Source organism: Apostichopus japonicus, chromosome 2, assembly GCF_037975245.1.
Source record: "Apostichopus japonicus isolate 1M-3 chromosome 2, ASM3797524v1, whole genome shotgun sequence".
In the NCBI taxonomy this organism is placed as follows: Eukaryota; Metazoa; Echinodermata; class Holothuroidea; order Aspidochirotida; family Stichopodidae; genus Apostichopus; species Apostichopus japonicus.
Genome location: NC_092562.1, coordinates 18,127,482 through 18,199,570, shown reverse-complemented (window position 1 = coordinate 18,199,570; position 72,089 = coordinate 18,127,482). Strand labels below are relative to the sequence as shown.

At 39.2% G+C, this 72,089-nt stretch overlaps 1 protein-coding gene and 1 long non-coding RNA gene across 43 annotated transcripts; both read left to right on the top strand.

Moving 5' to 3' along the window:
* Positions 1-16,740: 16,740 nt before the first annotated feature.
* On the top strand, positions 16,741-69,951 carry LOC139980716 (signal recognition particle subunit SRP68-like). 39 transcript variants are annotated; one of them, XR_011797659.1, is made up of 17 exons: positions 19,567-19,964; positions 21,272-21,522; positions 22,066-22,263; positions 22,378-22,583; positions 24,636-24,677; positions 27,673-27,877; positions 28,243-28,483; positions 32,566-32,730; positions 33,537-33,833; positions 48,708-48,818; positions 49,663-49,755; positions 58,933-60,563; positions 60,816-61,001; positions 62,270-62,470; positions 63,234-63,448; positions 68,074-68,152; positions 69,345-69,435. XR_011797659.1 is itself a non-coding variant. In XM_071992582.1 (4 exons), exons 1-4 carry the CDS (start codon positions 61,097-61,099, stop codon positions 69,641-69,643), a joined length of 678 nt encoding a protein of 225 aa, XP_071848683.1. In that variant the 5' UTR covers positions 61,031-61,096; the 3' UTR covers positions 69,644-69,951. The 39 variants fall into 39 exon arrangements, 1 of the variants encoding a protein (XP_071848683.1); XR_011797663.1 differs by having other exon boundaries at positions 19,577-19,964; positions 27,673-28,483; positions 58,933-58,993; positions 60,460-60,563; XR_011797658.1 differs by lacking the exon at positions 19,567-19,964 and adding an exon at positions 16,741-17,135 and having other exon boundaries at positions 27,673-28,483.
* LOC139980705 (uncharacterized) lies at positions 34,217-45,996 on the top strand. 4 transcript variants are annotated; one of them, XR_011797646.1, is made up of 7 exons: positions 34,217-36,265; positions 38,450-38,610; positions 38,907-39,197; positions 39,776-39,976; positions 40,085-40,288; positions 42,443-42,525; positions 43,695-45,996. It is a non-coding gene; the product is annotated as an uncharacterized lncRNA (long non-coding RNA). The 4 variants fall into 4 exon arrangements; XR_011797644.1 differs by having other exon boundaries at positions 34,217-36,306; XR_011797647.1 differs by having other exon boundaries at positions 34,217-36,328.
* Positions 69,952-72,089: the final 2,138 nt, after the last annotated feature.

The following is a 72,089-nucleotide window of genomic DNA, read 5'->3' as shown; positions in this document are numbered from 1 at the left end:
ATGCAAAAGAAAGTCTCGATCATCGGCTCGTACAGTGCGCCAAGCCATCGCGCCACCGTATGGACTGAGATATTAGGTGGATTGACTAATACTTACAGCTCCCCGCGTAGGCACTTGCTGTAAAAGATCGGCAAAAGACGTCATCACCCGGGGTTCGAACCACGGATGCAAAAGAGAGTCTCGATCATCGGCGCGTACAGTGCGCGGAGCCATCGCGACACCGTATGGACTGAGATATTAGGTGGTTTGACTAATACTTACAGCTCCCCGCGTAGGCACTTGCTGTAAAAGATCGGCAAAAGACGTCATCACCCGGGGTTCGAACCACGGATGCAAAAGAGAGTCTCGATCATCGGCGCGTACAGTGCGCGGAGCCATCGCGACACCGTATGGACTGAGATATTAGGTGGTTTGACTAATACTTACAGCTCCCCGCGTAGGCACTTGCTGTAAAAGTTCGGCAAAAGACGTCATCACCCGGGGTTCGAACCACGGATGCAAAAGAGAGTCTCGATCATCAGCTCGTACAGTGCGCCAAGCCATCGCGCCACTGTATGGACTGAGATATTAGGTGGATTAACTAATACTTACAGCTCCCCGTGTAGGCACTTGCTGGAAAAGACGTCATCACCCGGGGTTCGAACCACGGATGCAAAAGAGAGTCTCGATCATCAGCTCGTACAGTGCGCCGAGCCATCGCGCCACTGTATGGACTGAGATATTAGGTGGATTAACTTATACTTACAGCTCCCCGTGTAGGCACTTGCTGTAAAAGATCGGCAAAAGACGTCATCACCGGGGTTCGAACCACGGATGCAAAAGAGAGTCTCGATCATCAGCTCGTACAGTGCGCCAAGCCATCGCACCACCGTATGGACTGATATATTAGGTGGATTAACTAATACTTACAGCTCCCCGTGTAGGCACTTGCTTTAAAAGATCGGCAAAAGACGTCATCACCGGGGTTCGAACCACGGATGCAAAAGAAAGTCTCGATCATCAGTTCGTACAGTGCGCCAAGCCATCGCACCACCGTATGGACTGAGATATTAGGTGGATTAACTAATACTTACAGCTCCCCGTGTAGGCATTTGCTGTAAAAGACGTCATCACCCGGGGTTCGAACCACGGATGCAAAAGAGTGTCTCGATCATCAGCTCGTACAGTGCCTCAAGCCATCGCGCCACTGTATGGACTGAGATATTAGGTGGATTAACTAATACTTACAGCTCCCCGTGTAGGCACTTGCTGGAAAAGACGTCATCACCCGGGGTTCGAACCACGGATGCAAAAGAGAGTCTCGATCATCAGCTCGTACGGTGCGCCGAGCCATCGCGCCACTGTATGGACTGAGATATGAGGTGGATTAACTAATACTTACAGCTCCCCGTGTAGGCACTTGCTGTAAAAGATCGGTAAAAGACGTCATCACCCGGGGTTCGAACCACGGATGCAAAAGAGAGTCTCGATCATCGGCTCGTACAGTGCGCCAAGCCATCGCGCCACTGTATGGACTGAGATATTAGGTGGATTAACTAATACTTACAGCTCCCCGTGTAGGCATTTGCTGTAAAAGATCGGCAAAAGACGTCATCACCCGGGGTTCGAACCACGGATGCAAAAGAGAGTCTCGATCATCGGCTCGTACAGTGCGCCACGCCATCGCGCCACTGTATGGACTGAGATATTAGGTGGATCGACTAATACTTACAGCTCCCCGCGAGGGCACTTGCTGTAAAAGATCGGCAAAAGACGTCATCACCCGGGGTTCGAACCACGGATGCAAAAGAGAGTCTCGATCATCAGCTCGTACAGTGCGCCAAGCCATCGCGCCACTGTATGGACTGAGATATTAGGTGGATTAACTAATACTTACAGCTCCCCGTGTAGGCACTTGCTGTAAAAGATCGGCAAAAGACGTCATCACCCGGGGTTCGAACCACGGATGCAAAAGAGAGTCTCGATCATCAGCTCGTACAGTGCGCCAAGCCATCGCGCCACTGTATGGACTGAGATATTAGGTGGATTAACTAATACTGACAGCTCCCCGCGTAGGCACTTGCTGTAAAAGATCGGCAAAAGACGTCATCACCCGGGGTTCGAACCACGGATGCAAAAGAGAGTCTCGATCATCAGCTCGTACAGTGCGCCAAGCCATCGCGCCACTGTATGGACTGAGATATTAGGTGGATCGACTAATACTGACAGCTCCCCGCGTAGTCACTTGCTGTAAAAGATCGGCAAAAGACGTCATCACCCGGGGTTCGAACCACGGATGCAAAAGAGAGTCTCGATCATCGGCTCGTACAGTGCGCCAAGCCATCGCGCCACTGTATGGACTGAGATATGAGGTGGATCGACTAATACTTACAGCTCCCCGCGTAGGAACTTGCTGTAAAAGATCGGCAAAAGACGTCATCACCGGGGTTCGAACCACGGATGCAAAAGAGAGTCTCGATCATCGGCTCGTACAGTGCGCCAAGCCATCGCGCCACTGTATGGACTGAGATATGAGGTGGATCGACTAATACTTACAGCTCCCCGCGTAGGAACTTGCTGTAAAAGATCGGCAAAAGACGTCATCACCGGGGTTCGAACCACGGATGCAAAAGAGAGTCTCGATCATCAGCTCGTACAGTGCGCCAAGCCATCGCACCACCGTATGGACTGATATATTAGGTGGATTAACTAATACTTACAGCTCCCCGTGTAGGCACTTGCTTTAAAAGATCGGCAAAAGACGTCATCACCGGGGTTCGAACCACGGATGCAAAAGAGAGTCTCGATCATCAGTTCGTACAGTGCGCCAAGCCATCGCACCACCGTATGGACTGAGATATTAGGTGGATTAACTAATACTTACAGCTCCCCGTGTAGGCATTTGCTGTAAAAGACGTCATCACCCGGGGTTCGAACCACGGATGCAAAAGAGTGTCTCGATCATCAGCTCGTACAGTGCCTCAAGCCATCGCGCCACTGTATGGACTGAGATATTAGGTGGATTAACTAATACTTACAGCTCCCCGTGTAGGCACTTGCTGGAAAAGACGTCATCACCCGGGGTTCGAACCACGGATGCAAAAGAGAGTCTCGATCATCAGCTCGTACGGTGCGCCGAGCCATCGCGCCACTGTATGGACTGAGATATGAGGTGGATTAACTAATACTTACAGCTCCCCGTGTAGGCACTTGCTGTAAAAGATCGGTAAAAGACGTCATCACCCGGGGTTCGAACCACGGATGCAAAAGAGAGTCTCGATCATCGGCTCGTACAGTGCGCCAAGCCATCGCGCCACTGTATGGACTGAGATATTAGGTGGATTAACTAATACTTACAGCTCCCCGTGTAGGCATTTGCTGTAAAAGATCGGCAAAAGACGTCATCACCCGGGGTTCGAACCACGGATGCAAAAGAGAGTCTCGATCATCGGCTCGTACAGTGCGCCACGCCATCGCGCCACTGTATGGACTGAGATATTAGGTGGATCGACTAATACTTACAGCTCCCCGCGAGGGCACTTGCTGTAAAAGATCGGCAAAAGACGTCATCACCCGGGGTTCGAACCACGGATGCAAAAGAGAGTCTCGATCATCAGCTCGTACAGTGCGCCAAGCCATCGCGCCACTGTATGGACTGAGATATGAGGTGGATCGACTAATACTTACAGCTCCCCGCGTAGGCACTTGCTGTAAAAGATCGGCAAAAGACGTCATCACCCGGGGTTCGAACCACGGATGCAAAAGAGAGTCTCGATCATCGGCTCGTACAGTGCGCCAAGCCATCGCGCCACTGTATGGACTGAGATATTAGGTGGATCGACTAATACTTACAGCTCCCCGCGAGGGCACTTGCTGTAAAAGATCGGCAAAAGACGTCATCACCCGGGGTTCGAACCACGGATGCAAAAGAGAGTCTCGATCATCGGCTCGTACAGTGCGCCAAGCCATCGCGTCACTGTATGGACTGAGATATTAGGTGGATCGACTAATATTTACAGCTCCCCGCGTAGGCACTTGCTGTAAAAGATCGGAAAAAGACGTCATCACCCGGGGTTCGAACCACGGATGCAAAAGAGAGTCTCGATCATCGGCTCGTACAGTGCGCCAAGCCATCGCGCCACTGTATGGACTGAGATATTAGGTGGATCGACTAATACTTACAGCTCCCCGCGAGGGCACTTGCTGTAAAAGATCGGCAAAAGACGTCATCACCCGGGGTTCGAACCACGGATGCAAAAGAGAGTCTCGATCATCAGCTCGTACAGTGCGCCAAGCCATCGCGCCACTGTATGGACTGAGATATGAGGTGGATCGACTAATACTTACAGCTCCCCGCGTAGGCACTTGCTGTAAAAGATCGGCAAAAGACGTCATCACCCGGGGTTCGAACCACGGATGCAAAAGAGAGTCTCGATCATCGGCTCGTACAGTGCGCCAAGCCATCGCGCCACTGTATGGACTGAGATATTAGGTGGATCGACTAATACTTACAGCTCCCCGCGAGGGCACTTGCTGTAAAAGATCGGCAAAAGACGTCATCACCCGGGGTTCGAACCACGGATGCAAAAGAGAGTCTCGATCATCGGCTCGTACAGTGCGCCAAGCCATCGCGCCACTGTATGGACTGAGATATTAGGTGGATCGACTAATATTTACAGCTCCCCGCGTAGGCACTTGCTGTAAAAGATCGGAAAAAGACGTCATCACCCGGGGTTCGAACCACGGATGCAAAAGAGAGTCTCGATCATCGGCTCGTACAGTGCGCCAAGCCATCGCGCCACTGTATGGACTGAGATATTAGGTGGATCGACTAATATTTACAGCTCCCCGCGTAGGCACTTGCTGTAAAAGATCGGCAAAAGACGTCATCACCCGGGGTTCGAACCACGGATGCAAAAGAGATTCTCGATCTTCGGCTCGTACAGTGCGCCAAGCCATCGCGCCACTGTATGGACTGAGATATTAGGTGGATCGACTAATATTTACAGCTCCCCGCGTAGGCACTTGCTGTAAAAGATCGGCAAAAGACGTCATCACCCGGGGTTCGAACCACGGATGCAAAAGAGAGTCTCGATGATCGGCTCGTACAGTGCGCCAAGCTATCGCGCCACTGTATGGACTGAGATATTAGGTGGTTTGACTAATACTTACAGCTCCCCGCGTAGGCACTTGCTGTAAAAGATCGGCAAAAGACGTCATCACCCGGGGTTCGAACCACGGATGCAAAAGAGAGTCTCGATGATCAGCTCGTACAGTGCGCCAAGCCATCGCGCCACCGTGTGGACTGAGATATTAGGTGGATTAACTAATACTTACAGCTCCCCGCGTAGGCACTTGCTGTAAAAGATCGGCAAAAGACGTCATCACCCGGGGTTCGAACCACGGATGCAAAAGAAAGTCTCGATCATCGGCTCGTACAGTGCGCCAAGCCATCGCGCCACCGTATGGACTGAGATATTAGGTGGATTGACTAATACTTACAGCTCCCCGCGTAGGCACTTGCTGTAAAAGATCGGCAAAAGACGTCATCACCCGGGCTTCGAACCACGGATCCAAAAGAGAGTCTCGATCATCAGCTCGTACAGTGCGCCAAGCCATTTTTTTTCTTTTATTGGGAGATGAGCCCACTGGCTCACCCACGGACAACATTATTTGATTTGATTTGATTTATTTTGTTTTTTCACGTGCAAATATACAAGGTGAAAGGAAGTCTTCTATAAAGCATACAATAGCTTAACAATTTACAATGGTATTTTTTACAGAATTAAAACTTAAGTATGATTTGTTTTAACTAGAACATTATATAATAATTACCTTAACATTTACTCATGTTTAAGTTAAGAGAAAACTAAATTACTAAACACCACAGACACAAGAAAATATATACAAAGACAACAATGTCTAAAGCAAAGTCAAAAGACCAGACCCTGATTACGTCAACACGTACTGTATACAAGTTAACCCCTATCCAGATGGTAAGTATAGCTGTTCGATTCTTTCTTTGAGAGAACAATATCGTTCTGTGTAAATATATTAAAAAACCGTGCGATATTGTTTTTGTGATGGTACCCATCAAAAAGTTAGCGAATTTTCTTCTTGAGTACATTGTGAAAAACTTTTTCAATATTACAAAGTGTCAAAACTTCCGTGGGATAAAACAAAATGGCACCTTCTAGCGCCCCCTCTGTTGCGACCCCGGGTTTTTCCTTTGGCCTTCAAAGCCGATAAAAATAAAATTTTAGATATATTCAGGGAAGTAAACTCAAAGGACCAAAAGACTACTGAGATGTTTCTGAAAGTTAACAAAAACGATATATTTACAATGATACGATCTCTACTGATTTGTACAAGGATTATTGGTACTAGAAATTTGGAATATTACAGACAGATTTTACAATATTATACGGCCGTTAATTTTTTAAAAAAGATTACTTAACTTATCTTACGCGGCGCGTGCCGGCTCTCGGTTCCTTTCGTAGCTGTTCTGACCTCCTTGCGTCACCAACAACGATGTCGGGATTCTCCCTCGTAGGCTGGTATCCCGTGACTTGGTCAGGAGCAAAACCGTTCCCCGCTGGTCCAATTCGACTCAACGTTTGTATCCCAAGGATGGCTTCCTCCTGGGTGAACTCCGAAAAACTCTGCCGAAGTCACGCCTGTCCCGGTTAAACGACGCACCAATCTTATAAACAAACAGTCCACCGGTTCCTCCGTCCGTCCCCTCGATTATTAATCTTTTATCTCAGATGAATTTCTTTCACAATAGAAAACTAAACTCCTCATCACCGAAAATATCTCTTCTTATATATAGCCGGGTTTAATCTCCGAAAGTTCTTTTCCAGGAATCCTGACGGAATAACATCGAGAATCCTCCATGTCTCGAAGATACGACTGATAGTGCATCGTTCATTGGTCGACGATATCCGGTCACCTGCTAAAAATTACTTCCCGTATGTTCTGGAAATTTGTACTCGCTAATACTGAATAGCGCCATTATTTCTGGTCGCTTCTAGAAAGATTACACACGGTTATCAGTCACGACGAGTGACCTACTTATCACCCTGACCAGCATATACTGAATACACATACAATGAATAAAGTCGTTCGTGACACAAAGATAGTTATTATTGAGGCGAGATATTCTGCAATTCCAAATTGTACACTTATATATTGAAGATGAAGTCAAACAAAATTCCTACAATACAGTTTTTTTTACGGCCAAGACCAAGAAGGGACAACCCCTTCCATTCATCAAAATTAACTACCGGATGTAAAGTATTCAACTTGTTAACCAAAAAGTGCCATAAATTTTCGACTTCAGAACACTCAATAAAAAGATGAATAGTACTTTCGTGCGTGGTTTTGCAAAAGGTGCAGTAAGGATAATCGGTTAATCCAAACTTGTACAATTTGTCGTTAGTGTAAAGAATATTATGTAATACTTTGAAGTCGATATCGGCGTCAAAGAAACACTTTGGAGAACAATACATGTTACTCCATCTATTAGAAAAATCAAGACTGGGAAAATGCTGCTTCTAGTATTCTTCGCCCTTGGGCGATGTGTTAAGATTGTCACGCAAAAGGCGTGAAGCTGTTCTGCACGAAACTGAGGAGGCATCTATAATGTTTTTGCCATTTTGAAATTTTGCAGTAGGAATATAGTCAATTTGCGTAGATACAATTGCATCAGAAGAAAATATATCACCTAACCAGTCAGAGGGGAAGGCGTGGAGAATGACATCGATATAATTCTGAACATCGGTTACTGTAAGGGGATTATCAGGATTAGCAAGCTCAATGCACTCATGCACGGCCTTGGCTGGCAGAGAAGTTGTTATAATCTCATACATCAGAACACTTACAGAAACGATTCCACCTTTAATGAAGTGAAGATTAAAAAGTGTTTGACTATCATTGTCAACAATCAGGGTATTACTAAAGATAGGAGGATGTCTTCTCTGGTCTCTGGTAGCCAGAAACGGCCTTGAATTAGCCGATCCCATGCTAACATGAGTTCACAGTAATACGGGCTTAGCGTATGAACAGACTTGCGGTTAGGAGTAATTTGAAAGATACCACGCCCAAGGCTCATATCTTCATACATATTCAAAAAATACAACATTAATTTTTGTAATTTAATATTAATGTTATTGCTTAATATCTTACTACAAAATTTAATTCTAAGAGCATCTCTTGTTAATTCAATGTCGCTCAAACTGAATCCCCCTCTGTCGATTGGTAAAAGCAAGTTAAGATACTTAATAGAAGGTTTTTTACCTCTCCAGATAAAATCGACTACACTCTGACGTAATGTGGTGATAACCCTATCAGGGACTGGTAAAACAGTGGTCAAATATACTAAGCGAGTTACGATGAGCGAATTTATAATGAGAGATTTACCCTTAAAAGATAATTTTCTACCTTTCCAGGTATTTAATAATTTACGGCAGGAGGTAACTTTTTTCTCCCAATTTTCTTTTTCGATTGATTTTTTATCGTTACCAATAGCAACACCTAATACTGTAATGAAATCTTTCCTCACAGGGAAGTCGAAATTGCTGGGATTAACATGGCTGCACCCAATGCTAAGTAATTCAGTTTTATCAATATTACAACTAGAGCCAGAAGCACGTTCATACAATTTAATGATGTTAAAAATAGAATAAATACTTGTGATACTAGACACGAAAAAGGTAGTGTCGTCCGCATGCTGAAAAATTTTGGCTTCGACTTCACAAAATTTAATACCATGAATATATGGACAATTAATTATAGCTTCAAGAAACGGTTCGGCACAGAGAACATAGAGCATGGCTGACAGTGGGCAGCCCTGCCGAACTCCCCTTTCGACAGGGAAGGGATCGGAAATATTACCATTGTGTTTGATTCGGCCCTCGATATTGGTATAAAACAGTTTGATCCATTTTAGGAGCTTAGGACCAAAACCCAATTTTTCAGCAACTTCGAAGAGGTAGTTATGGTCAACTCTGTCAAAGGCTTTATATTGGTCTATTTTAAGAATAAAAACTGGTTTATTATAAGAATTTACATACTCAATTACATTTTGCATAGTAAGCACGTTTTCAGAAATATCTCTTGATTGAATACAACACGTTTGATCTTCTAAAATAATATTCTTACTGATACTTGTGATACGTTTGGCGAGAGTTTTGGCAATCATTTTGTAATCGACATTTAAGAGGCTTATTGGCCTCCAATTATTTAAAGTACGAAGATCTCCTTTCTTGGGTATAAGGGTAAGTATACTTATTTTTATGGATTCACAGAGTTCGTTGTCATGGAATGATGTCTCAATGTGTCTAGTAAAAATATCGATAAAATCCCGCCAAAACACTTTGTAAACTTCAGCAGTTATTCCATCTAGTCCTGGAATTTTGTTCGGTTTCATTGCTAACAGAGCGGCTTTCAACTCATCTAATGCAATATTAGCTTCACAGGCTTCTACGTCCATTGGCGAGAGAAATCTTCTGAGTTCACAATCTGAGTTCACAAAGTATCAGATCCCGCGATTCGTTGTCGGTTTCTCCCGCTTGGTAAAGGTTTGTATAAAACTGTACTTGTTCTTTCATAATTTCGTGTTGATCGGTGATGATTAAGCTCTGGTCAGTTAGTAATTGTTTCATTACCTTCTTTTTTTGCCTTGATTTTTCAAGATTAAAGAAAAACTTTGTGATTTTTCACCCTCCTCGTGCCACTGAATTTTAGACCTTGGGAAGGTTCCTTGTAATTCTCTTAATGAAAGTTGGTTCGACTCATCTTCTAGGTTTTTAAGATGGGTACAGTCGTAATCGGAGAATTTTTGAGCTTTGTATTTCTCGTAGTCAATTTGTTTTGTCAGCTTCTTCTTGGCCCGACGTAGTGATTTCTGTTTTCCTTTGCTAAATTTTATCGTTGCATCTTTAATTCTTTTTTTGAGGCCGTCGTACCATGATAAGATATTATTTTCGAAATCCTCGTGGAGTTTTGCTTCTCCAAGTAATTCACGAATTGATGTAAGGTAGTCATCATCATAAAGCAGGGAATTGTTAAAAATCCAACAACTTTGTCCACGTGGTTGACTAGAGAGTTCTAAACTAATTACAACGAAATCGTGGTCTGACCGTGGGTATTTGGCTATATTGCTGTTAGAAACACAATTTACAATGGTTTTCAGAGGTATTCTGTCTATACTTGATGATGACAGGCAGGGGCGGGATTTGAGTTGTGAAAATGGGCAAACCTGCCAGCAAGACTATCTAAGCGGAGCGCAACCATTGGTTGGCGCGTAGCGTACAAGGAATTTTTTGGCTTTACAGACCCTCCAGATGGCCGGAAACGGCACTTCCAGAGTGCTCTAAACTGCATGTACCCATCCTTGAAATATGGATCTCATGTCTGCAATTGTATCTAGATAGTTAATTATCGTTTAAAATTTGAAGAGGATTGATAGTAGAACATATGGTCAGATGGTGATGTACAACTTTTGTGATAGCCTACGTCACTATCTAAGCGGAGCGCCATCATCGGTTGGCAAGGAGCGTCGAAATTTTCGATGAAAGGTACCCTTATATCGGTAAAGTTAACACCCATATAGGCTTTAAATTGCATCTAAACAATTAATGAACGTGTGTAAACTTAGGGAGGACGGATAGAAGAACTTATATGGTGATGTACAACTGAAGCTTATACGTCACTATTTAGGCGGTGCACCACCATCAGTTGGCGCGGCGCGTCGAAATTTAAGCAAAAAGGAAATCCTAGATCAGCAAAAATGACACCTCTGGTAACAATAAATCGCATCTAGACAGTTCTTTCCCCCTAAAATTATTAGTATTTGTGCATTGGACCGATCAAGAATATGTTCAGCACCCACTTCGAAATTCTCCCCGCGGTCCCCACTTCTTGGAGCACTTGGCAAATATCGGGGGCTGAACATACCTTCACACCCCCCCCCCCCCCCTCCTACCGAAACTGCAGAGTGTTGTATACTGTAACAATGGATTTAATGTATTACTGTGTTAGTGCCAATTTGTAATTTACATTATTCGATTTACATGCATCATTCCAGGATTTCGAGCAGTAAAGAAATTACATCGTCATTGCCATTGCATATTGTTGACACGGGGGGGGGGGGGGTGTGTCATGTGTCAGTGTATTGAATTTAATTATTGATATACCCAATATGCAAATCTGGCTTTTGTAAATCGTTTCTCTGGATTTAGTTATTCAACGCATTCAGTAGAGCAGCAATGTTGAAAATCAATTCCTGAAGCTAGCACTGTAGGACGTGCCGCGGATTCATCACATGTAGAATTGAATCGCTAGTTTGTTAGCTCCAGGATTCGTAAACTGTGCTGTGAACCATGTGCTAGCTCCAGCTCCAGTTATTCTGCATGCTTCATGTTACGATGTTAAACACAAATTCGACTTAGATTCGAAACAAATAGGCCTATTGGATAGCTGTTGTGGGGGAATAATTTCGATTAGGGTTGTGCATATTTGTCTGCAAAAGCGACAAAAAAGTGAACTAAGGTCTGGGAAAAAGTGGGGGCAAATGCCCCCTCTTGCCCCCCCCCCCGTAATCCCGCCCATGATGACAGGTCATTCATAGTATTCCGGATACATGTGAAGTTAACTTTGCGAGGGTTTCTCGTCCTCCATATGTCAACGAGGTGATATTTTACCATGATGTCATTAAGAGGTTTACGAGAGGAATCTGGGTGAGCTCTGATAGGGAACTTGTCTAAATTGGTGTTCAAAACATTGTTGAAGTCTCCAGCTATTATAATTTCATTGTCGATTTTAGTAAGCTCATACTGTAGATTTTGATAGAAAACTCTTCTCTCCATCTGGTTGTTCGGAGCATATATTCCAATTACAGATAGTGGACGCTCATCAATGATAAAGTCTATTCGAATAAAACGACCATTATCGTTTGTTATGCAGTTTGTAATATCAATATCACTATTTTTCCTGAACAGAACGGTTACTCCTTTTCTTTTCTGGTGGGCACAAAAGGAAGAGTACATTTTGCCACCCCATTCGACTAGAGCAGCTTTTTGGATTTCTTCGTCCCAGAAGGTTTCAACTAGAACTGTTATGTCATACCTTTTAGATTTTACAAGGCTGAAGAGTTCTCTCTTTTTTTCAGCATTCCGTAATCCATTGCAGTTCAGTGTGATCAAGAGGAACATTGTTACGAGAAAAGGAGTCATGGTATCGTCTTTTCCTTGGGTTTGTACATCCTTGCTAACCGGAGATTTGGCGATATATTCATTCTGCGTGATATGGTCTGTATTTTTTGTTTTACCTTGTTTCAAGGAAAGCTTCTTCATCACTAGACGCAGTTCGCTTTGTCCCTGTTTTTCCTGGCTACTGATCTGTTTTTGCTTTATTTTTGACACTTGACTTGTCATTAGTCTCCAATGGTTTGGTTTCGGCTGGGCTCTTTGTTGCCTTAGTAGTTGTGGCCGTGTCCATTGCATTAGAATCGGCCGGTACTGACAATTTTCTGTTTTTTGGTGTCGGTATTTCTGACGGTGTCGGTGTTGCTGACGGTGCTGGTGCTGGTGTCGCTTCTGGTTTACCTTCCATAGGTTCAGATTCAGAATGAGAGGCTGTGCTTTCTGCCTCACATAAAAAACTCTTATGTCCAAAATGGTTGCATTTGTAACACTTGACGCCTGGGCAGCGGCTCTCTGTGTGTCCCTGTGTGCCACATTCCCGGCAGGTATATTGTGGGCAGTCTCTCATGATATGGTCATCACTTAAGCATTTGTTGCACACTTTGGTTTGTCCGTTATGTTTTAGTCTGATGTGCTCGCCTCCAATGTTAATTGCGTACTGCAAACTTTTAGCCTTTGGAGGAAGTTCAATTCGAACGAAGCGGATTCCATTTTCTACTTTCGGGAATTCTGAATAGTATTTCCTTGTCCAGTTAGACTTGATCAGGCAACCTAGATCTTTGAGTTTACCGGTTAGCTCGTCATCTTCGATATAGCATGGTACACCAAAACAGCTAACAGTTACTATACTCTTTGTAACACCTGTCACAGTACGTTCGTAACACCTGTCACACACTTTGTAACACCTGTCACAATCGTTTCCAATTCTCAATCCCGTTTCTTGTAAAAGATCCGCATCTTCTGTCGATTTCAATGTAATAATCCACTGCCCATTGGTCTTTACACATCCTCTCACGTTTTCCTTCCCAATATCCATTGTGACAGCACTAATCACATCAATAGGATTATAAGCATTATCGACTACTCTAACACTGTACGTCTTCAATATGGAACCACGAGTTTTCGCGGAGTCCATACCGATACTAAGGCTTGCCCGTGCGTCGCGAGACGCCGTGGCAACCTAAGAATGGAAGAGAAATTGTCGAAAAATCCCACCTGATACACAGATATAAACAAATCAGTCGGTTTAATGAAAATACAATCGTCCTTTCACAGAAAATAAAGAAGGAAAGAATAGTAAACCAACAAGTAGAAAGGTAGAATTCAGGGGACCAAACTGGTCTACTGAAAGTACGTCTGAACTGGTATAAAGTACATGTCGAGAGCACCGCCAAGCCATCGCGCCACTGTATGGACTGAGATATTAGGTGGATTAACTACAACCAACCGCGCCACGACAGCAGTTGATATAAATCTATGTTCGTTTCTAATACTAAAAGTTCCAGAGACCGTATGAGATTGCGGCAAAAGCAAACTGCGCTGGCCTGGTCTCGAGCCCGCGATCCAAAATACGTCACGCTCTCGAGGTACAGAGCACAGCCAACCGCGCCACGACAGCAGTTGATATAAATCTATGTTCGTTTCTAATACTTAAAGTTCCAGAGACTGATAAGATCGCGGCAAAAGCAAACTGGGCTGGCCTGGTCTCGAGCCCGCGATCCAAAATACGTCACGCTCTCGAGGTACAGAGCACAGCCAACCGCGCCACGACAGCAGTTGATATAAATCTATGTTCGTTTCTAATACTTAAAGTTCCAGAGACCGTATTAGATCGCGGCAAAAGCAAACTGCGCTGGCCTGGTCTCGAGCCCGTGATCCAAAATACGCCACGCTCTCGAGGTACAGAGCACAGCCAGCCGCACAACCAACCACGCCACGACAGCAGTTGATATAAATCTATGTTCGTTTCTAATACTTAAAGTTCCAGAGACCGTATTAGATCGCGGCAAAAGCAAACTGCGCTGGCCTCGAGCCCGCGATCCAAAATACGTAACGCTCACGAGGTACAGAGCACAACCAACCGCGCCACGACAGCAGTTGATATAAATCTATATGTTCGTTTCTAATACTTAAAGTTCCAGAGACCGTATGAGATTGCGGCAAAAGCAAACTGCGCTGGACTGGTCTCGAGCCCGCGATCCAAAATACGTCACGCTCTCGAGGTACAGAGCACAGCCAACTGCGCCACGACAGCAGTTGATATAAATCTATGTTCGTTTCTAATACTTAAAGTTCCAGAGACCGTATAAGATCGCGGCAAAAGCAAACTGCGCTGGCCTGGTCTCGAGCCCGCGATCCAAAATGCGTCACGCTCTCGAGGTACAGAGCACAGCCAACCGCGCCACGACAGCAGTTGATATAAATCTATGTTCGTTTCTAATACTTAAAGTTCCAGAAACCGTATAAGATCGCGGCAAAAGCAAACTGCGCTGGCATGGTCTCGAGCCCGCGATCCAAAATACGTCACGCTCTCGAGGTACAGAGCACAGCCAACCGCGCCACGACAGCAGTTGATATAAATCTATGTTCGTTTCTAATACTTAAAGTTCCAGAGACCGTATAAGATCGCGGCAAAAGCAAACTGCGCTGGCCTGGTCTCGAGCCCGCGATCCAAAATGCGTCACGCTCTCGAGGTACAGAGCACAGCCAACCGCGCCACGACAGCAGTTGATATAAATCTATGTTCGTTTCTAATACTTAAAGTTCCAGAGACCGTATAAGATCGCGGCAAAAGCAAACTGCGGTGGCCGGGTCTCGAACCCAGGCTTCAAAAATCCATACCTAGATATCGCTAGATATTGCTCTATATCCATAAAGTACAGTGTCCTTGGGATTTCTTGGGAATTTTTGGACCCTGTTCTTGGAAATAGCAAAATCGGGAGTGGTCACACTCCATGTAAGTCAGTGGACGACCTCTAGACGTCACTAATACACAACCCGATCACTTGTTATCGATTAAGTTGTGTGTTCATTCATTCATTCATTCATTCATTTATTTGTTTTTTCACATAAATATTACATAAATATTGTCGGATTTTGTGAAGGTTTTGGTACTAGGGGGGGGGGGGGGTGGGAGGTCTCTAATTAAGTTTCGTAACTCATCGGGTAGCGATTAGAGGCCGGATGGGCCATAGGGTTGTGGGGCGCGCGTTTTCATGCAGATGGGAACAATCTCAAGAAGTGATGGGTGCGTCCGTAGTAGTTTTTTTTTTATAGCACAATTGTACAATTGTTTAAGGCGTCCATACGCACACACGCGTTATGATAGACCATATATATATATATATATATATATATATATATATATATATATATATATATATATATATATATATGTATATATATATATATATATATATATATATTTACATATACACTAGTGAGAGAGGGAAAATGGAAACGTCAAAAATTGAGTTGTCGGTGTAAGGGGTAGGGTGAGACGCACGCCCCTTCCGATATCCTCGATCCGTCACTGGCTACCCTGTGTATATTATAGGGATCAGCGCTGTAATTATGTCACTGTTCCTCTTTCTCTTCCCGGTGTCTTGGCGTTTTTCAAGTCTTGTACTCCCTCCTTTTCTCCTTTTTCTCTCTTTCCTCTTTTTTTTTTCCCTTCCTTCCTCTCCTTCCTCCTCTTCCCCCCTCTTTTTCCCTTTTTCCATTTTTTCTTCTTTCTAAATTTCTCTCATCTATTTCCTCCGAGGGTAGCGAGCGCCCCAACGCCCCCTGGATACGCGCCTGTGTAAGTCGGATTGTCTAGATACCACTCTGTCGGATGAATAGATCTCTGTCAACCAGTTCTCGGGTAATACATTCATTACCATAGAAATAATCGTCTGTACTTCATTCAAGGAAATGGGATTTTCGGGAATAGTAAGTGTTATACATTCATGAACGGTTTCTGATGGCATTTGTGTTGGGATGACCTCATACATAAGGTCGCCAACCATAATAATGTCCTCATCAATAAAAATACTGTTAAAAACAGTTTCACCGTTCTCTTCGCGAAAGAGAGGGTTATGTAAAATTGGTTGGATAAGCATCTCCTCTCGTGGCCTAAAGGGGGCTTAAAGGGTGTGAAGACTCGCGCAAAAAGAAACGTATAATGCCGGTAACATGACCTAGTTTCAATTGAGATGTAACAAAAGTGTTAGACACCACCATCGATCCCAGGAAATACACACAGCTTGCTACCGTCGGTAATTAGACACTAGTTTACAGTCAGTACATACAGCTGCGGTCAATACCTACAGCACAGTGTACAGACAATACAGCGATGGACATCTTAGGTCCAGGTAAAATATAACACGGTAACACGTGTCATTACTGTACTGTCTGCATTTTGTAGCGACACGAACAAATCGTCACTTGCAAGCCACGGAAAGTTAACTGTTTCAGATGGCCGCACGCGGTTTGGGCGACTCTTCAGTGCCTTTAAATTGACCCAATTTTTGCTCAATATGTATGTTCATTTATGCTCTTCAACATGCAAGCCACAGAAAAACCCAGATCATGATTGATGACGGGTCAAAAAAAGATGTTCTCCTGCTACTTTTTGGAACTTTTCCTGAGATTTAATAACAATCGGGCGGATGGATATTGATTCTGATAGGAGTATGCCACCCTAAATCAAAAACTTTTTGCAATTTGCAGACGACACTGGCATACAAACACATATTTTGTATAAAACGTGTGTAGGCTAGGCTAAAAATGGTTTTGTAGTGTTTTAAAGAAAATATCTTGCCTTGCTGTGCGGCCTGATGTAGCCAGCATAATGGAGATAGAGTTCGTCTTTTTGGTTTGCCTACCAAAGTACAAGGACGAAAGATTTGGGAGACCAAATTTCAATTGCATGACGGTCTAGCCTAGAGGCCTACCAAGCTGTGTGAGGTGGGTATAGGCTATGCCATATGGGTGGGTATGGCATAGGGCCATAGGCACTACTACTACTCGGTACTAGGCTAGGCTTTAACAACTAGTATTACGACAGTAAGAGTAGATCGGCATGTTTTGGTCATAAAGTCCAGGATTTCCTGTTCAGTTCCATTTTAGGCTTGGCTTACTACTTATTTGAGATCAAAGCAAACAAGCATAGGCCTATGCCTTGCTTAGTCTAGGCCTACGACTGAGTTATAACAAGCCTAGCCTAGACCTAGTTATGCCAGTGCAACCCTGACTGTAGCTGGACTGAGTTAGGCCTAATGGACCTATATGCTGTGTAGTAGGAATTGAAGTTGAATATGGCCATAAGAAGTAGCCTACTACTACTATGGGCATAGCAATACATACTAGGTCTAATGCTATGCATGAAGGCCAAGACTGTCTATAGATAAACAGTCCTCCTCAAATTCACTCGAGCATTAAGAATTTGTTACTTGATAGCATAAACTACCCCCAATACTGCCACTAGGATTCATCCTTGAGCTCACCTAATTAATTCACCAGTCAACATATATGGTTGTAAACATAAGTGCTCTAAATCTAATGGCCAGCACTACTTTCCTGTGCGTGAAGACATGTTTGGCTTGACCTATGAAATAATACTCTGTGTGCTTAATTAATCATGAATTTGTGCAGAGGAGCATTAAGTATGCCTAGCATTACCAAATGGGGTAGATATTCAATATCCCCTTTTTTGGCCAACGACAGGGGAGTCAGGTGGTATTGCAATAAGTATATGGAAGATGGTAATGGCTTAGCCTAAGATACTCCTAGGGTAAGCACCTAGCATGCTATGCAACAACGCTTTGATTGAAGATTTGATAACAGACTTATCAGCCATACGGCTAGTTCTAAATTAGCTAGGCCTTACACAGTTACAGTTCCAGCCAAAAATTCCATTAGGCCAATACAATTTGGCCTACTGCCACTGGCTAAAGTTTAAAACAATAGGGTTAAGACTAAGACTAGGCTCATGCAGTACATCAGCAAAAATCGTTTTCAACAAAAGTCGATGACTATTGCTAGGGTTTTGCAGGCCTGCCAACTCTCGCCGTTTACTGCACAACTCTCACTGCAAGTCTTCAAAATTTTACAAAAGTTTGTTATACCTTTGAGTTTGACATCAGCGTCTTGGAAATTAGGTCTGTATATACACGTTTCACGGTTGCCAAGGGTAGCAAATTTTCAAATTACAGTACAGAACTTCTATTCTAAATAAAAAAAACATAATTAATATCTGCAATTTATGAATTAGAATTGACCAGACCTTAAACTATTCCAGAAATTATATTCAAGATGGTAGAAAAGTGTGACAATCTATAAATTTTCCAAAAGTGGTTCTTTTCTTAATGGTGGTGCCACTCCATTGCTGCTACATTTTGGGAATTCTGTCGTTATTTTCTTTATTAACATAAAATTTACTATAATCAGACAAGTTTTCAATGATATTGATGATGTTATAAAAGAAAAATTAGAGTATCGTGAGAAAAATCACAATTTTTCCTGAATTACAGTTTTCTCTTTAAAGTGCAAAAAAGTGAGAAAAATCACAATTTTTCCTGAATTACAGTTTTCTCTTTAAAGAGCAAAATTGAAAGTAATTGAAACAAAATACCATAAAATCAAACCACAACATAAGCATATAAATATTAACCAAAAGCTGACAGTTTTGGGTAATGTCCTCTCAGATTTTTTTGTCATGACTCTTGTTCCGAACATCACCTATCCAAATAGATCTTGTTTCAGACATCACTTCCAATGCTTTACCTAATATAACCTAATACTTAGTAATAAAACATACATTGTTCATTTAAAGGCAATAATAATGAGTAAACAAACATGTTATTAATTGATAACCTTACTAAAAAAGATATATAAACTCTTAATAGGTTCCAAGTTCGAAACAAAGAAAAGTGATCAACAAGACATAAATTTATTAAACACAGGCCATGCTTGTTAATATTAAGCAATACATTTCAATGTGTAACGCGCAGGCACACAAAATTCTTAGTAGTTGCATATTTGCACGCACTGTTCTGGCCTTCGGTTAAGCATTAGGAGTTAACTTACTTAGCCCGATCTGATATTACAAGATGACTTCTCCTGAGCTGGATACCGATGAAGAGTACAGTATCATTGGAAAATATCGTTTGTCAGGACTGTGCCCTGAAAATTCAACATTAAATGTAAAAAGATCGATAGGGAAAAGATCAAAGAGTTTAGACTAACGGGAGCAATAAACAGCCACCGAGCTTTGTGCTGAAAAGTGTGAGCAGTAATAGTTTTAAATCAAGAAAAGCCAAAATCATGCAATTTAAATCCTTGAAATTAAAAAAGCTTCACTGTCCAGTATCAAAAGTATTTACAAAATTTGATACAGCATTCTGTTCTGTACAAGAATTGTTGATTGTATGCTTCTTATTAGCAGTGTAAGAATACCTGCTTTTAGCACATTGAGTCATCGAGGAATCTTTTGTTAACTTTTTTTCAATGAGTATATATCAGCATGATTGGATATCCTTAATAGCAGTAAATTGTCTACAAAGCTCACACATAAATCACTTGAACATCAGTTGGTATGATTGTGTATGGTTCTGAATGCTATTTTCCTTTTTTTTACGTGGGTGTGGATATGATTGGACCCCTTGCAGAGACCGTCAATGGAAATAAGTACATCATAACCCTATGTGACTATTTTTCAAAATGGCCAAAGGCTGTTGCTGTAAGAGACAAAACAGCATAAACCGTTGCAAACTTTCTGTTTGAAACCATGGCCAGGTATATATCCATCGGAAGCAGGACACTTCGCCCAACAACCATTTCGCCCAACTGCCATTTCGCCCAACCTTACCATTTCGCCCAACCAGCCTGGTCATTTCGCCCAACCAGCCTGGTCATTTCGCCCAACCAGCCTGGTCATTTCGCCCAACCAGCCTGGTCATTTCGCCCAACCAGCCTGGTCATTTCGCCCAACCAGCCTGGTCATTTCGCCCAACCTTGATTAAATATGATACTTCAAAAGGAAACGTTCAGGAATTGTTAACGTTACAGGATACAAACCGAATATTAAGGAAACTTGAGGATCGATCAGTGTGTTAGGTGTTAAGGAAACTTGATGTCGTGGTTAAATTGATTAGGCCTACTTATGTGATTACATTTGTGGTTACATTGATAAAGTGGTTACATTGATTAAATATAGTACTTCAATATTACGGACGGGTTTTATATATATATATTTTTTTCAATTTAATAAGGAAACGTTCGGGAATTGTTAGTCAGTAGGATGGATCAATGTTTTAGGGGTTAGGTTTGATAGGTTTTTATGAAGACCGATTCCCCTGTGTTTGTATAATAATATAACTTCCATTGTATGCGTAAACGCCTAAAGTAGTGTAATCCTCCCATTATACCCGAAATAACTGCTCAGACTCCGATCGATATCGAGCGGACCTCACTTTTTTATTTACCTATTACGAAGTAACCTAACCCAAAATAAATCAAATTGAACTAGTGGAAAAGAAAAAGTAATATTATTCTGACTGAATATTAGTAAAAATAAGGTTGGGCGAAATGACCAACACGGTTGGGCGAAATGACCATGCTGGTTGGGCGAAATGACCATGATGGTTGGGCGAAATGACCATGCTGGTTGGGCGAAATGACCAGGCTGGTTGGGCGAAATGACCAGGCTGGTTGGGCGAAATGGCAGTTGGGCGAAATGGTTGTTGGGCGAAGTGACTAGAAAGCTATCCATCTACTCTGTTTTACTTTACATAACATATTTTTGAAGTTAGTTATGCAGACCTGCATTTGTTCTCAGTTTTACCTGTGACCCAGAAAGCGGCCAAATGGTTACAGGAATTACTTGAAGTTGTTTTATAAGTTAATGTTAATAAAATGTTAGTGGGATAACGGTCAGTGCATCCAAGACCATGTGTTATGTCAGTGCTTAACTTACTTGTTTTGAAAGAAGTGCTAAAAGAATCTCCTGATTAAACCACACCGCCACTCTGAAGATGCCAATAGTTTAATGCATTACTTGTAACCAGTACTTTAACAACTTGTTTAATTTTTCATTTATTTAGAGAATTTGTTAATGCTCTGAACAAGTCCCTATTTGACATGACAGGGGTGAGCCACAGAGTATCCTTCAGCTACCACCCACAGACCAATGGGCTGGATGAAAGATTCAACCAAACTCTGCAAATGTCACTCATCAAAGTTGTCAATCAAAACCAAGATGACTGGATGAAACACTGTCTTCCATTCTCATGGGGTACGGTACAGCAAAACATGGTTCTACAGGTCTTTCTCCTTTCGTTGTGATGTTTGGAAGGTTTGTAATAATTCAAACCTACCATTGCTGAATAGAGGTTTACATTTGTAAAGGTCATATATGGAGAAAAGCAATCAGGGAAAAGAGAGTTTGGAAAAATCCTGCATAGCTACAGTGCACTGATCCTCTATAGGATAAAATCTCATTTGACACATCCCCGGTCCTGGGAAAAACTGCTAAATAGAGGACCACCAATAACCCTATTTAAGTTACAAAACCTAAGTAAGTACAGCAAGTACAAATGATGAACATTCATTAAACTATAAAAGCATGCCAATTAATTTAGAAACATGCAATTAATGCCACTGATATTGGTTTTGTTTTTCAGTTATATATCATATTTTGGGCTGGTATGCAATTTGGACCTATAACAGCACAGAATATACTTTTGTTTTATATTTCTGCTGGTTTGAGTATGTGATGTGACTCAGATTTATGGTTCCAGGGTCTTAATAGTGAAAATAAAATATATAAAAATTTATTTATTCTTCAGTCAACAAAGTGTTGTGAATAATTGATTATTAATTATCTTCATATATCCAGAGAGCCATTGTTACCAGTCGACATTGAAGACTCCATTGTCCAACCAGAAGCTCCTGCTGCAGCGATGCACAGCGGGAGAGGGTTTTTCAACTCATGTCACAGTCGCAGGACATAATCAAAGGTTTTGTAAAAGAAAATATTGGCAAAGCCCAAGAACGGCAAAAAAAGAATTTTGATTAAAGGCAGCAATCAAAACAGGTAATTACATAATGCTATGTTGTGCATTGAAAACTGCACTGTAGTGAAATGAATGGCAACATATACATTGTATTATGATGTTTACGTATATATGCTGGATTTTGTTTTATTCAGAGCTTCAAAGTTGGTTCTATAAGTGTTCTCATCCGGAATGCTAGAAAGGATGCCCGAAGAGTAGGGACGCTCAAAAACTCTTGGCTTGGGCCGAATGGAGTCAAGGCTGTGAATGAGAAAGGGCTGTACACACATATATTAACAGTTCCACAGGCCTTCCTTTGAAGAAGAAATTCAATCCATTTTACTTAAAGAATTTCGCACAAGTAAGATTCCTTTACAGTCTTTTTATTTGGGAGGGGGGGGGGGTCGGGAGAGGGGTTGATTGGCATGATTCCTCCATAATTTTCTTAACAATAATCAGTAACTTGATGAGTTTTGTGCTGGCTTATGCGAGGGTAAGGGCTGTAGCTGTCTTCACACAATAAATCAATTTTGACTCAATGGCTTTAAAAAATGAAACATAATTGCCAACAATAAAAGAGAGAAGAATAAGTTAATTAGAAAACTCCAGTTTCCAGACAAATTTTTTCAAATATTTGATTTTATTTGCTTAGTTTCGAGAGGAGAATTTTATGTGATGTCAGTTTGAAACTCAGCAATTAAATGTTCAACTTCTAATTAGCTTCTTGCCAGATCAACTTGGTAAAACTACATATAGTAACTATTTTCTTTGGTGTAGATATCATGCATGGTAATGAGTGGGCGGAGTTAACATGAAACTAGTATCAACATGTTGCTTGACCATTACAACATTTTTAATTTCTGGTTTATTCTGCTGATTGAATGTTTGTAACGGGCGGGACCAAAATAGATTTTAGCTGACGTTCTCTTGTTAGCTCCAATCTGAAGAATGGTAGGTTGGTTTGAGGTGATCCTTGCAGGAATGATGAGCTAAGGAGGGTCGTTATTGCTTTTGGTGCAGATATTGTGCAACAAAATGAGTGGGCAGGGCTTAACATTAATAACTGTTAGCTCCAATCTGAAGAATGGTAGGTTGGTTTGAGGTGATCCTTGCAGCAATGAAGAGCTAAGGAGGGTCGTTATTGCTTTTGGTGCAGATATCGTGCAACGAAATGAGTGGGCAGGGCTTAACATTAAAACCTGATCTGCAATTGCTCACCAACCATATGTGGTATGACTAAATTTTATTGTGCTGAGCAGGTTAGTTACACAATGCAATGTTTTCAGTGTTATTATTTTGCTGCATATTGATGAGATGTGTGACAAAATAAGGTTCAGCTGAAATTTCCTTATAAACACAGAATCGGAAGAATTTTATTCCATTTGAGTTGATACTTAACATAATGATACCTCATAGCCTGCAGGAATGGTCCGTCTCGTTTTCTTGGCAGATATTTTCCACTTTCGCCCATGTTTGTTGCATCTCAATCATCATTTCCAGCTTTTTCTAATATTTGTAGAGCCTTAATTACTATTAAGTGTGTGCAAACCCCCTTCCCTCCCCCCACACACAAACAAACGCATACACAAATTACTCATGTTACATCATGGAAACCATAATGCATTTTACCTTGGTTGATTTTTCATATATTGAACAAACTAAATATTAAGAAAATGTCCCTTAACATATTACTTAATTCTAAAGGGAATTGCGATATAGCATCATTACGTTAATGTTGCTTTACCCTTCCAATGTTGTTGTTATAGGAGAAATGATATACTGCTTAAATCTTCATGGTGGTGGCAGCTACCCAATGAGATTCCTAGCTTGCAGCCGACAATATCAGGAACTTGGCCAAAGTTGGTTGAGTTGATAATCTAACACACTGTCTAGACTGAGTTTGCAGCAAGAACAGCCATCAAATTACCATTTCCCCAAAGAGTGGTGTAGCTGGGAACCACATTGCACTTTGCATGTGTGGTTGGAGTATTAATTTTATACAGGTTGTAAAACACTGCATGAAGTCACATTTATTCTTTCATCAACATTGATTCTATCATCAACATTGATTCTATCATCACAGAAATCCTCATAGAGGCATAAATTTCCAGAATAGGGAATGATATTGACCGACTTAAATTTCATCTGATCTTGAATTTGGTATGACCTCTATGTATTAACATATTCCTTAATTAACAAAGAAAAAAATGCAAATTTGTATTCAATATCCAATAAATGTCTCGGAGCGTTTAAATTTTTTATTGCAAGAAAGAATTTTTTAACAAAAGGAATCGATATACATATGAACATATCCACAGTGTACTAACACAAATAATTGCTGACCTGTGCTGTGATAGGTTGTTGAATATAGCTGTTGCATGTAATCCATAAATTTAATTATTCTATATTTCAGGAACGTGCAGCCAGTATCATCAGTACAAACACACCAGATGAGGTTAGCAGCCCAAGTTTGAATATGACTCAAATATCCAATAGAAGAAATTTGAATTAAAGGTAGTCTGTATAGGCAACAAATCATAGCATACTTTTCTGAAGATTTCAAAAATTACATTCCTTGAGATTCTTATTTCCAGAGTGGTCTCAGACATTCTAAATGAACACACAAGATGACTGAATGTCTCAGTGAGGTAAATTTCCTCCAGGGTGGTAATGACAACAGTTTAAAATGTTGACCAAATGGGACCGTATTGGAAATTTTGGCATATTTGGGGCCAAACAATAGATGGCCGTGTCCATGTGTTCGATAAAGGTAACTGTTGTGTACATATTGTTGTTGGCGTTGGTACATAATAGTATTCCATGGCATTGGGATTAGTTGGTCATATGTACACTTAGAGTTGTAATAAATAAGCTGTATTGATCAGGCGCATATCCAGGATTTTCTAACCCGGGGGGCGCGAATTACTATCTAAGCGGAGCGCCACCATCGGTTGGCGCGGAGCGTACAAGAAAATTTCTGGTTTTGATACCCCCCAGATCACCGGAAATGGCACTTGTCGGGCTTGAAAATGAGCAACCAGATGTAGACTTTTGCCTGAGAACCAAGTATTTCCCAAAAGTTTTTTCCATCCATAACCTTTTTGAATATTGTCACCAGTCACACATCATGTTGGACCTCATTGCATGTCCTATGGATCATTGCTTTTGTAGGTTATTCTACGTCACAGCCCACAATATCCGTCAGCCCCACTTTTCACGGTTTTAAGCCCATTACTTGTTGAGAATTTGAAAATTCACTTTTCTCGTGAATAAAATCACTTAAAAACATACCCATAATGTTGCAGAAAATTCAATCTATAGACAACCAATATAGAAAAACCTCCTTGAACCCCTAACAAACAGGTCAAAATTGAACGAGTAGAGGAAAGTACGATGATGAATGTTGGTGAGGAAATTGTCGAAAATTCCGACACAGTTAATTTATTGGTGTAGAAATATTGCAACCTCTTATAATGGCTTTTACAAAACTTGGTTGAAGGAACAGAAAAATAGCAGATATTTCTGATATCAGGTATATCGAAACGGAACACTTCACTCATAGGCGTAGGTCCTGTAGGAGGCGGGGGCTGGAGCCCCCCCCCCACCCCAATTGTTTTCCCATTTTTTTCGGGCACCTACTGAAAGAAAAATAAATAGCAATGAATAGCTTAAAATGATCTCGTTGGTAATTTAAATAAAGTTGTAAGCTTGGCCGACATTACTACTGTAAAAGAGAGTTTTGACATAAATGGATCTGTATGCTTTTTCTCCATCTACATAAGACATTTGGTTGTTTACATTAGCATCCGGCGGTATACTGTGCAACTTTGACGGACCATGCGGTACACGATGCCATACAATGTAATGACCGATCTTGCCTATATGATATTGGCATCGACATGTTGAATGCGCGAAAAATTTTGGCTTTTTTTTCGGGCAAGTCATTACAGCCCCCAAATCCAATCTGGCTCCTACGCCTTTGACTACACACATTGACAGTTTTTGAGGCTGTTCATCGTGGAACATGCATTTCAATGCTCATTGATATGATGTGATATCTGCTCTTTGCCTTAAAAATTCGAACAGGCGTGTAGCGAGTAATTTGCCAAGGGAGGGGCGAAGCCTGTAGGCAAACTATCTAAGCGTAGCGCCACCATTAGTTGGCGTGAAGCGTACAAGAAAAAGTTTGGCCGAAAATGCCTCCCAGATCGCTGGAAATGACACTTCCCAGGCCTTGTAAGTTGTATCTAAGCATTGTCTATTTTGAAATTACTAGCGATGTCATAAAGAAAATTTGCTCGGGGGGGGGGGGCGGTCGCCCCCTTCCCGAAATGCGTTATGTTCCCCGACGACTCGGTCGAGTTCAAGTACATTAGTGAGAGAGGAAAAACGGAAACGTCAAAAATGGAGTTGTCGGGGTAAGGGGTAGGGTGAGGGGCACACCCCCTCCGTAATCCTTGATCTGTCACTGGCTACCCTGTGTATATAATAGGGATCTTTCTCTTCCCGAGGTCTTGGCTATCTTCTACTCCCTCCTTTTCTCCTTTTTCTCCCTTTTTTCTATTTCTTTTCCCTTCCTTCCTCTCCTCCTTTTCTTTTTTCCCCTCCTTTTCCCTTTTTTCTTCTCTTTTTTTCTCTCCTCTTTTCCTTACCCGGGGGGCGCGCCCCCAACGCCCCGCCCCCTGGATACGCACCTGTTGATTCCCTTCAGCTATCATCTATTGACAAAGCAAATATTTTTTTAGATGGTTATGGATTTTGGACAAATTTAAGATTTTATATCTTATTTTTTTTTATCATATGTCGGTTATAGCCATGATTTTTAGAATAGAAGGTTAATTTTTGACATGAGATGCATTGTGGGTTGCATGGCATAAGCATTTAAAAGAGCCTTCTACTCCTTAATATTAAAGGAGCCATTCACTCTTTAATATTTTCAGAGCATTAAAGGAGTGTTCCAACATTTAAAAGCTAGTTTATGATTTTATCAAGCATTGTTTATTACACATTTGTTTTCCTATTCCTCCTATTTTTTGATGTAGAGCTTGCTAGTGGGGAACAAAATACCAGCGCTTAAAGAGAAAAACTGAGTTCTGCCTTCCCTTGCCATACTATATCTCCCCCCACCCACCCCCCCCCCCCCCTTGGATGTCGCAACCAGACTTCTCTAACCACCCAATCCTTTACATATAAACAATGTCCAATCAATTGCCAAGTAGTTTTATAGAGTTATAGAACAACAGTGTTTGTTTCAATTATCAAGGAGACTTCTCTGCGTATGCTGGTCTTCTCTACTGCTTTCAAATGCTAGCTAATGGCTAACTTGATCAATTGTCTTGCATTCTTTTCTTGATATAGTTTTGCCTTCTTTGTGTAATCTAAATAATTAAGTCACTCACTGTTTTATTTAAAGGCAACAATGAACTAAGGGATTTTTTTTGGATCAACAGATAACTTCTGGAGATGAGTGGAATAACCCCAATGTTGGATGCTTCTCGGCCAAAAGATGTTTTTCTCATCAACTTCAAAGCAGTTGCTACATATTGATAGATAGTGTTCAAAGTTAAAAGTCTGCAATGCAATAGTAATAATAATAATAAATCCAGACCAGGTACTAAATGCATTTAACATGTGCACACTTCGGCAGCCGCTGCTGTGAGTATCCACCTTTATAATTACTTTCATGATTCTTAGAGCAGGTTCCTTTTTTCTTTACTTGGATTTTGATCACTTTTTTTTAAGATCTTTAGCTTGACTTGTCACATTTCGATTTGTTTTGATTAATACCTTGATTGACTTTATAAATTTGCTGACCACATAAAAGAAAAGAAAAAGAAGAAAAAAAACTACCTTAAAAGCAATGATGTCATAGATTATGGAGGATTTTAAATGTTCTTTGAATATTCATTAGTTTGCCTAGCATTACCCTTCCTGCAAGTTGTTGACCAAAGCAAATCGTTAAAAGCAAAGATGTCATAGAATATGGAGGATTTTGAATTTTTTGCTTTGAATCTTGACAGGTCTCAACTATGAAGTGTGGCCTATTGCCAATCAGTCAAGATGCCTTGATTTGTGGTGAGATCTCTATACTATGACTACACGGAGATCGTGGTCGGGGGAACAGAAGGATCAAATCATCAGGGCCCCTGGACCCAAAAACAAGATCCTATTCTTGCGTAACCATGTATCGTCTGCTGTGGTGGGTCCATAGAGGAGGCGTACTTCCTAGCCCTCAACTGTGTAGCAGCATGTGAGATACAGGTAAAGAATTAGCTGGACTTGGTCCAACGTGGTCGGATTGCTTGTAAAACTTAGCAGTGTGAGGCCAAATGTTTTCTGTTTATGTTACAGTTTGTTCATTCTCCTCCATTTCAGAATATTTTGGAGACCTTTTCCTTTTTTAAGCTGTTTTTTAAAGAGCCGGGAATGGGGTAAGGGGGGGAGGGGGTTAGGGTTGAAAATGGACAAAATTAGTCAACTCGAAACACAAAGTAAATGGTATGGATTGAGTTAATCTTTGTTATGACCCTCTCCTCTGAGAAAAGTTATCTGAAATTTTCAAACTGTTTCCAAACAATATAATCAATTTGGAATTTTTATTGTCTTGGGAATGATTGTATCTCCTAGCCTACACGGAACTTGATTTTGCCATTAGCATAGTCTACTTCTGTATCAATATGTAGTCATTACACTCTCCTCAACTCTCTCCACCCCCGAAGATTCCGCTTCTGTACAAACTTTTGTTTGCTACTTCCTGAGTCAAACTAGGCTCTGAGTAACAGCAGAAAGCAACCCGCAGTAGCAAAGCCTGCTCCATGAAATGAAAAGAAAATAACAGCGGTTGAAAAAGTATGTTTGACTGGAATAATTGCTAGTCTTGATGCGACTTGCCGACTCCAAATCGGATTTATGGATTTGGATTAAGGGATAGTAGGGGATGTTTGCTTTCTAACATGTATGTGCACTAATAATGTTGACATTCAGCGATAAAGTTCCCATAATATTCTTTTTGATGTCTGACCCCAAGGGCAAGGTAACCCACCTGGGAGATGTGTTTCATTATTGACCTTGGAAACCAGGGTCTTTTGGCTAATGTAAATCCTTAGAAAAGCTACCAGTTGAAACTGTGGGAAAAATTTCCCTTAGAGATCATTCATGAAAGTCATAATTGAGTTTTCTATTTGTATGTCTTGAAGGTTCAGCAACACACTTTACTAGTGGGTTAGGATTTCAAGTGGTGGGGGAAGTGGGGGGTGTTGATGGGCAGGAATGGGAGTACTTGGTCCTCTCTTCTCCCTGCAGCATCAAGAGTTGGTTGTCTGGGTTTTGTCAACCTACAATTTTATCAATCGTTGTGTGTTTGTGGTTTTTTTTGTCGAGTCTGGGTAACAAACGATGGTCATTACAAAGCGGATTATCGGCTTTCTAATAAAGTTACCCTTACCTAACACAAATATAGTTGATAAGTATTCAAAAAGTATTCAAAGATTTCCTTAGTATTCAGAAAATTTACCATATAACACACAGTACAAAATAAGTATTCCAATACTAATACGAATAACTATAAGCCTTCGTCAGAGCCAAAATATGAAAATGAGTGAAGTATTCGAATACCTATTAGGTATTCAAATAGGTATTCGAATAGGTATTCGAGTAGATTTGGAATAGCTATTTGAATACTTAGCTCATTTACATATAAGTATTTGCTAATTTAAATAATTCGGCTCTGATGAATACTTATAGTTACTCGAATACTTATTCGCTAGTATTCAAATACTTGCATGCTAATTAGTTATTTTATGAAGGCTTTACAGGTTTCTGAATACTTACTGGAATACTTATTGAATACTTGTATGCTAATCAGTTCCAGGTAAGGAGAGTTAGGAATTTGGCCAGCTTGTTGTCCTAGTTATTGATTAAAACTCTCCAAACAAATAATGAGAATAACCAGAATTCTGAAGTCTCCTTTTTTATTCAACAACTATAAAATTACAAAACAAAACAAAACAAAACAAAAATAAAATACAGCTTCTTCAATTTCGTGTATCTTGGAGCATTCGTGCACTTGTATGCAAACCGTTTGTTCATCTCTTGTGGCTGTGGCTCTGTCCACTGGTTTCTGCCACACATACTGTGAATGTACTCTGAACATAAAACAAATAGAAATAATTAATAATGATAGGGCACAAATATACATTGGCACATTAACCACCCACCAGAAACGGAAAATATAATATATAATATTCAGTGCATAATACAGGGACGTCGCAACGCGGGGGAGAGATGGGTGGCTTTAGACCCCACGTTTTTTGCAAGCAAGCATGTTTACACATGTCTTACAACATGTCACAAAGTTTATATATAACCTTACTAGCCCTCCCCCCCCCTGTAATAATTATTAAAATGATGAAAAATTTGGCTCCTTGCATATAACCACATATGAAAAACAGAAATGTAATCACATTAAACCCTGCATGCCCAACACTTAAATGTTTTGCATTTTTATAACGCTGTTTCAATGGTAAGTAAAATCTCTGTAGTATGGTAAGAGAAACGTCAGACTTGAACGTGAAGTTTTACTAGGTAAAACTAGGAAAATCCAAGTACTGAATGTCCAAATAATTACCAAACATAGGCATTGACCCATGCACCCATAAGAATAAGCTTAACTGTGGTAACCCTATAAGTTTAGGCCTAAACAAGAAATATACTACACATGTAGCCTTGTCTTATTTTAATTTGATTATTAATTTTATTAACTGCAAATAGGCTGTTTATCGTGGCACAAGACAGGAGAAAATTAGAAGTTGAACTTGATTATTGTGCCACAGTCAGAAAGTTTCAAATGATTTCACATAGAAATGAAACAGAAAAAAGGTCAACATACCACTTATTTTGATGATTTTTCTAGAATACGGCCCCTTTCCTCTCCACTTTATCAAGCAGACTGCATTTTCAGTTGCATTTTCTTTGTCCATCACCGACTCTGTACTAACTTGTTGATCTTTCATCCAATAAATAACACATTTTTGAGGCTTGGTCTTCTTCGATGGGTCAGCAATATTTTCCATATTCTTGGATAACTGCAGCAAGTTCTGAACATTCATTATTGGATATTTAGGCCTAGGCCTATCGCTGTGGGATAAAATTTATTTTCTTCCAAGTTTCAGCCTAATGTTAATAAAGTTCAGTAGGGCTGCAAGGACTGGAATAAATTTAGTCCGACTCAAAAACTGAAACATTTATTTCTGCTAACTCAAATTCAATCTGCTAATAAAAGTTGAATAACATTCAAGAGGAATAAATATCTATTCAAAAGGGAGTATTAAGCACAGAATACTAAAATAGTAAGTCTATGAATATGATCGATGAGATTTTAGAAAGGCTTCAGTTTTCAATCCTCCGCGGTATATTCAAATACTGCCACGCCTGTGCACTTCACCTTGGCCAGAAAGCGTATTATAAATACTAATGTGATGACACTAACATCATTAAAGGAAAGCTGGGATGCTCCTGAGAGTCTTTGTAAGTTTGATGAGCTCAGCTTGCGCCCGCAGGCGTCCACAGGATTCTGTATCAAATCGTTTGGAGAAGAGGCTTATAAACACAAACTTCCGTTTTCCTGATAGTGTTACAATGCTTCTATTGTACCTCATACATATTGTACATAATGCTTTTGCCTATTTGCTATCAAGGTGCTTTGCAGAATCCAGGCATTGGTTATATCCACCATAGAGAAGTTGACATCTTTATGTTCATTAAAGAGCAAATTATCAAATAGCCAAGTTTGGTCCAGTTTTGTTGACAGACAAATTTTTGTTGTTGGGTAGGAACAAATGAAGTATTATTGCCCAGACAGACAGTTGCTCAAATATTTGCCTGTTGAAGGAGAAGTGAATTTCTGTGTTTGTTCTGTAATGGCAGTATTTAGCTCTTTTGTCCCTTGACAGAGATATGGAAGACAATGCTTCAATTGAGAAGGATTCAAAGGTTTCATCAAAAGGACGAAAGTTCAAAACGGATTTAAGCTAAAAACGACTCTTTAGTGGGTCTTGTATTTTTGAAGCATGAACGCCAAACGGATGGTTTCTTCGGCAAATCATGTACGATGTTGTCGTCCTCTTATATGAAATTGTTGAGTTTCATTCCTCGGATGGCATATACAAGATGACAAATATAAGAATCTCCTTATTAGTGTTAGGACCAGCAGAGCAAAGTCAGCGACGAGAAACGACAAAGGAGGAATAAGAGAGAATAAAAGAGTCGCTCGTAAGACTTGTGTTCGATAATGTAACAACAAACTGCATTCAAACGCTTTACCGTATGCTAATTATTCGTGACAGATACATGCCGTAGGCCTGGATAATGTCATCCACCTACCGGATGAAGTCAGAGACAAGGTTGGCGAAGGGACTGCCAAGGACGCAGGTGGGGTCAGTGAGACAGGAAACAAACTGAAGGTCGGTGAACTGGAGTTGAAAGCCATGATGAGACATTTGGACAATATGGTAAGATTTCAAAATGCAAAAATTCCAACTCACTTGGCCTGCAACGTCTGTGCAGCAGACCAACTAGCCTTATTTGCATTTAAAGATCTGGGCAGACATAGCAAGCATTTACTATGCTAATTGCCAACCGATGGCGTCGCTAGTTAACGTATGAGGTTTTTGATCATATGTGTACCAAGCTAATACTCTTTATTAAGTGAGATAATTCAGTGAGAAGTGAGTTGTAGGAAGTCAGTGTGGATAAGCAGGTAGCTTCGTTCAGTCAAAGTAAACAGCTTTGACGTATCAGGATGGTTGGATACACCATTCGATTTGATTTGTGTCTTACTTGAAACTCTAATTGTTACAGCTTGATACTCTCTTAGATTCAATATATATATATATAAAGTATTGGCAAGCTCTTGACTTAATAATCAGAATGGTTTCATATGCTATTGAACACAATCGATACTTCATCGGTTTGGGGAGCTTCATGAAGCTCCCTACAAGTGATCTGTCGCACACCCCACCCATTTTGAAAATATTTTCAAGATCACCTGCATCCAAAATTGTGCCGTATATCATGGAAATGGCATAGAAACGGAATGTTTCAATTAGTTTGTCCTGAATGCACCAAACACAGCGAATGTGTGAGATTTTCAAAGAGATACTTGTGGGAGACTTGATATGTAATCATTTCAAGAGTAAAACCGCAAAGAAGACAAAGATGGAGGAATGTTGTGCTGCTGATGTTAGATGTAAGAGTGACTTAGATCTGCAACCAGCACAAAAATTTTGATCCCAGGAACTTTTTTAATTTGTTACAGGGTTACATAACAGGCAACGTGTACCGCCAGCCGTTTGTGAGACACGAACTGAAGCCCAAGAGCCACGTCGCCTACCCAGCAGCCTCCACCAACTTCACCTACATCTACGACAATGAATTTGAGAAGAGCAGATACGAGTCACCGATCAAGATGTTGAACAGACAGCAGGCCATGAGAAGACGAAATGGCTGAACACGCCAAATACATACTCCAAGGTGGAGGTAGCCCAAGTTAGAGCACGCCGACTGGGGAGAGAAAGAGGAAGGGGAAGACGAGGGCTACAAGAGGAAGATACGTGTGAGTAGTAGTGACATGTAATTGGTGGTAGGCACATCAACCGTTTGACAGAATCACCTGACACAATCCTTACTTTTGGGCAATTTGGGTACTTTGACAATTCAAGACATCGAAGAGGCACTTGCCAAGGTGATGAAAATGTTTTGATTTTAGCACTTTCCAGAAACAAAAAAATCTAAATCTAAAATGTCCTTCAGATGGAATTATCAGAAGTTAGTCATCCTTTGTTTGTTTGCTATTTATTTAGCAAATGTTTGATCTTTTCAGAGGGAGAACAGGGATAGAAGGGTTGTTGGGGGGAGGGGGAAGCGGGATTGTCACTATTCTGGACAATGTGATCCGGGGCGGTGGTTTGTTTCAAATATTGATGGGGTGCATTTGCTTGGGTGCAAGTGTGGCAGTAATGAGTGTCCGGGCGTCCGTAGGACACTTATTACTAGGAAATAGTGTCTCATTTGCGTGAATAGTGTCTCAGGGACACTTTCCCTTGCTTTCTACGCCACCGTGGAAAGTGTCCGGGTTCTCTTTAAAGAGCTTTAACGTGGTTCTGTTGAGTGACAAACATTTCTGGCCCTATATATGTTCCCTTATTACTTAAAAGGAGGTAATTTACTAGCGAAGACCAGGTTGACAATGTTATATATCGGTCAGCATGCACCCTCAAAACTCGGTTAAAGCATAACTAATACTTCCAGTGTCGACTGTTGTGGGAAGAGGCGGCAAAATGTTATTATTATCATGGAGACTACACTCCAGAGGGACGCTGTCCGCTCTATTTCGATCGTCGACTGTCAGAAGGCTGCATAATGAATGTTAAACTTATCTTCCGAACTAATTAGTCATGTCTGTCTGACTCTGCTGCTTATCAATCGTTACTACCATTAGGGTAGTTGTTTGGAAGGTCGGAATTTCTAAACGTTGGAGAAAGATCAACCATGTAGGTTGAAGGTAAATGTATTTCAACCGGTACGCGGCGGCGGAAAGTTCCCCGCCATCCGGAGCATGGAGGTCAAATCCGGGGTCAGAGCAGGGAGTTGTTATGGAAAAACTCCTAGTCAGAGTCAATATATTTTATTCAGTACGCGGGAAATGTGGAAATCTCCCGCTCTACGTTCTAGGTGTGACAAAGTTTTTATTTCACACATGCGTATTTGCATTCTACTGTAAAATGTATACTGCTGTTTACTCAGTGAAGTAAGCCGAATGTGCCGTCTACGTCGTTAACGTTACATGTCGCAGGACCAAAATTTCTTAGTAGTTGAATATTTGCACGCACAGTAATTGCATTAAGAGTTGAGACCGTTAGCTTACTTAGCCCGATCTGATATTACAAGATGGCTTCTCCTGAGGTGGATACCGATGACGAGTAGGCCTACATTATCATTGGAAAATATCTTTCGTCAGGACTGTACCCTGAAAAGTCTACGTTAAATCTAGAAAGATCGATAAGGGGAAGATCGAAGAGCTTTAGACTGACGGGAGGTGCCGATCTAGTTTACGTCGGCCCACATGGCAACGAAGATAGGCCCTTGGCCAAAGCCCCTAAAATTAAAGCTTACAAGAAGGGTTGGCGGTAAGTGTATTATTTGTTTATTTGTATAAAACTTTTAGGAATTATTTCCACTGAAGAAAACGTTCAGCCGGATTATACAGTTGTTATTCTGCCGATTCGAATTAAGCTTGCACATTCATATGGTACGGATTCCAAAGTCAGGCCAAAATGATTCCATAGATATGCATATAACTTGAACTAAGTGCATTGGCCATTTGGGCCTTGCAGATTATAGGTATATTTTATTATTTGTAATCACCTAAGAGTAGAACTGAAAAGTCTAAACTTTATTAGTGTTAGAGAATATCGTGATGCATAATTAGTCGGCAAGACACGAATAGTATTAGGCTACTATAGGCTAGCCTGCTGTAGCCTAGGAGTAGGATTTCGAGAGTTAACCCTATTTGCAAATAATTTGCTTTATTCAAATTTAAGCCACTCCGATTGGCAATCTCTGAAATAAAGCCTACTTGGTATAATTTATGTTACTGTGGTAGCTTCCAAATCTTCCGGATCAGCTGTCAGTTACATATCAGCTGTGTAGTGTGTACCCATGCTACCATGAGTATACAAGCTTTTAATTTCAATGATAATGATTATGTGTTTGAAATTGCTAGGTAACAAACAAAAAGAAATCTTCAGGATAGGACTTTTCAGATTTTCTGAAAGATATGTCCTGGGATTAGTCCCCTTACTAGTTAAAACACAAGGTAGCAAGGGAGAGGGGGGGGGGTCCCTGTCTTGTCCATTTTGGAGGATCAATTAAATTAATGAGTGTTACTTTATTATCTCTTTCTTTTTAGAGGTTTTCCCATATTTTTTTAATACATTGGTGCCGGGATGTGCACAGACACTGCAGCAGGTCGAATATATGCTATAGGTAATCAGTTGGCCACCTGCCCATCACTTCATTGTCAGAAGGTTAGCTGTGTTGGCTAATAATGTGCGATTTAATGGGCCTTTTTGCTGGTGATATTTTAATTATGCAAACATGTACATGGTTTTGGTATGAATATTCATTAAACATTCTACCACAGTAATTAAGGTTGTTAATATATGCACAAAACAATGTTGCAATTAAATTAGTGCAGGTTAAACCATGGAGCTATAAACCTGGGATTATAGCTCCATGGTTAAACCAAGTTTATATCATTTATATTAAATTTGCAATGTATTATCACATGAAGACACTGCTTGGTGATATACTGTAGTATTGCTAAAATAGTGACCAGAATGGACCTAAAAACTAATATAGGCCTAGTGTAATCTCTTTGACAAATTTTAGGGTGGGTGAATAAATTTCTATTCAGGAGGATAGCTGGGTGTTGAGAAAACAATTGAAAAAAGAGCAAATAAAAATGCACAACAATTTGCTTTCGTTTTATCCCACATGTTATCATGAACTTATTTGACCAAATGATAGGAGTATTTTGGTATAAGACCCTAATTTGAAAGAAAGGGATCTGAGAAGGTGGCTAAATCAATAGAAATACCGGTTCATTTCTATTTCTGTAAGAGTCCTTGTAGGACACGAGTGGTGACAATTTCACCACCTAAGTATTATTTTCATCGGCATTTCAGCAGGAGGCACATGTACACCTGATTTTGATGGAATCTGCAATGGAAGTTGTGTAACATGTATTTTCTTCAAATACCTATCCTAGCCCATAGGCCTTACATGTCAATGGAATACATATGGACCACCTTATGCGTTCAGCTTATAAATGCTAGGCCTGGGTGGAAAATACTGTTCACAAGCGGCACAGTTATTACTAAATCACTTTGTTTTTTGTCATCTAAAAGCAATATTTGTTTGTATGATTGTAACTGCAAAGTCATTCACCATATGCATATCAAGTTATCAACCGATGCTTAAAGTTTGCATCCCTTTGTTGGCCAGTGCAAGAGTATAAGGAGTATGTGTGGAGATTGCCCAGAGAATGAAAGATCTAGCTCATTCATTTGTTCTTAAAGTTATAATTTACTAAGCATATATTAAAGATGATCATGATGGTGGTTTATTCAGTAGACTTAATGACTTGCAGTACCGTCGCGAATTTTCATGTACTGCAGCCATAAGCACAAATTCCGCTCAGAACACATGTTGGTATTTTTTTTAGCTGCGTATAATTAAAGCAACAGGAAAACCTTTACATAGGACTTCATAATTATCTGATATGAATTTCAAAATGAAAAGAAAACTGAATTGTGATATGAAGTAAGAATGACACATGAACATAACAGAGTTCAGTAGTTGAATTGTTGTCATAAAGAAGTATCCGAGAAAATGTCCTAGGTAGTACATTCATATGCAGTTCATAACTAAAGTACCAACAAAGCCATATCCTTTTGTCCAAAATTCATCCCCAATGAACCCATATGCTTATTTCAACATCTATTTAAGTAAAATTTGCTACTTGGTTAATAACCAAGAAGTCTTTCCTTCCATACTGTAACTCTACAGTGTGAATTTCTGTCATTAATATAAAAAATTCTGCAAATTCCCTTCAAAGATTAATTTCTAACATTTCTAAATGCTTACAATATATATATACCAAAGTACAGGTTGTACGATGGAGGTAAACTCCATGGTTGTACCAATGTATGCTTCCTACATCAGTTAGGTGTAACCCTGTCATCTCACTGACATTTTCCAAGGCAATTTTCTGACTAACTATCGATCACTCATCCAGGTACTTATACATCTGTCCCCCCCCCCACCCCACATTCAAAGGTGATGAAAATAGTTACATGGCCTATGATAGTCCCTAGTGACAATTACCAGCTAGATTGTCAGCTAGATCACTGCATGTGATTTGCATCTCACTTCAGAGATTTCCCATTGGACTTCCATATAACAGTTGGGTTTGACAAGTCAGTAAGTAATAGGTTTGGTAATGAAGAAATAAATTGGTAACAGAGTCTTCCAGTGTGAGGTACAATAAAAAAAATAAAAACAATTGAATGTTTAGCATTTTACAAAACTCAGATATAAATCACTTGAACATCAGTTGTATGATTAGATTGTGTATGGTTCTGAATGCCATTTTACTTCTTTTTTTAGATGGGTGTGGATATGATTGGACCCCTTCCAGAGACCATCAATGGAAATAAGTACATCATATAAGCCCTATGTGACTATTTTTCAAAATGGCCAGAGGCTGTTGCTGTAAGAAACAAAACAGCAAAAACTGTTGCAAACTTTCTGTTTGAAACCATGGCCAGGTAAATATCCATCTACTTTACATGGAATTAGTTACGCAGACCTGCATTTGCACTGTTTTAACTGTGACCCAGAAAGCGGCCAAATGGTTACAGGAATTTATAGAAGTTGTTTTTTAAGTTAATGTCAATAAAATGTTAGCCTATGGTCAGTGCTTTTAACTTATTTTTTTTTGAAATCAGTGCTGAAATGATTTCCTGATTAAACCATGCAGCCATTCTGCAGATGCCAGTAGTTCATTACATTACTCGTAATCAATACTTTAACAATAGTTATTTAAATGTTTCCATTTATTTAGATTTGGGTGCATGAAAATTGTCATCTCAGACCAGAGAGGAGAATTTGTTAATGCTCTGAACAAGTCCCTGTTTGACATGATAGGGGTGTAACACAGAGAATCCTCTAGCTACCACCCACATACCAATGGGCTTGATGAAAGATTCAACCATACTCTGCAAAGGTCACTCATCAAGGTTGTCAATGAAAACCAAGATGACTGAGATGAAATGCTGTCTTCAATTCTCATGGGGTACCATACAGCCAAACATGGTTCAATAGGTCTTTCACCTTTTGCTGTGATGTTTGGAAGGTTTGTAATAATTTAAACCTACCATTGCTGAATAGAGATTTACATTTGCTAAGGCCATATACAGAGAAAAGCAATCAGGGATAAGAGAGTTTGGATAAATCTTGCATAGCTACACCAGTCCTCTGTATGATAACATCTAATTTGACACATCCCAGGTCCTGGGAAAAACTGCTAAATAGAGGACCATCAATAACCCAATTTAAGTTACAATATCTAAACAAATAAATATTAACCCTGTATATGGTACACTCTGCAGCAAGTACAAAATATGAACATTCATTAAACTGTAAATGCATGCCCATTAATTTAAAAGATACATGCAATTAATGCCACTGACATTGGTTTTGTTTTTCATATACTATATATTTATCATAATTGGCTGGTATGCAAGTTGGACGTAAAACAGCACAGAATATATATAAGGGTTTTATATTTGTGCTGGTTGGAGTATGTGATGTGACTCAAATTTCTGGTTCAATGGTCTTAATAGTGAAAATAAAATATATAAAAATTTATTTATTCTTCAGTCAACAAAGTCTTGTGAATAATTGATTGTTAATTTATCTTCATATATCCAGAGAGCAATGCTACCAGTCGACATTGAAGACTCCATTGTCCAACCAGAAGCTCCTAAGTACAGACTGCAGCGATGCACAGCGGGAGAGGGTTGTTCAACTCATGTCACAGTCGTGGGACATAATCAAAGGTGTTGTGAAAGAAAATATTGGCAAAGCCCAAGAACGGCAAAAAAAGAATTTGGATAATAGGCACCAAAAAAGGTAATTATATAATGCTATGTTGTACATTGAAGTTGTAGTTAAATGAATGGCAACATATGCATTGTATTATAATGTTTACGTATATCTGCTGGATTTTATTTTATTCAGAGCTTCGAAGTTGGTTCCAGTGTTCTCGTGCGGAATGCTAGAAAGGATGCCCGATAGGAGGGAAGCTTGAAAACTCTCGGCTAATTGGGCCGTATGAAGTGAAGGCTGTGAATGAGAAAGGACTGTACACACATATTAACAGTACCACAGGCCTTCCTCAGAAGAAGAAATTCAATTTAATTTCACTTAAAGAATTTTGCACAAGTAAGATTTCGATGCAGTATTTTTTTTTGGGGGGGGGTGGGGGAGGAGGAGGATTGGCATGATTCCTCCAGAATTTCCTTAAAAATAATCAGCAACTTAATCAGTTCTGAGTATTTGCTGGCTTATGTGAGGGTAAAGAACTGTAGCTGTCTTCACACAATGTATCAGTTTCGACTTAATGGCCCTACAAATTAACCATTCAACAATAATAAAGACAGGAATAAGTTAATTAGAAGAAAACTTCAGTTTCCTGACAATTGTTTTCAGAAATTAAACTTCATTTGTTTTAGTTTCGAGAAGATAATTTTATGTGATGTCAGTTTGAAACTCTGCAATATAATGTTCAACTTCTGAAGAGCAGCTTTCCTGGCTTTGATAATAATTGTAACCTATTCATTCATGCTGGCGTGTGTGTACCGCCCACATTGTAAACACGATATCTCAAGAATCGAAGCTTAGATTGATCCCATAGTTTGTGCAAAAGAGTACATTGTTGAGTACAAGAAGGGTTTTGTATTGTTTGAGGTCAAAGGTCATTTGGGTCAGAAGCCTAATGTTGTGGGCCGAGGTCATAGGGGTACGGGACCATTTTAGTTTGGGGGGCAGAAAGTTTTGTGTCCGAAAGTTCCCGTGACACTATCTAAGCGGCGCGCCACCATCGGTTGGCGCGTAGCGTACAGGAACATTTTTGGCAAAAAAAGCCTCTCAGATTGCCGGGAACGGCACATCTGAGGCCTTGCAAGTTGCATATAAACATTCTTTCTTTTATAATCTCACATTTTAGAAATTTACACTTCCCCACAAAATTTGGCAAATTAGAAGAAGAAAAAATGGTTACATCACTTTGAAGAGGAAAAATAGGACAGTATATTTTTAAGCTCATATTTAGTTACCGTATTTATTATAATAACACAGTACTCAGCTACCTCCAGAAAAACATTCATTGTTCAACGACACGTAGGCGGGATAATGTCGCTATGTCGGGTGAGACTGCAATTTGTCTCACAAAACAGTATAAAATGTAACAAAGAATGTGATAAACCTGTACTTCTAGGCTTGTAGGCACTCCCCCCCCCCACCATCCATTCCATCAAAAAGAAAATGTTTCTTATATACACTCATGTCGGAGATGTCCAGGTATACAGTTGACTAGTTAGAAGAAAAAATGATCGTGCAAAAAGCGTGGTAGCCCAGGTGAGCTGCGCTTACGGTGGTGTTACACGGAAATATTCGGGCATCATGATGCTAAATAAAGAAAATCAAAGAATTGTCAGGCAAAAATTTGAAAAACGTTTGGGCAAGCTACTGCATATATATATCTATATATATATATCTATATATATATATCGATATATATATCTATACATATATATATCTGTATATCTATATATATATCTATATATATATATCTATATCTATATCTATATATCTATATATATATATATATATATATATATATATATATATATATATATATATATATATATATATATATATATATATATATATATATATATATATATATAGTTTCTCCTCATAGGCTGCCCGAATTTTTCAGGACTTTTGCCTGAATTTCTTGTCCTCTGGAAATTTGTTTTTTAAGACTGCCCCCCCCCCCCCCCCGCCTCGTACGCCTATGGCCGAGGTCAATGGATCGTTTGAGGGTTCAAATTGTGAAAACCATGTTTTACACAATATTTCAAAAGGACAGATGTCATATTTAGTATGTTGATGTATCACAATTATTAAAAGAAACCTGTTATTGAGGTCATCATCATTTCAGGATAGCCTGTGATATTGCAAATTTATTGTTTGTCACATCACACTGCTTTACTAAGATCGAGTAAGTTGTACACCCTATAACTATAAATTATGTCAGATTCATGAAAAAAACAGCTCATGTTACATCATTGAATTAATGCTATGTGAAAGAAGCACATGGCATTGCTCACAATATTGCTAGTAATATGAGTAATATTATAATAATATTCCCAAGGAATTTTCTGTGCTATGATAGCTGAAGGAGAGAGGGAATCCCTTACACTGGCCAAGTGGCAAGTTTTTCAAAATATTTTCGTAAGGCCTATTTTTACAATTCATGGTTAAGTAAGTTTCCAGTGTGCTATGATTGTGTTCTTTGCTTTGATTCAACAGAGATCTGTTTGCAACAGTTTTTCTTCAAGTTCCACGAAGCAGTTGTATGACCAATTGAAGAAACTCAAAAAGTTTGAAGTACAGTAAGTGTTAAATAAAGTGGGATTATATGCACTCCATAATCATGCAGTTACTGATACCAACCTCAGTGGTATACATTGGCAGTTACAAGCAAAATTTAAATTTGTAGTGCTTAAGCAACTCTCAAAATTCAAGCAGAAACAAATATTGATTAATATTAATGATAAAGGTGCTCTACCTGTTACCTATCATCATCGCTCGGCCAAACGCTTTTAGATGTTTCGCTACTTGTTGCAAACTTTTGTTGTGCTATATAGTAATGATATGTATACTTTCAATGGTTAAGCACTGCATTTAAAGGAACTTTTTATTGAAAAATGGGATCCAGTCCTTCTGGTCATATTGTTTGTAAGTTTATCGCCCTAAGCCTTGCCTTGTCATGAATTTTACTTTCTGTGATTGAGTGCTTGAACTGTTGGCCTGTCCTGCCAGAAAATTTGAATCTAACACTGACTTACGTCGAGACGTGACCTTAGTGCTGCAAATAGGTCACACTTGATCAGATCTCACTCTAAGCTTGGCCTTGATACAATACACAGGAATGCGTACAGACTTCAATAGGCTATCAACTTGCCATACTGTATATCTGAATGCTCGCATGCTCAAGGAGGATCAGATCCCACACTTGGGGATTCAAGTTGCTATACTCTGAATAATCGCATGCTTAAGGAGGATCAAGCAGACCCCACAAATGAGGTGATCAACTTGCTAGTCTGAATCTCACATGCTCAAGTAGGACGAGACCTACAAGGGTGATCAACTTGCTATAGTTTGCATTCTCGCATGCTCAAGGATGATCAGACCCTACAATTTGGGTGATCAACATCCGATGGTATAAATTATTGTATGGTTAAGGAGGATCAGACCCACAAGGGCGAACGACATGCTAGTCTGAATATCCATACATGCTCACGGTGGATCAGACCCACAATTGGGGGATCAGTCTGAATGCTCGCATGCTCATGGAGGATCAGATCTGCATTTGTGGCAATAAACAATATTGCTAGTCTGAATGCTTCACCTTGTTATTACTGAATGCTGCAACATACATTAATTTGAAGTACCCATTCGTAATGATTGCTGAAATCATGTTTTCACAGTAATATTTACTTTCTATTTAATTTCTGTAACTTTGAAGCAATGATTACTATTCATGCGTCCTTTTCTGCAGGCTGAATTACCTCAATGACGTTCTTGTCTCTCATGCTGTGGACCATCTCTACCACCTTGTCACAGGTTGCACCGAAACAGAAGCTGAAGCAGCCTGTAGTCAACTGGGCAAAAGCTTACCAAAGTAATGATCCTGATGCACAATTATCTTTTCAATATGATATGTGGTGTAAACATGCATTTTTTTAGCTTGAATGTGGTTACTTATTAACTTCTCTATTCAGTCAATTATTTTAAACTTTTATGTTTAGGTATAGGTTGGTGCCAAGGGTCAGAGCATTTCACCAGGATAGGAAGGGAGGCTATCCAAGCTGAATATGATGAGGTTGGAGATGATCAGGTGTTTGAGTATAACAACCAGCGGTTAAGACAAGAACTTGATAATTTACGATAAAAAGGTTTCTTTCTTTCATGCATATCGTTATTGTTTGTCCCCCCACCCCCACTGATAGATAATTCCAGAAAAAAAATCCTGCTTGAAGTTTAAGTATGTTTATATGTGCAAGTTAGATTAAAAACAACAAGCAACAAGAAAAACAAAGCATAAATGCTGTCAGATCACTTTTTGGAACCGGCAATAAGTGTCCTTATATTAAGCAATATTTAATTCACACATTCCCTCTGTTCAAACCACACTAGATTGGTTTCTATTCAATTCATAACCCCCCCCCCCCTCTCTCACACACACTTCCTCCCCCTCCATATATATCAAAGGGTCTGTTTTTCTCCCCCTGGCAAGGAGAAAAATATGCACACAATTAGTATACTGAATAGAATTAGTATTTCTATTATCTTATAATGCATAAGTAATGTCATTGTAAGGTTGAATCAAGAGCAATTTCCCAGAGAACTCCAGTCAGAATGATGGTATAAGTAAATCCTGGGATTGTTTTTGTTGATTGTGAAGTTCAAAGGAATCTAAGGTGACAAAATTCTAACAAAAGTCTCACATAACAAGCATATATTTTACCACACATAGAAATTAAGTTGTTCTATTGGTAGTTGTAATCTATAAACTCATGTGTCACATCCAGGACAGTAAATGGCAGTTAGTTCGTCTTTCTTCAGGTAAAAAGAAGGGAAGCTTGGAAAATGTAAGATTTGGTATGTATGTGAATCATATTGATTATATCCTATATTTTTGGGGTGGATGTCAAGGGGTAAACAGGGTTCAAGTTGTGAAAACCTTGTAAATTATAAGTTCAAGAAAGGAAGCTGAACAGATATCATATTTAGTCTGTAAGTATACCACGTGGCTAAAAGAGGCCTTTGTTATTGTGGAGATTAACAGTGGTGAAATTTTGTAAACCTTTAAAACTTGATATCTCAAGATGAGGAAGCTGGAAGAAATCTCATATTTACTGTAGTATGTATCACATTGAGTAAGTACAAGCAGGCTATCAGTGGTCATTTGTGTCAGCATCTGTCATTGTGAATATACTGTTTGTCACTTCTTGCTGTATTACTAAGATCAAGTGTGTCAGTATGTCCCATTCATATGAAATGATACTCATGTTGGATCATAGAAACCACAGCCTGGTTTATGCATAGATGCTACTTGAAAGCTGTCCTCATATGCCATTCAAGTATATCAAGGCAAGTATAACAACTGGGATATAGTTTCTTTATCTGTGATGCATTATGTAGTTGTTGCAACTGAATAAGCGTTTTCGTAGAAAAGGTCTTGTATCATGTAAGTTAACTAAAATCTCAATTAAAGATGCGGAAGTAGAACGCACTCATCATACAGTATATCTAGGTGTTTGTATTGATGACAAACTAAGTTTCAGTGGTCATATAAGCAGAATACTTAAACGGGTGTACTTCATAGTCTCAACTCTATCGTATATAGTTCCATATTTTCATGTTGATGTAAGGAAAAGAGTTTTTACTGCCAATATCTTACCACACCTAATATATGCTGTTTCTGCTTGGTATCACTTTTTACGAATTAAAGATAATAAGAGAATTTTTTTTTTAAAGTATTCTAAAATTTTTAATATAGATTTTAACTTTCTTATGAGTACTGTAAACAATGCTGCTAAAAATGAGTTCATTAGAAGTGTAAATTGCATACAGAGAAATGACAGACATTCTTTGCAAACCGAACTTAACTCTCTACTTCGAGAAACTACTAGGTATAATCTGAGAAACAAAGCAATAACACCAAAATTCAGAATTAATGTGTATAGAAATAGTTTTATTTATCGTGCTGCTATTTATTTACAAAATGGTTATCTGGATAATTTATTGTAGACAGCTGCACTTGTACGTTTTGTATATATATATATATATATATATATATATATATATATATATATATATATATGTATGTGTGTATGCGTGTGTGTATATGTGTACATATGTATATGTATGTATGTGTATATATGTGTATTTTTATTTTCAGTGTTGACTGGCCTTGGATGCTCCCCAGTAAAGGATTCCAGTGATTATACTGTTGACTATGTCAAGACCAAACTTTTAGTGCAAAGCATATTTAATGTCAAAGGAAAAGGTGGGCCAAATATGTAGACAAAAGCAAGAGAAATGTTAACTGATACCAAGTTGTCTGAATTGTGTACAAATATGATTTCACTGGCTTCAGCTTGCATTTCCCAATTAGCCCTAATTCATTTTTTTTTCTTTTCCAACATTTGAACAATAGTCATTGAGATACTTTGACTAACACTAAACAATCTGAGTGTAGTAGAACTGGTTCTCACACAGCCTCCTTTCCCAGTATTTATGTTAAGCCTGATACTTAGTGTGACCAGCAGCATGTCATTTGAAGGTAGTCTATATAGGCCACAAAGTTGTATTGTGACATCAAGAAGTACTTTCCTTGAGGTCTTTATAATCTCCAAATTTTTCTCAGACATTTTAAAAGAACATGCAAAAGGACAGAATGTCCCAGTGAGGTAAATTTCCTACAGGTGGTACAAAAACAGTTTAATAATTTTGACCATAGGTGACCATATTTTAGTATCTGGCATATTCGAAGCCAATGCAACATACTTTCAGCTGATTTTTGTTGAAAATAAATGATATAGCTTAGAGGCCTTTATGCCCATTAACAATACATAGTAGCAACAAACGTTTTTGGTGTTTATCAATACCAGTTGTGCATGGTGAGATATTCGTTTGGAAATACCTTCTAATGAATAATGCACTGCCTGACTGTGCAGGCAATATATCATGATTCGATCGTTGACATGTCATGAACACACGAAAACACCTTACACAAACCCTCTGCTCCTATACCATATGATTTTATATTGCTTCCCAAGTACCATTTCCAACCAGCTAGGCATTGCACAATCTTAAAATATATCACATGAAAAGGAATTCCCAAGTATTTTCACCATAGTTCACATTCACAGCCTGTCGATAATTGGATTAACAGTAGTCTACCTTGAATTGATTGCCTGACCAACAAATACTGCTAGGCAGGCTACAACTGTGGACGCCAAAGCATGGTTTACTTTGATTTATGTAACCTTTTTTTCCATGTGAATGTCATTTTGTCTTGAGGATTTCAAAAGTTACTAGATGTGAGGCTATCTGTTATTGTCAATGGTTGTCAAGCATTAGTATTAAAAGTAGAAGGGAAATCGGATGATTTTTTATAAAACAAAGTATTTGAAACAGCTTGTACTAAAAATAAAGAAACAGATACAGTTGTTCTATGTCACAATAGACGTAGGATGTTGCACGAGTCTTGCAGCACTTTTGTCATTTTATAGAAATGTATTTATCTTATGCAGCAGAGAACATGAAGGAGAATTAAATTTGCGATAAATTTAAATTAAATTGATATTTCCATTCATTTGTGTCTGTCCAAATAGTATCATGCAAGAAATCATTAATGACCATATATTTCAGCCGTTCATCATGTAGTGAAATTGGTCTAAAGTTCCTCTATAAATCCTGCCATTAAGAAATGCAATTAAGATGAAAAGGCATACTCCAAAGAAGCCTTGCAGTCCTGATGTTTTTGCACTACGTTTCCATGCAGAAGAGCTTGTAGGACACATTTATCCGTGCTATTCTCTCATCCTGTCCGCGCGGACAGAAAATCACCACACACGGACGTTTTTTCCTAGTTAATAGTGTCCGTCCGGACAGATAATACTGTCCGCCGGACACAATTCCCCCCGAGAAAGTTGTCCTACGGACACAATTCCCGTGGAATAGTGTCCGTGAGACGCCCGGACACTATTCCCTGTCACACAGGCGCGTAGCAACTTTCATCCCCCAAATTGTTCTCGTGCTTTGTGATATTTTGTATTTTACTATCTAAGCGGAGCGCCACCATCGGTTGGCACGCAGCGTACAAGAAAATTTCTGGTTTTGATAGCCTCCAGATCACCGAAAATGGCACTTCTCAGGCTTGAAAATGACCAACCAGATGAACACTTTTGCCTGAGAACCAAGTTTTTTCCAAATAGTTGTTTTTTTTCATCCATTACCTATTTTAAGATTGACACCAGTCACACATCATGTTGGACCTCATTGCATCTCCTGTGGATCATTGCTTTTGTAGGTAATACTACGTAACGGCCCACAATATCCGTCAGCCCCACTTTTCAAGGTTTCAAAGCCCATTATTTGTTCAGAATTTGAATAAACAAATTCACTTCAAACATGCCTATAATGTTGCACAAAATATCATCTATGGACAACCAATATAGAAAAAAAACCTTCAACCCCTAACAGACCGGTCAAAATTGCACGAGTAGAGGGAAGTATGATGAAGAATGTTGGTCAGGGAATTTTCGAAAATTCAGACACAGTTAATTTATTGGTGAACAAATATTAAAACCTCTTATAACAGCTACTATAAAACTTTGATATCATAAAATAAAATACAAAAAAAAAATCGAGGGGGGGCCGTCTCCCCCTTTGCCCCCTGGCTACGCTCCTGCGGTTAGAAATCTTGTAGGAAACAGGCCAAATGGAAACCCAGTGATTATGCGTCATCCACAACTCTTCTCTCTGGTTACATTTTTCACAGTGGGTAGGTGACAAGGACCCCAAGAGTGGTGATGCAGTCGCTATCACCGATCCACAACAGTTTGCAAGACAGGGACAAGATCATAAGGAGTACAAGAAGAAGGTTTAAACTGTACGTTGATGACGTTATACACTGTAATTTCTAATTGATTGTTTTATTTTTGTTATTTGTCACCACTTTCTCCTTCCTCTCACTTCTTTCCCATTTTTTCGCCTTTCCCCTAATTCGGTCTTCCGAGGAGTGAATGATGTATCTGGTATGTTATAGAAAAAGTGGTAAAAAAAAAAGAGATAATGTAAAAATGTATCAGTGGGTGTTGCCCTGGATTCGTTGAAGCGGACTCCCCACGTAGGTAGGGTTCTCCCCTTGTAGGGAGCGGACTCCCCATTTAGGGAGCCATTTCCACATGTAGGGAGGGTTCACCCAAGAAAGTTTTTTAAGTTGTGCTATTTACTACTTTTGTATTTTTATGGTAGGTTGAAGCGGATGGGTGTATATTTCCTCACGCCCCCGACCCCCTTCCCACCCAGGATCATTTTACACACAGCAGACCCTTGGCAAGCCTCAAAAATTTGCTGTGAGAACTTTAAACATTCTTAAATCTCTCCTCCTTAGTATCACTATTCAATGTCCTCTTAGTGTTATGTTATGTGTCTTCTTAGTGCTATGTTATGTGTTCTGTCATTCTGACATCTTTGATAGATGTCCCAAAGAGTGTCTGCCGGTGAACTTTCCGTAACCATATTACCCAGAAATGAAAAATTGATGAGGTCACACCTGCATCCAACAGAACGAGGCATTTAGCACTCATGCCACATGCTCCTTGCAGCTGGTGCCAGGACCGCGGTGGCAAAAGGCATGAATTTTTAATGCCTCATCCTTAATGGCAGAGAGACTATGAATAGAAGTGTTATAATGTTACCAACAAGGATGTTGTCTACTCTTTGAATTTCAGATTAGGCAAAAGCGTTTTGGGGATAAGACGCACCCTGGACCCATCTCTGAAGTTCTGGCAGGTATAACTTATGGAGATGCTTGCAGAACACAGGTGCGTTGGAATTTTCCTTGTCTCTGGCCCCCTCTACCTTCCATTCTTCTCCCCACCCCCTCTGCATTTATCTATTAAGTCCACATTCTTAAAGGATATCTCTTGTTTTAGATTATGAAGAGCAGAGCCACCCACCTATTTCTGTTTATAGATTGTTTATGATTTGCATACTAGTATAAAGTATACCGACTAAGTTCGGTAGTATGTCAGCTGATAAGGCTTTTTGTTTCATGGACAAGACCGTAATAAGTTGGTGTAGGGTTACACAGCAGTTGTACGGGTATGCTACTGTAGACAAGGACAGAATAAAGCGCCCTCGCTACCTGTTGTGTTCTAACGTGTCTCATGCCAGCACAATAGTGTCCTGTTTCATTTAAGCTTTACACTGGTTCGAGAGTAAACCACCTGTATCAGCCTGATGACCCTCTAGTAATATTGTAAACATTGATCAAGATCTAATAATATGGTAAAGTTTGATCAAGGTACCAGTTTACTTAAGAATAGAAAGTCTTTTTTTTTCTGTCTGTAGTTAGGTAATAGCTTGGCTGGCCTATCCCCCAATCCCAACAATTATTTTTATGTTATTTGATTAAGCATTATCTTGACCGCATCTACCAATGGGCTGCCAAAAACTTAAGTATCCTTGCTTAGAAAAATTGTAAAAATCTTCATCATTAATCCAAAACAAACACTAAGTAATAGAAAGAGAGAAAATAAAAGGGAGGGGGGGGGGGGCAATTTTGTTATATCAATGTGCCTGGTGTGACAGTCGTTAGGATACGATTCATGTGTACTTATTAAAGTGTGGTGAAAATGACGGATGGTCTCGACATTCCTTCCATTAGGTTCTATGTAAGTAATATCAGTGAATGTACCACAAGAAAGTACATGAGCTACGGGGAAAAGTTGAGATATTAGCCACTCCCCCCTCCTCCCCCACCCCACTCCACCCAGTAAAATGTGTGGGTAAATTGACACTGAAGCTAGTACTTGGACATGCCACTGGAGTTGCACTTCATGTTAAAATCAATAGGTTGAACAAACTTCCATTGATAAGATCGAATTAATTGATCAATCTCAACTTACTAAAGCCAGCTTACTCGGAAACAAATATCTTTCAGTTATGGCTTGTTTTGATATTCTTCATTAATGATTACACAAAGTGATTTGTTTTAAGTGTAGAAATCATGTCACCTTTTATGTGAGTCATAAATCAATGCTTTGCTTTACTTTTGTTGGTGAACTCGGTTTGATCAGTGCTGTTCTACCCAACCTCTACCCCCCACCTATTCCCACCCCCCAAATTGCAGTTGTTTTCGGATTGGTTTGACTAGACTCACATGTTTGAAAGACTTGCCTGCAGCTTTTGTTTACTTTTCAATTGAGTGTTTTGTTTTGAAATTATTTTTGAAGTGATATTGTTTTCGTAAGCTTCACTTTCACCCTTTTTTTGCATGAAAAAATGTTTTTATGGTAATGTGTGTATCTTTGCTGAACATCAGAAAGAAAAAAAATACAAGAAGATAATTTCATAATGAAACTATAGTTTAGAGAATTAATACCCAGGAGATTCTCAAAGAATATTATTTTAGATTTGCCAGATTTTCTGAAAACATCGGTTCTGATCCTGCCAGACTCTATGTTTATTGTTCAGTTAAAGTAGCATTCAGCTTGAAAAATCTCAATAAAAAACCAAACCATGTATTCCAATAAAATACGAACATAATTGATGTTCAAATGATAGAAATTACACAAAGAGGAAGTTTTAACCTCCGACTATGTCCATATTAGCTGTTAGCGTTAGTTTCTTTACCATGTTTTTACTGTTTCTAGCTTTAGCGTTTGGCTAACAAACAGTTTAAAAAAAAAAATGGGGAAAAAAGTGCTCCTTTAATCTAAATTGCCTGCATGGAATATAGCTCCACTTTTACAAAACAAGAACAATAGCGCATCTTGGGAATAAAAGCAACTGAAATATCATCATTTTGTCACGGTGGATTTATATTGCAGACTTGAGGTTTCCGTATTATCTATGAGGACATTATTAGAACAAACATCAGTAGCAACTGAAGTTCTCTCTCACCCTGTTTACTTCATCCATTTTCATTTTTCTTGGTGGTGAAGGGTGATGGGTGTGGGGAAGTGGGGGGGTTAAATGCCACCCTGAATATTTAAAATATGCAAAATTCTTAAAACCACAGAAAGATCAAATGTAAGAGAGGATTAAGATGTCTTACTTTACTTTTCATATAGCAGAAGGGACAGAGGTGATCAGGCTAATTAGCCATGTGAAGTTGCACCTCTTTGGGCGTGGGTTGGAGGGGGAGAAATACACCAAGGGTTTCGTACAGAAATATTGCATAATATTGCCTTCACCTGGTGGTAATTAGAATTGAATGAAAAGTGTAGTATGTTAAATGCTACTTCACAAAATTGATTGATCTTTTAGCTTTCAATTCAGGCTTCGTCTCTGAAATGCTCTCTCAACCGAATCTCCATTCAGTGATAAAAGGACATCTGGATTCAACTTTAAGTCTCTGCTTGTTTGTTTGTTTCTGTCCTCTCTAAATATGAAAGTCTCAATATCTGTCCCATCCATGTTTTGCCATGCCAAGCATCATATATTTACGGACTAATTGCACCCATTTCGACGGTGCTGAAGTAAAACTCATTAAAGTGTTTTTAGGGAACTATCCAGTAGCTACTTGACCCGACTGTCAACTTATTTTCTATGGTTTCAATTTTTTCTTTAAATCCATTGGGATATGGGTATTTTGAGTTTTTCATATGACGTAAACACAAACAAAAATGTTGGTCATGAATAGCACACAGCTCCTCTGTTTTTACTTACATTTCAAAACTGAGTAAATTGGTTGGTTTTATAACTTGCCTCGTAGTTGTGTTCTGATGAATATCCTTCATTGTTTGTACTTACTTTCATGTGATATTTAGGTATAAAGCCCCATTATGCCTTCCATTATAAACATGAACAAACTGTTCCCTAACCCTATTTTGGTACCATTGTGTAGTTAATAAGCAGACAATCTTGTAGGTGCATTGTTTGCCAAATATTTTGGCTGAATCTCAGAGAACGAGCGAGAATAGAAACCTCCAAAACATTATTATTCAGACCGTCCAGATGGAATGCATAGTGAGACTTTAACATCAAAGGACAAGATGTACAGTGACCTTTGAGTTAATGTTATATATTCTTTGATGGTATGATATTCCTTTTATTACCCTTATATTTCTTACATCATGGTGAAGCGTGTAAAACCTACCTTTATAATCCCCACCGGTTTCATACACAGTGTATCAAAGACTGGAACAGTATGAACTATCTTTTTAACTGTTTCCATTCATTTAGAAGATAGTACAGTATTCAAATGGTGGCCTTTACTGTAGAGTTGTTTACTCTGTTGTTCACTCTGATAGTTGAGTATAATTAAGTTACATAATATATGCTGCAAGACACTTGGGGCGATATTTTATGAAGGAAGTACGTTCCTTTGTAGCTACTTGTTCTGTTTGCTATATGATCTAACTGTTAACAATGAATTATTTGACAACCTGTAGGCTTTATTTTCACACTCAAATGAGTAATTATTAATGATTACCCACATTGTTGATTATTATAGATGTGATTGAACACACAATATCACAACCTAATTAAAAGGCTTGTATTAGTATACATCTCTCTCCAGAGGCTCCAGTTCACTGTACTTTCATCAAGGGATGTCATTTTCTTATCATGTTTTCAGTTTTAGTACTTTTATCTTTTATGTGACTGTTTAATTATAATTCAATTATGGTGTGTATGTATGCTGTTGATAAATAAAAAGGATTCCAGCTTCCACGGAGTGGTAAAATAAATGGCTGTCCTTTGAGTTTCTTATAAAGCTAAGATTTATATCAGAGCTGTAACATTATGTAAATGTGGTTTTCTGTTTCTTAATCTTGGCGTCCAATTGTACTACACATCCAACAGGTGCAGATACCCCCTCCCCCCACTCCAAAGATAAGAATGGGGTTACACAGCCCTTGTAATAATAATAATGAGCAGTTATTTTTACAAAGCTTAACCAAACACAAATGTGGGAGAAGCCCGCACAGGCGTATGGATCACAACTTACACTACGGGTGGCTTCCAATTCAACATTTTATATAAAATTTAGAAACTCATTTCAGATGGGAAAACTGTAGACTGCTCTTGGATGATAAACCCACCTTACATAGAACCTCCTGATTGCCAAACCTCATTGCTTCATATGCCATTGCCTTTATCCACTCGATCACAGCACCAGTGGATCATCCTAGATGAAACCTGGCAGAGGGAGGTGGGCGGCACCTAAGATACAGTTACAGCAACTGAAGTAGATAACTATTGATTCTATTAAAATATAGCAAACCTCTACTTTACCCAACCTCTACTTCAAGACATGCATAATTAGGAACAGCTGCTCTAGAACTCTGCACAAAAAGGTAAGACTGTACTTTAAGAACAAAACCTCTACATGGATCACAGAAACAGTGAATTTCATTTAATACCTTCATTTATATTGGAGAATGGGTTAAAAATTCAGACAATTTATCTAAAAAATCCCAAATGTGACATTTTATCACAAAATTCAAGCAGTTTTTGCCAAAATTTGTTGTATCTGAAAATGTTCATGCAGCTAGCTAAACAATTTTAGGCGCACATTTTTATGTCAAGATTCGCCCCAAGAGTCCCCCTCAAAAAGTGTAAATTATTATCTTTAGAATGTCTGTCCCATGGATACGCCAGACCTACACCCTCGCCCCCCCCCCCCGGGTTGATCATGCATGACGGTAGGCCTACTGTCCTGCCTAGGCCTAATGCCAGACCAACCCATTCGGGTAATGATATATTGGTCATTAAAACAACTGATGGTGGATGCTCACAAGAAATACGACGGCGTCTCGCCATGGCTAGATCATCTGCTATAAACCTCACTGACATCTGGAAAGACAGAGGGATCTCAAGGAGCACCAAGATCCATATAATGAATGCTTTGGTCTTTCCAATCGCTACATATGGGTCTGAGACGAAGGCTTTGGGAGCAGTAGACAGAAAGAAAATCCATGCTTTTGAAATGTGGTGTTGGAGGAGGATGCTGAGGATATCATGGAAGGAACGTAAGTCAAATGATTTTGTCAAGAACCAAATTGGAGCGAAGGTTACCTTATGTCAGAAGATAGATAAGAAGAAGCTGCAGTATTTTGGACACATTTCTAGGAGAGAAGGTGACAACTTGGAGAAGATCATTACCCAAGGTCATGCTGAGGGTCAACGAAAACGTGGTAGGCCAAAAGTTCGATGGGCTGACGGGATAAAAGAGATCACCGGCATGAACATCTGCGCAGCTCACCGATTTGCCCAGGATAGAAGTGGTTGGAACGTCATCATCAATAGGGTCACAAAGGGTCAGTCATGACTCATAGGACAACGACGACGAAAACAACTTTTCTGACGAAATGTAATGATTGCAAATGGATATGCATCTAGCATGTCATTGCTAGTTTATTTTTTTTTTCAATTAATACGTTGATATATTATGCGGTGTTTTCCCACATGGCTTGCCATAGACGCACACGGTCGTGGTCAAAGGTTAAGCAACGGAGCGCGAATTATGATCTGTACATTTCTATGGATCTGTATATAAAGCTCACGAAAGGTTACACGAGCAGTGCAGTTCGCTTCCTGGCAGCCGTTGGCTAACAATTCATACGTAATTGTAATTTGTAGCCTATTCTGTATGGGGGGTAACTGCCAAAGAATGTGAATGGCAGATATATTCGCCAGCTCGAAGGTTGTGTATTAGGTTTGTGGAGCAAGTTAGTACTTCACATTGTTTGAGTCAGCGAGCGTGAGAAATTACGCTAGCCTATCATATAATAGTATCGCTTAGGCCTAACGATAGGCTAGCTCAAGTAGGCACTGGCGTCTATACTAGTTGGAATGCTAATCTAGGCCTAATATGATATTCACTAGACAATTAACGTAAGTAAAGTAAGTCACTTTATATCTTCCGACAAAATACTAGACCTAGCTGGTTGGGCCTAGGCCTAATTACTTTCTGGTTAAGGCTAGTACAGCCTACCATACAGTAGCCTAGGCTATGCCATCTAGCACTTAACACTAACAGTAACACATCCTCAAGAAACTAACTCGCAGCCGGACAAATTAGCTTAGGATGAAAGCTCTCTCTCTTTCCTTTTTTTTTCCATCATGACAGGCAAGGCCGTTGGTTTCTTCTCCAACTTTCAAGAATGAAAACAATAGTTTCCTCCCTGAAATTATTTTTAGGGGTTGAAACCAACGTTTTTCAGGGGAGGAAAGAAAGACGGCTTGGCTGTGGAAAGAATTAATTTAGGTAGTGAAGCAACTGTACGTAGTAAATGTGTCTTGTGATTTAGGAGAGTTTGGTGAAAGAAAGGAACATATTTCAAAGAGACACTGGTAAATAGGAAAACAAGGAGAGGAACCAAGGAGGGCATACCTACTGTATAGGCTAAATTGTCTATGTTATTTCATTCCCACAATGAATGCCATACAAGCAAACAACCCATTACCACCATGAATTCCACGCATGTAAATTACCCCATGTTCGCATACAATCCTATGCAAACAATCTGGCCTACCCAGCAAAAAATGTACCCTAATTTTACCGCGGTAAACTATTACCATGGTAAATGTGTGGTAAATAGGGTAAATGTGCGGTAAAATTGTGGTAAAATCAACCGCGGTACATTTACCGCAGTTTTACCATGGTATTACCGCGGTAAAAGTATGGTAAAAGTGCGGTACATTTACTGCGGTAAATTTACCACAGTTTTACCATGATGTTACCGCGGTATAAGTAGGGTAAAAGTGCGGTACATTTACCGCGGTAAATTTACCGCAGTTTTACCATGATATTACCGCGGTAAAAGTAGGGTAAAAGTGCGGTACATTTACTGCGGTAAATTTACCGCAGTTTTACCATGGTTTTACCGCGGTAAAAGTGTGGTACATTTACTACGGTAAATTTACCACAGTTTTACCATGATATTACCGCGGTAAAAGTAGGGTAAAAGTGTGGTACCTTTAACGCGGTAAATTTACCGCAGTTTTACCATGATATTACCGCGGTATAAGTAGGGTAAAATGCGGTACATTTACTACGGTAAATTAACCACAGTTTTACCATGGTATTACTGTAGTAAAAGTAGGGTAAGTTTATATGGTACATAAACTACATATGTGAAATTCCTACAATTGTGCCATGATTAACCACAGTAAAAATAGGGTAAAACTATACGGTGCAATTATACTATGGTAAATTTACCATAATTGTACCATGATTTTACCACAGTAGAACATATATGGGTCACACTATGAAACATGATGGTACATTTAGAGCAATTTTCCATGATTTTGTCCCATATTTTTGCAATACTGATATGACAAACCTTTTGTTCTATTCATATCTTAATGTTGGCAATATAAATTACCTGTGGATATGAGTTGAATAAAGAAGAGAGACAAACTGCTATTCTTATATCTTATAGTATGCATCTCTTTTCCTAAAAAAAACAAGCAGAGGATAGATACATAGAGAATTCCTTCATGGAATCCCTGATATATTTGAGAGGAGACAACAATTAATTCTTTTTTCATTATTAGGGAGAACCTCAAAGCCTTTAAAATGAAAAAAAGAACTATATAAACTAGCACACATAAGGCATAGCTTCTGTGCCTCAACACAGTGGCACACAAAAATTGGCCAATCAGTGTCCTCAGATTTGGGTATTCTCTGTCAGGTCCATTAAATGACTTGACAAGTCTATGTATCTATGATCAGAGAAACCTCGGTGTCGACACTGACACCAATTTTCACCCCGCTCCTTTCTCGTGGTAGGAAAGTGGCTACACGTGGAAAGCGGTACTCACGTCCTTCGGAGGGGACGTTAAATTGCGGTCCCGGGAGCAGGACTACACACCCCTGCCTCGTTACTTCAGGGCACTATTCGAAAAGAGAAGGCGAGTTTCGCCGGTGTCCTTCCACGCACAAAAACTTGGAACCTCAATAATTTCCGACTAAGGATTTCCTTAGTCTGCTGAAGCACCTTCGGGTGGAAGCGTAATACGAGGTGTATCATATCATCATCATATGATCAGAGTATACTATTACTTTCCATTTAAAACAAGTCTTTGAGGACAATAAAAGATCAAAAGTCCAATCTGGACTACCAATTAAGTCAAAAGAAGAGAGTCAGGAATCATACAATCTAGGGTAACTGAAATTCAACAACGCTTTCTCATGTGTGAAACCTCCATGGATTGATGAATTAAAAACTGTTGCATTCTACAACTGAGGACTTACATGTCAGGCATACAACCATTACAATAAGGGTAAAGGCATATAGCCAAATTATGATACAGTACACTGATGGGTGAAATTCAAAGAAATATATGGTATACATGCTGATTGAAGTTAGGACAAGATCATGCTCAATGTTAGGTAAAACTGTCCTACAATTAGTGTAAAATCATGGAAAATTGAGGTAAAACTAAGGTAAAAGCGTAGTAAATCTACGGTAAAATTGGGGTAAAAGTATGGTAAATTGAGGTAAAACTAAGGTAAAAGCGTGGTAAATCTATGGTAAAATTGGGGTAAAACTGTGGTAAATTTAGGGTAAAATTGGGGTAAAAGAACGGTAAACTGGGGTAAAAGCGTGGTAAAATATGGTAAATTGAGGTAAAACTAAGGAACAAGCATGGTAAATATACGGTAAAATTGGGGTAAAAGAACCGTAAAACTGTGGTAAATTTGGGGTAAAAGTGTAGTAAAAGCGCGGTAAAAGTATGGTAACAACGTGGTAAATTGCGGTAAAATTGGGGTAAAAGTGAGGTAAAACCATGGTAAATTTGTGGTAATTTACTGCGGTAAACCGCGATTTACCGCGTCCATAGGGCCAAAACACCGTGGTAATGTACAACAAATTTACCGCGGTTTTACCCCGGTTTTACCGGGGTAAAAGTGTGGTATGTTACCGCGGTAAATTTTTTCCTGGGTATTCACAAACATTTTTTTTCTTCCAATCACTGAACAGTTACACAAGGAAGATACCTGGTCACATTTTCTATTTTCATACTATCACAACTTTCTTTAGCTTACTCTACAAGAATATGCAGTCAGAGCCTACAGAACAACAGTCTCCTCCCTTGAAAATAGTATGTTAGTTTCCTTAACCATGTTATTTTTCACCCTTAACTTTACCTTTCTCCCTTTAAATCTTTTCTTACAGTTATTCCACTTACAACATCTATTCTTTCCACATAGCCTAGCCAATATGCCTCCCATGAAAAACCTTAGTTAACTCCCCTGGAAATGTTAGTTTCCAGTGAAAATGTACTTGACTCCCTTTTAAGTGGGAGGAAAATAACGTTGTTAGGGGAGGGAACAAATGGCCCCAGGCTAGGCCTACCACCAAATGATAATGGGAAACCTAGGCTAGCCTACCAAAGCGAAGGCTAGATAGAGATGAGGACGAACTAGCCTATCCTAGGCTTCTTATACAAGCAACAGTACTTTGTCAAATGAAATTCTCAAGCAATTAGGCCTAGTTCTGTGGTCTAATTGATGTTAGTGATGGTTCAAGTATGGAGAAAACTCTCCATGAAAGCTGATGTTTCCTAGCATAGGCAACTAAATTGATATACATGTATTAATTTGATCAACTAGCATAATTTTGACCTGAAGCTAGGCTTAACAGTATTGGTCCAACTCTCGGCATATCTTTATCAGATCATAGCCTTCTTTTGATGCCTAAGGCATGATTTTATGGTCTGCAGAACTGTTTCACTGAAACTGATTATTATTAAACCGAATTCAAACATTGCTAAGTCAACCTCTCATTGTTGAGTAATTGTCTTTAATTTGGTTTTTAATTTGAAAACATTGATTGAAAGTTGTGAGGAACACAACTCATGGTACAGTAAACACATATTAAGAGTATTGAGAGATAAGTACAAGATATAGTATCTCTGTCCTTGTTGATATAGAATATTATTACACAGGTGCTAGAAGTCATGGAAGCACATGAGGGTTTACCATGACTATACTAATATGTTGTTGGTACTTGTGTATTGGCTGAAAAGCCAGTTTTCATCTTTGCTAAGTGTACATGTTGTAGCTTAAGTGTCGGTCCTTATTTCACTTGTCAAGTTTCTCGTTTCAAGAATGATGTTTATTTCAGACATTTTTCAATTTTCCAGTTCCTCATGAATGTGCTTGCTAAGTTTGTTTAAACTAGTACATGCTCTCCAAATTGTTTGGCTGATGAAATGTTCTCAAATTGTGTTGAATTCATTCCTTTCAATCAGCTTGACCATTATAGTGAACAATATACATGTATCAAAGGAAGTTTTGGCATTTTACGAAGTACTCCATAGGTTTGATAGCAATGTCTAGTAAGGTTCATTAAAGAGTCATATTGCAAGTATTAAAAATAAACAGGCACTAGTTCAAAAAGAGGTACAGTTTATTCATGTTTGTAAACATTCATCAAAAAGGTATCTGCATACGCAAACTGGAAGATGATCTTATGTAAAACTACTTTAAAAAAAAATACTAAAATTTATTTCACACCAAAGGTATATATATACTGTACATATTGCTTTGATATTTGTCTTTACAGCATTGCATTGGCCACACTGATTCACAAGGAGACTCCATGGACTGTGACTGTAACATCCTGCTGGAGGTCTGAGACATTGAAGATTCTGTAATGCTTCCGTTTGGGTATGCAGTTTACTATAGTAACACAGAAATATTTAAGCTCTGGTATTTGTTTCGTTTATTTCTGCCATTAAACCGCAATCATATACATTTGTTTATACATAGTTATATCAATGAGGCAGCAGTCAGGGTTGTTTAGGTAGTCAGGGGGAGGGAGGGGAGGAAGGGAGGGAGTGTATAAAAATGAGTCTAGTTGCAATGTCTATCTGCTTTCCAATATATGAAATCTTCTTATCTTTTACAATACTGTCTCAGGTGAAAGAAGAAAATTGAAGGAAAATTGTGAGTCTTGGATGTCTGTAATGAAGCTGGATCAGGTTTAGAACAAGTGGTTGAAAGATCATAATCTCCACCAAATACGAGAAGATCCTTCAAGCCTGTCCTCTACAGAGAGATCTGGAAGTGTTATCTGGAGGTGATTTAACAGAAATTGGAGAAAAAGTAAGATTCAAGGAAAACATCAGTGTGAGTCAGTATCATGAACATCAGTCTTGTCCTCTCAACAGTTGATTGTTGTCAAGATCATTTCTAAATGTATGAGACACGGTGCCTTAGCCTGTTGGAACCAGTCGGTATTTGGTGTGGTCTGTTTTTGTGCTAACTGTACGAGACAGTGCCTTAGCCTATTGAAAAAGGTAATTGGTGTGGTGTGTTTTTGTGCTAATTGTATGAGACACGGTGCCTTAGCCTGTTGGAACCAGTTGGTATTTGGTGTGGTCAGTTTTTGTGCTAAATGTACGAGACACGGTGCCTTAGCCTGTTGGAACAAGTTGGTATTTGGTGTGGTCAGTTTTTGTTCTAAATGTACGAGACACAGTGCCTTAGCCTGTTGGAACCAGTCGGTATTTGGTGTTGTCTGTTTTTGTGCTACAGTAAGTGTACGAGACACAGTGCCTTAGCCTGTTGGAACCAGTGGGTATTTGGTGTGTTCTTGTTTTTGTGCTAAATGTATGAGACATGGTGCCTTAGCCTGTTGGAACCAGTCGGTATTTGATGTTGTTTTTTTTGTGCTAAACTACTATTCTTACAGAAAGGCTGAACAAGTTCCATGATATAGTTTGTACAGAGTGACACATTCCACTCATTCCAAGCAACCATGACAACATCAAAATGAAGCTAATTGGTTTCTTAGTGTATTGGCATGAGATGCTAATTAATGTAGTCTGTTTTTGTGCTAAATTATTGAGACATGGTGCCTTAGTTTATTGGTATTGGTTTTTAATTAGAAATGTAGGAGACATTTTTGTGCTAAATGTATAAGACCTCGGCCTTAGCCTATTGGAACCAGTCGGTAATTGGTGTGGTGTGTTTGTATTAAATTGATAAGTTCTGCCTTAGTTTATTGATATGAGTTGCTAATTAGTGTGGTCTGTTTTGTGCTAAATTAATGAAACCTGTTGCCTTAGTTTGTTGGAATGAATTTGTAATAAGTATTTTGGTTGTCTGAAATTAATAAGACATTGTACCTAGTTTGATGGAACGAGTTGGTATTTAGTGAGGTCTTTTTTGAGAGTTGTTCAAACCAGTGTCCAATAACTTTGATCTGACCATAAAATTCCATTTCTTTCACAAATTGCCCCTGTAGAAGAGTATACATGTTTTGTCTCACGGCTGACAGTTTGGTTGTTAACAGGGTTTGACTTTTTTACTTTTGCTGTTACTTTGAAGAAAAGTGACTAATTTGTTTTGTATTCCTCTCCTTTCATCAGAGATCTGTGGCCTATGTTGCTCAACAAGCTTGGATCCAAAATGATACTGTGAGAGGAAACGTTCTGTTTGGTAAAGATCTCAACTCCACCAAATACGAGAAGATCCTTCAAGCTTGTCCTCTACAGAGAGATCTGGAAGTGTTATCTGGAGGCGATTTAACAGAAATTGGAGAAAAATTAAGTTTCAAGGGAAACATCAGTGTAAGCCAGTATCATGAACATCAGTCTTGTCCTCTCAACAGTTGCTTGTCAAGATCAGTGCTAAATGTAGGAGACACGGTGCCTTAGCCTGTTGGAACCAGTCGGTACTTTGGTGTGGTCTGTTTCGTGATAAATTAAAGAGACATTGTGCCTTAGTTTGGTGGAATGAGTAGCTAATTAGTGTGGTCTGTTTGTGCTAAATTGAAGAGGAGTACTGTGATAATTTGTTGGTAGTTAGTGTGGTGTGTTTGTATAAAATTTATAAGTTTTGCCTTAGTTTATTGTTATGATTTGCTAACTAGTGTGGTCTGTTTTGTGCTAAATTAATGAGACCCTGTGCCTTAGTGTGTTGGAATCATTTTGTAATTAGTAATTTGGTTGTCTTAAATTGATGATTGTTGTCTTAGATTGTTGGAAAGAGTTGCCAATTAGTGTGGTCTGGGTTGTGGTGAATTAAAAAGACAGTTGATTGTTGTCAAGATCAGAAAACTCAAAGATGAGCTGATTTGATGGAAAAACACCAGCTAAGCTGGAAAGCTGCAATATACAGTCAAGGTTAGTCATAAGAAAGAAAGGTTCATAAAAATGTAATATATATTTAATTATGTTTCCACCAGTAAAGTTTCAATCACAGCCTAAAATTTGTTGGAATTAGTTGCTAATTCATTTAATGTTTTGTGTGTTTAATGTTTTGTGCTAAATGTACGAGACTTACTTTGAAGAAAACTGGCTAAGTTCTTTTGCATTCCTCTCCTTTTCTTAGGGTTCTGTGGATTATGTTGGTCAACAGTTAGCTTTTTGACATAGCGCCACCCCATCATCCTTCACTCTATGACTTACTCGCCATTTACAAAACGTACGCGTCCTTGGATACCAACACAACACTGCCGAGCACACTTTCGATTCATAGTGTGTCTCTTCAAAAGGAGTTCCTATTCTTTCCGTCCGCCGTCTTAGGCTGGAGACTAATTCTTTCTGGTAAGTGAAGTTTATGATCAATTTCATTGTATAGAAGCCATTTAAAACCCGTAGGGAGGGGCTGTTTTGCCAATATGACAACCCCTTACCCACCTATAACCTCCCCCCTAGTCGAAAACCTAAACCTCTCTGATTTTGACGTAGACATTAATGACTGGATCCCGATACAAAAATAGCAGAAAAAGACAACGTCCAATCTACGTTGAAATAAACCCATCTCCTAACTCCAAACCAACCACCAAAAAGTCCGCTCAAACAATCATTGTATCAGGAATCTTACCAGAACTATCAAAAAATCCAATAAACACTTGCTAAACTAATCAATGAAGAAAAACCAAATGCCATGATCTCAAATATAAACCGTCTTCGTAGTAACGACATCCTTATCACCCCCATGACCCTAAATCTGCAAATATCCTCCTGAAACCATGGACTCAAAAGACTAAACTAGGCAACCCCAAACCAAGAATCCCCCAAAAGGTATGACAAAGAAACTTCTCCGTAGTAGCCTGTGGCATAAACCCTGAAATTCAAATCAAAGATATTGAACAAGAACTCAAAGACCAAGAATACACCCCAATACAAACTAAAAGACTCATTAGTCATGCCACAAACAATACAACTTGGAAAGTAAAAATGACGTTTGAAGAACAAGAGCCTCAACAATCCCTAATCAAACATGGTTTCTACTTAGGATACTCTAAACACAAAACAGAAGAATACCACGAACCCCCCAAATCCCTCAATGTTTCAAATGTCAACTCTTTGGACACACCCACCATACTTGCAAAAATCAAACCAGATGTCTCAGATGTGACGAAAACCACAGAGTTAAAGACTGTCCCAAACCAAAAGAAAACCCAAAATGTGCCAATTGCTCAGGGACTCATGTCGCCCTTTACAAAGGATGCCCAAAATTTAAAGAAGCTAAAACTGAAAATAATAACAAACAACAAGAACGAAGAACCTACGCGAATGTAACCAATTTTACCCCTAAAATTGAAATAAGAAATAAAATCGTCACTGAAAAAAAAACTTAATACCGCAACCTTTGTAATTGAATTAGTACAATACACGTTCCAAAAAGCCAACATTAATAGTAAATCTGACGACCTTGCCAGTTACGCCACCGTGTTAGCACTAAACTTAAATATCCCAGAAACTGTAATTATGGAACGTCTCCACCATCTTTCAATATTTAGCCCTCCTCAATCACCTACATGACAAGCACACTCCCTCCTTCGGTCAAGTTCCTCCACCTAAACAGTAAACCTAAACAGTATCCTTCCAAAATTAAGCCTCCTACTTACTATATTCGCCAACCACTCCCCGGATATCATTTCGTTAAACGAAACTAAACTAAATAAAAATTCCCACCTTAGCATCCCTGGTTACCAAACTTTCAGACATGATATCTCTCGCTCTATGGGAGGAGTACTTATTGCTGAAAAAAACAACCTCAAAGCCACCCTCCTCCCAAACAAACCCAAACAATTGAAATTGTACTCGAAAGAGACAATAAACCTCTCCACATTATTAGCTATTATAGTCCCCAAAGGAGCCCATATCCACAATCAAAAAAAGTTCTAATAAAAATACAATACTACTAGGAGATTTAAATGCCCACCACATCATTTTTGGTAGCACCAAAATATCTGAAAAAGGCATATCCCTCTTAGAAATATGTGATAAACACAACTTAACAATAATTAACCAAAATACCAAAACTAGGATAAACCCAATAAACAATAATACTGAACTACTTGACTACTCCATAACCTCAAACCACCTTGCAACTAAAACTCATTCGATTCAAATCCTAGAAGATGACCTAATCAGTGACCATTTTCCACTCCTTTTTGAGCTAGACATAAACCTCAGTCGCATCCAAAATAACGAATTAACGTATAATTACAATAAAACAGACTGGACATCATTTAAAAAGGGATCATAACAAACAACACTATTGCCAATTACCACAACAACAAGCTAAATTACATTGGCATATATTGTGACAGCATTGCCCAACATATCTTTAATACCTTCAAACAACACTGCCCATTAAAAACAAAACAGAAATCCAAAACTAAATAGGAATATTCTTACACTAAATAACTCAGACGTCGCCTACATAGAACCTATATGATCTCCCCAGATCCAACTCTAAAAACCTAAATTAACCAACCTAAAAAACAAATAAATAGACAAATATCGGCGGTCGACCAAAACCGAATCCAAAACAAATGCGATTCAATCATTAATGACAAAAACCCAAAACACTTTTGGAAAAATTAAAAAAATATCATAAACCCATTACAACCCAAACACAGGTAATACAGACGAATGCCTTAGATATAAAGTAGGTAACCTCATCACAAAAATTAAGACCAAATAAAGCTTAGTGAATTATACTTGAAAACTATATTCAATATCTTAGATGGCCCTCCATACGATAACAGATTCCAACACAAAATAGACTGTACAATTATCTGTAATGCAGCTTTATCCCCAACTTCTCAGGATGTCTCAACAAAAACATCCCCCTACTCAAAGAAATAGATATAAATGATTGGTATAGTGCCACTGAATATGCAAAAATGCCTCCTCCCCTGGTCTTGACAACATACATGACCTAATGCTAAAAGATTCCCCTCCGTCGGCCTCCGATATTCATTAACTCTCATATTTTCCCATTATTTAACAAACTCCTTAGACTGGGTCATTTCCCAACCCTGTGGAAATCCGCCAAAATGATTTTAATACCGAAACTAAGTAAAGACACACCAAAATTCAAAACTATCAACCAATTAGTCTCCTACCAGCCTTAGGTAAGATTTTCGAAAGAATTATAGATTACCGCACCATAAACCACCTTGAGCAAATTAATCACTTTGCCCGTATCAATCAGGCTAATTCCGCGCACACAAATCTACAATAAACCAAACTTTCCACCTTTCCAAAGAAATTCGCATCCGCTTCATAAAAAGACATGATACCACTGCCCTCTTCCTTGATGCCGAAAAGGCGTTCGACAAAACTTGGCACAACGGCATAAGAATTTAACTACTTAACTTTAATGTCCCCTCCAATTACACCAGACTTCTTTCCTCTTTCTTTAGTGAGCGCAATGCCAAAATATGCTACAAAAACCAACAATCAAAACCTATTCCACTTGGTGCAGGTACTCCACAGGGCGCTGTTCTCAGCCCCCTCCCCTGCACCCTATTTGTTAATGATTTGAACATCCCCCCTCTATCTGAATGCAACTATAGTCAGTACACTGACGACATAGCCATTTGGAGCACCAGTAAAAATATCTATATGACGGAACTAAATATTAAAAGAGCAATTACACATCTCGAAAATTGGTGCTCGATGTGGAGAACAAAATATATCCCTCAAAATCTAACCTAGCCAATTTCTCCATAATAAACTCAAAATACCATAACCATATTTCCAAAGTTAATCTTTTCAACACCTCAATCACTGCTACTCCTAATGCAACCCTCCTTGGTACCACTTTCGATAGCAAATTATCGTTTAATCTACTTTGTAACAGAACTGCAGGACGCTGCTGGTTCCAACTTTAATCCATTCAAATCCTCTCACACAAATATAACTTCCCTCCGAAAACAATTATTCAAATCTATAAACCCAAAGTAAAACCGATTCTCGGTTACGGGAGAATCTCCCTGCTTACCATCTCTAATCCCAATAAACAAATTTTAAACAGAATCCACACCACAGCTTATCGACTCGCACTCAAAATCCCAACCTATATTGCTACTTTGTACGTTCTCCGTGCAGGAAACACAAAATCTACTTTCACCCGACTTGAAGAATTCAACACCAAGTTATACAAAAACAACTTGAGAACGACCCTTTGATTGAAGACCTCCCCCTGAAATACAAAGTCGCAACAACTCACTACCAAAAAATCAAACCCTTTCTGTATTCACAATTGTTACTACTTAAAGTCTCATTCCATTAAAAAAATCCTTTCCAAAATGGGTCTAGGCCCAAGTATACTTATATATACAGATTATATTGTTACCAAACAATAGAAAACACAACCACTCCCTACCCAACAATAGAAACCACTCCGTCTCCACAATTCTCAGTACTTAAAAAATTCCTCTCCTTTAGAAATCCCTCCCTAATTGACTCTTCGACTCTGACCTCGGGTATGATTATGGCTATCCTGTCCTATGTAAATATATAAGACTTCATTTACCAGCAATTCCCTGACTGAACATAAACAACCTCTCCAAGAAAAAAAAAAAAATGTCTATTCTATAAAAACAAACTTATTATCCCCGTAGAACCTCTCGCCAGGTCGACCAGGGGTTAAACTCTTTTGTTTTGATATCAACAACAACAAAAACAAAACTTTTACTCGAATTAAAAAAAAAGGTAACTAATTTCATTTATTTCATTTCATTTATTGATTTTTGTTCTATTTTAACATAAGTACAGTATGACATATGACATAGAAGGAGATAAGAAACAAAACTTGTGAAAGGAAGTGTACTAAAAAACCCTATAGGGCTTGTGGGTAGTGAAACTCCCTAAAAACTTAATGTGGAAGACATCATGATTAGATTTTGGTTTCATTTAATCAATAGGTGGAGGTAGAGGAATTGGACACTCTTGCACAAGATATCAACGGCTTGAAGTACTCTGCTCAGGTGGCCTCCATTCTAGGTATGTACTTAATAATAATATAATAATAATAATAATAATATTCAATTTACTGTGTTAAGAAAGAAACTTTTTGCTGCTTTGGATGAAGATTAAGGATTCTTGTTTTTCAAAAGGCAAAATGCAAGATGGACTATATATGAAAGGATGAATACCAACAAATTAAGAAAAGAAATTGGGTGGGGGGAGGGGGAATCAGGCAGAGACCATCATGTTACTACCCTGTTAATTTTGTGTAGGACCCTGGTTAATTTAAAAGGAAGAAATCCCTTTAGTACCCTTGAGTTTCTGAAAGGTTTCTTCTTTGGGATAATGGTGGAGATACATATCGATGTGCTCTTTTGGGTCTGATCGTCAGGAAAATGCAGATTAAACTGCCATGTCCATTTGGAACCTGGGAATTGAACCCTGCTACTGGAACAAATGTATTCCATCAGAGCATAGACAATGATTCAGAGAAATATGGCCTTTATATTAATAATCTGTTGTTTTCTTTCCCAAATTTTTCTCTTTGGTTAAACAATGAGTGAAAAGATTCATTTGGTTAGAAGCAGCACCGTCCCTTTTCACACTTTTTTTGGGGGGGGGGGGGGGGGGAAGAGACCTATTAGCCCTTAGGGTCTGAAAATATTACAATAGGATTATTGTGGTGGACAGGACAGACAACAGTTATTTTTGCTTGTAGCTGAATGTATGATGTCCAGGGATCATAAGGAAGTATCAAAAGCCCGATCAAAACTGCTGTTTTTTGTACTATCGAAATTTGTCAGAATAAAGAAATTGAAAGCCAAAATATAAAGAGTTTATCTGGCCTTGCAGACTGCGATTGAACCAGTCTGTCATCTACAAATAATAGAAAGTGGGTATCCATTTCTGTTTGTGACAGCAATAACAAAAAATGACTGCAAATTAACAAGTTTTTGTAAACTTTCTCTATTCGGGGATTCGAATCCCAAATTCCACTCGAATATACCCCCCTACTTATGAACTGTAACGTAGCTCAAGGTGACAAACTTACTACAAAGATGACAATAGGCCTTAGGTGGTTCCTAATTCAATGACGTTTCTCACAGTTAATTAAATTGACTTCCTCCACCCTCCGGATTATCCTCACCCATAGAAAATACCCTCCACCCAAGAATACTTTAAAAAAAAACCATGGCTTACCAAGAACCTCTCTGCGTTCATTTTTCAGATTCCAATGAACCTTCCATCAGCAAAGGAATGGCGCAACTCGGTCTGAAGGACAATCGACCGCTGGCGGAATGGCTTGACTGGTACAACGCCAACCAGCCGGACCTGGCCGCCAAGCCCAACTTCACCACATTTCCACTGGACTTTAAGCCGTCACCGTGCAAACCGCTCTTCTTTGACATAGCTCTGAACTATATAGAGTTACCCTCCTTGGACGAGAAACTGGAACAGAATAAATCGTCCCTGCAGGGGGGTCTGGGTGGGTTCCTGCGTGGATGGTGGAGCGGGGGTGAAAAGTAACTCTCGATTTGCCACGATGTCGGAAAAAGGATTTCGGAAAAAAGGTCTTTTATATACATAAGCCGGTAGTATTTGGGAGGGCTCTCACTCTTCTCCTGCATGTGCTGTAATCATCTTTTATTTAAGTTTTATTTGATTTCATTTGTTTTTTTTAGTATAGAAAACTACACCTTGTTGCAATGCAAACACAAAGATGGGGGAAGGCCAAAAAGAATAACACTCACTTTTTTAACGTGGCTTGGCAAACAAAATTTGAAGAATATTCAAAATGGGAATTGGAATTTTATATATTTTGGATTTGGTGTTTGTGTGTTTATCTTGTTTAGAGAAAAAGAAGGAAAAAACAGCATCTTTATTTGATGGGGCTTTAAAGTTTTAAAAATGAGTTTCGGGTGTTGATTTCTTGGTCTACAAACATTGTGGTGCTTGACTGACTGACACTTTATGGGGGATGTTAAGGTGACTGAATTTGATATTGGCAGGAGTTATGGATGATAGTTGGAAGGACCAGGGGTGGGGGGGGGGGTGGTGAGATGAAGGATAGAGAAGGAGAAATGAAAGTGTTGAAAGTGAAGAGGGAGAATCTTTGAATTGAATTTTCAGTTTGCAGCAGCACAGGTTTACTGCATGAAAAGGCTATATTTAAAGAAACTTTCAATAATGCACTCTTCGTGTATATAATTTGGGGTGTGGTAGTCGGAGCGGGGGGGGGGGGGGGCGGTGTGTGTGATTGAGACAGCAATGAAAGGGAGCAACCTTTCCACATATATGTTGTTTGTGCTATGGTAGTATCGTTTCTTTTTTCAAACTGGAGGGCAAAAAATGTAAAAATTAAGTTATCTAAAATTAATTCAAAATCAGGTTTAGTTAATAAATGAAAGTTAAAGAAAATTTTATTGATGGTAGCAGGGGTGCCATGGTATTGTAAACTGAATAATCAATCAGCCATGGAAGGCCAACTCCTTTGTTTTGTTGGGAACTTGTTGTCAAGCAAACCTATGGATTCAAGCCCTGTCTGGCTAAAGTAAGATGGGGTTATTATTTTTATCTAGGAGAAATCAATTCTTTTTCCCCTCATGTTGAAATGGTCTTCCAAATGTTTAAAAAAAAAATGTCCAAAAAGAATGTACTGGTGTGAATTGGATAGCCACCTGGTGTGAAGTAAAAAGGCCATAGGCTTATCATATGTACATGTGACTGCTTAGTATCATTAAATAACTGCCCTCCAGGCTGATATTATAAATAATAGAAACATTATAGAAAATAACTGTCTGTTGTCACCCAACCATCTCAATAGTAGATGCAGGTATCACTAAGAATGTTTATGAAATATGTATTGCATGTTTTGATTAGTATTTGCATAATAATTTGATGAGGGATAACCTGTTTCTGGACAGGTAGTTGAAGGGTATTAACTGTGGTGGGAGGGATGAAGGTATATCCTGTCCATGAACTGATTTGTCATTAAAAAAAAGAAGTTATTTCAAAGTATCACTCTTTTTTCTTCCTTTTTTTTCTCTTCCTTTTACATGAGTATTGTAAAAGGAAAAGCAGAGGTTGAGTTTGAGCCAGGGACCTTGAGATGCAAAAGCAAAAGTCTTTACCACTAGACCATTAGATGGGCCTCTGGTTTCTAAAGCTTTACAAATATTTAAAGATGCTGCTGTTTGGACTTAGTCGTTTTTATAAAACATTTTCTCCACTACTACTCCTACTCCTCCCCCGACTACCGATTAGCTAGTCAGGGGGGAGGGGTGGCGGCGAACTCCACTTGTCCGCGAGTGAACCTTGTCATGGGGGGGGTGGCGGCGAGCTCCACTTGTCCGCGCCTTTACCTTGTCAGGGAGAGGGGGCGGCGACCTCACCTTGTCCACACCTTCACCCCCTCTCACCTTGGTACTCGCCTTACCCACCTGTCAGGAGGAGGGGCCGCCCACCTTCGGGATTCACCTCATCCACTTGTCAGAACTCCTTTTGCAAATACTCACCTGGGACTTGAACTGATGCAATCCAAACCAATCGCTTACTGAACGATGGAATAACCAATTACACCATTTCGGTTCCCTCTGGAGAAACTTCGTTTCTTATATTTATACTTCCACTCCCTCCAGAGGGTAGAAAAGTAAAATGCTCTGTCTGGACATGAACCGCAGACATGATGCTCTGTCTGGGAATCGAACCGGAGACATGGAGTTTGTCTGTCTCTCCAGTCCAGAGCACTACCAACTGCGCCACTAGAACTGTTGAGAATTAATGCTCGTTTCTAATATTTAAACTTCAGAGTCCAGAATAGAATCAGTAAAAGAGCAAAAATATAAAATGCTCTGTCTGGGGTTCGAACCGGAGACATGGAGTTTGTCTGTCTCTCCAGTCCAGAGCACTACCAACTGCGCCACTAGAACTGTTGAGAATTAATGCTCGTTTCTAATATTTAAACTTCAAAGTC

Coding starts and splice junctions, on each gene's coding strand:
- LOC139980716 (XM_071992582.1), top strand. CDS start 61,097: ATGAGACACGGTGCCTTAGCCTGTTGGAACCAGTCGGTATTTGGTGTG. Junction 61,196..62,269: donor GCCTTAGCCTATTGAAAAAG/GTAATTGGTGTG, acceptor TCCTTTCATCAG/AGATCTGTGGCCTATGTTGC. Junction 68,153..69,344: donor TCAGGTGGCCTCCATTCTAG/GTATGTACTTAA, acceptor TTCATTTTTCAG/ATTCCAATGAACCTTCCATC.